Genomic DNA, 72,089 nt, shown 5'->3' with positions numbered 1-72,089 from the left:
CATGCACACGTATGTTTATTGCGGCACTATTCACAATAGCAAAGAGTTGGAACCAACCCAAATGTCCAACAACGATAGACTGGATTAAGAAAATGTGGCACATATACACCATGGAATACTATGCAGCCATAAAAAATGATGAGTTCGTGTCCTTTGTAGGGACATGGATGAAACTGGAAAACATCATTCTCAGTAAACTATCGCAAGGACAAAAAACCAAACACCGCATGTTCTCACTCATAGGTGGGAATTGAACGATGAGAACTCATGGACACAGGAAGGGGAACATCACACTCCGGGGACTGTTGTGGGGTGGGGGGAGGGGGGAGGGACAGCATTAGGAGATACACCTAATGCTAAATGACGAGTTAATGGGTGCAGGAAATCAACATGGCACATGGATACATATGTAACAAAACTGCACATTGTGCACATGTACCCTAAAACCCTAAAGTATAATAAAAAAAAAAAGAAAAAAAAAAAAAAAAAAAAAAAAAAAAAAAAAAAAAAAAAAAAAAAAAAAAAGTATGGTTTAACTCTGTTAGCTGAATGCTCAGATCAGAAAGAAGTTTCACAGAATGCTTCTGTGTAGTTTATATTTGAATATATTCCTTTTTCCACTGCTACGCTTTTAGCGCTCCAAATGTCCAGTTGCATTTTCCACAGAAAGAGTGTTCAGATCTGCTCAATCAAAAGTATGGTTTAACTCTGTTAGCTGAATGCACAGATCAGAAAGAAGTTTCACCGAATGATTCTGTGTAGTTTATATTTGAAGACATTCCTTTTTCCACTATTACCCTCTTAGCGCTCCGAATCTCCACTTGCGTTTTCTACAAAAAGGGTGTTTCATAACTGCTCAATCAAAAATATGTTTTATCTCCGTTAACTGAATTTACAGATCAGAAATAAGTTTCACAGAATGCATCTGTGTAGTTTATATTTGAAGATATTCTTTTTCCCAATGTAGGCCTCTTAGCGCTTAGCATGTCCAATTGCAGTTTCTACAGAAAGAGTGTTTCCGAACGGCTCAATCAAAAGTAAGGTTCAACTCTGTTAGTTGAATGCACAGAACAGAAAGAATTTTCACAGAATGCTACTGTGTAGTTTATATTTGAATATATTCCTTTTTCCACTATTACCCTATTAGCGCTCCGAATGTCCACTTGCATTTTCTACAGAAAGAGTGTTCAGAACTGCGCAATCAAAATATGGTTTAAATCTGTTAGCTTAATGAACATATCAGAAATAAGTTTCACACAATGCTTCTGTGTAGTTTTTATTTGAAGATATTATTTTTCCCAATATAGGCCTCTTAGCGCTCAGAATGTCCAATTGCAGTTTCTACAGAAAGAGTGTTTCAGAAAGGCTCAATCAAAAGTAAGGTTCAACTCTGTTAGTTGAATGCACAAAACAGAAAGAAGTTTCATACAATGCTTCTGTGTAGTTTATAATTGAACATATTCTTTTTTCCACTATTACCCACTTAGCGCTACGAATGTCCAGTTGCATTTTCTACAGACAGAGTGTTTCAAAACTGCTCAATCAAAAGTATGGTTTAACTCTGTTAGCTGAATGCTCAGATCAGAAAGAAGTTTCACAGAATGCTTCTGTGTAGTTTATATTTGAATATATTCCTTTTTCCACTGCTACGCTCTTAGCGCTCCAAATGTCCAGTTGAATTTTCTACAGAAAGAGTGTTCAGATCTGCTCAATCAAAAGTATGGTTTAACTCTGTTAGCTGAATGCACAGATCAGAAAGAAGTTTCACCGAATGATTCTGTGTAGTTTATATTTGAAGACATTCCTTTTTCCACTATTACCCTCTTAGCGCTCCGAATCTCCACTTGCATTTTCTACAAAAAGAGTGTTTCATAACTGCTCAATCAAAAATATGTTTTATCTCTGTTAACTGAATTTACAGATCAGAAATAAGTTTCACAGAATGCATCTGTGTAGTTTTTATTTGAAGATATTCTTTTTCCCAATGTAGGCCTCTTAGCGCTTAGCATGTCCAATTGCAGTTTCTACAGAAAGAGTGTTTCAGAACGGCTCAATCAAAAGTAAGGTTCAACTCTGTTAGTTGAATGCACAGAACAGAAAGAATTTTCACAGAATGCTCCTGTGTAGTTTATATTTGAATATATTCCTTTTTCCACTATTACCCTCTTAGCGCTCAGAATGTTCACTTGCATTTTCTACAGAAAGAGTGTTCAGAACTGAGCAATCAAAAGTATGGTTTAACTCTGTTAGCTTAATGAACATATCAGAAATAAGTTTCACACAATGCTTCTGTGTAGTTTTTATTTGAAGATATTATTTTTCCTAATATACGCCTCTTAGCGCTCAGAATGTCCAATTGCAGTTTCTACAGAAAGAGTGTTTCAGAAAGGCTCAATCAAAAGTAAGGTTCAACTCTGTTATTTGAATGCACAGAACAGAAAGAAGTTTCATACAATGCTTCTGTGTAGTTTATATTTGAACATATTCTTTTTTCCACTATTACCCACTTAGCGCTCCGAATGTCCAGTTGCATTTTCTACAGACAGAGTGTTTCAAAACTGCTCAATCAAAAGTATGGTTTAACTCTGTTAGCTGAATGCTCAGATCAGAAAGAAGTTTCACAGAATGCTTCTGTGTAGTTTATATTTGAATATATTCCTTTTTCCACTACTACTCTCTTAGCGCTCCAAATGTCCAGTTGCATTTTCTACAGAAAGAGTGTTCAGATCTGCTCAATCAAAAGTATGGTTTAACTCTGTTAGCTGAATGCACAGATCAGAAAAAAGTTTCACAGAATGATTCTGTGTAGTTTATATTTGGAGACATTCCTTTTTCCACTATTACCCTCTTAGCGCTCCGAATCTCCACTTGCATTTTCTACAGAAAGAGTGTTTCAGAACGGCTCAATCAAAACTAAGGTTCAACTCTTTTAGTTGAACAAACAGAACAGAAAGAAGTTTCACACAATTCTTCTGTGTAGTTTTTATTTGTAGACATTCTATGTCCCAATATAGGCCTCTTAGCGCTCAGAATGTCCAATTGCAGTTTCTACAGAAAGAGCGTTTCAGAACGGCTCAATCAAAAGTAAGGTTCAACTCTGTTAGTTGAATGCACAGAACAGAAAGAAGTTTCATACAATGCTTCTGTGTAGTTTCTATTTGAACATATTCTTTTTTCCACTATTACCCACTTAGCGCTACGAATGTCCAGTTGCATTTTCTACAGACAGAGTGTTTCAAAACTGCTCAATCAAAAGTATGGTTTAACTCTGTTAGCTGAATGCTCAGATCAGAAAGAAGTTTCACAGAATATTTCTGTGTAGTTTATATTTGATTAAATTCCTTTTTCCACTACTACGCTCTTAGCGCTCCTAATGTCCAGTTGCATTTTCTACAGAAAGAGTGTTCAGATCTGCTCTATCAAAAGTATGGTTTAACTCTGTTAGCTGAATGCACAGATCAGAAAGAAGTTTCACCGAATGATTCTGTGTAGTTTATATTTGAAGACATTCCTTTTACCACTATTACCCTCTTAGCGCTCCGAATCTCCACTTGCATTTTCTACAAAAAGAGTGTTTCATAAGTGCTCAATCAAAAATATGTTTTATCTCTGTTAACTGAATTTACAGATCAGAAATAAGTTTCACAGAATGCATCTGTGTAGTTTTTATTTGAAGATATTATTTTTCCCAATGTAGGCCTCTTAGCGCTTAGCATGTCCAATTGCAGTTTCTACAGAAAGAGTGTTTCAGAACGGCTCAATCAAAAGTAAGGTTCAACTCTGTTAGTTGAATGCACAGAACAGAAAGAATTTTCACAGAATGCTACTGTGTAGTTTATATTTGAATATATTCCTTTTTCCACTATTACCCTCTTAGCGCTCCGAATGTCCACTTGCATTTTCTACAGAAAGAGTGTTCAGAACTGCGCAATCAAAAGTATGGTTTAACTCTGTTAGCTTAATGAACTTATCAGGAATAAGTTTCACACAATGCTTCTGTGTAGTTTTTATTTGAAGATATTTTTTTTCCTAATATACGCCTCTTAGCGCTCAGAATGTCCAATTGCAGTTTCTACAGAAAGAGTGTTTCAGAAAGGCTCAATCAAAAGTAAGGTTCAACTCTGTTAGTTGAATGCACAGAACAGAAAGAAGTTTCATACAATGCTTCTGTGTAGTTTATATTTGAACATATTCTTTTTTCCACTATTAAACACTTAGCGCTACGAATGTCCAGTTGCATTTTCTTCAGACAGAGTGTTTCAAAACTGCTCAATCAAAAGTACGGTTTAACTCTGTTAGCTGAATGCTCAGATCAGAAAGAAGTTTCACAGAATGCTTCTGTGTAGTTTATATTTGAATATATTCCTTTTTCCACTACTACTCTCTTAGCGCTCCAAATGTCCAGTTGCATTTTCTACAGAAAGAGTGTTCAGATCTGCTCAATCAAAAGTATGGTTTAACTCTGTTAGCTGAATGCACAGATCAGAAAAAAGTTTCACAGAATGATTCTGTGTAGTTTATATTTGGAGACATTCCTTTTTCCACTATTACCCTCTTAGCGCTCCGAATCTCCACTTGCATTTTCTACAGAAAGAGTGTTTCAGAACGGCTCAATCAAAACTAAGGTTCAACTCTTTTAGTTGAACAAACAGAACAGAAAGAAGTTTCACACAATTCTTCTGTGTAGTTTTTATTTGTAGACATTCTTTGTCCCAATATAGGCCTCTTAGCGCTCAGAATGTCCAATTGCAGTTTCTACAGAAAGAGCGTTTCAGAACGGCTCAATCAAAAGTAAGGTTCAACTCTGTTAGTTGAATGCACAGAACAGAAAGAAGTTTCATACAATGCTTCTGTGTAGTTTCTATTTGAACATATTCTTTTTTCCACTATTACCCACTTAGCGCTACGAATGTCCAGTTGCATTTTCTACAGACAGACTGTTTCAAAACTGCTCAATCAAAAGTATGGTTTAACTCTGTTAGCTGAATGCTCAGATCAGAAAGAAGTTTCACAGAATATTTCTGTGTAGTTTATATTTGATTATATTCCTTTTTCCACTACTACGCTCTTAGCGCTCCAAATGTCCAGTTGCATTTTCTACAGAAAGAGTGTTCAGATCTGCTCAATCAAAAGTATGGTTTAACTCTGTTAGCTGAATGCACAGATCAGAAAGAAGTTTCACCGAATGATTCTGTGTAGTTTATATTTGAAGACATTCCTTTTACCACTATTACCTTCTTAGCGCTCCGAATCTCCACTTGCATTTTCTACAAAAAGAGTGTTTCATAAGTGCTCAATCAAAAATATGTTTTATCTCTGTTAACTGAATTTACAGATCAGAAATAAGTTTCACAGAATGCATCTGTGTAGTTTTTATTTGAAGATATTATTTTTCCCAATGTAGGCCTCTTAGCGCTTAGCATGTCCAATTGCAGTTTCTACAGAAAGAGTGTTTCAGAACGGCTCATTCAAAAGTAAGGTTCAACTCTGTTAGTTGAATGCACAGAACAGAAAGAATTTTCACAGAATGCTACTGTGTAGTTTATATTTGAATATATTCCTTTTTCCACTATTACCCTCTTAGCGCTCCGAATGTCCACTTGCATTTTCTACAGAAAGAGTGTTCAGAACTGCGCAATCAAAAGTATGGTTTAACTCTGTTAGCTTAATGAACATATCAGGAATAAGTTTCACACAATGCTTCTGTGTAGTTTTTATTTGAAGATATTATTTTTCCTAATATACGCCTCTTAGCGCTCAGAATGTCCAATTGCAGTTTCTACAGAAAGAGTGTTTCAGAAAGGCTCAATCAAAAGTAAGGTTCAACTCTGTTAGTTGAATGCACAGAACAGAAAGAAGTTTCATACAATGCTTCTGTGTAGTTTATATTTGAACATATTCTTTTTTCCACTATTAAACACTTAGCGCTACGAATGTCCAGTTGCATTTTCTTCAGACAGAGTGTTTCAAAACTGCTCAATCAAAAGTACGGTTTAACTCTGTTAGCTGAATGCTCAGATCAGAAAGAAGTTTCACAGAATGCTTCTGTGTAGTTTATATTTGAATATATTCCTTTTTCCACTACTACTCTCTTAGCGCTCCAAATGTCCAGTTGCATTTTCTACAGAAAGAGTGTTCAGATCTGCTCAATCTAAAGTATGGTTTAACACTGTTAGCTGAATGCAGAGATCAGAAAGAAGTTTCACAGAATGATTCTGTGTAGTTTATATTTGGAGACATTCCTTTTTCCACTATTACCCTCTTAGCGCTCCGAATCTCCACTTGCATTTTCTACAGAAAGAGCGTTTCAGAACGGCTCAATCAAAACTAAGGTTCAACTCTTTTAGTTGAACAAACAGAACAGAAAGAAGTTTCACACATTTCTTCTGTGTAGTTTTTATTTGAAGATATTATTTTTCCCAATAGAGGCCTCTTAGCGCTCAGAATGTCCAATTGCAGTTCCTACAGAAAGAGTGTTTCAGAAAGGCTCAATCAAAAGTAAGGTTCAACTCTGTTAGTTGAATGCACAGAACAGAAAGAAGTTTCACACAATTCTTCTTTGTAGTTTTTATTTGTAGACATTCTTTTTCCCAATATAGGCCTCTTAGAGCTCAGAATTTCCAATTGCAGTTTCTACAGAAAGAGTGTTTCAGAACGGCTCAATCAAAAGTAAGGTTCAACTCTGTTAGTTGAATGCACAGAACAGAAAGAAGTTTCATACAATGCTTCTGTGTAGTTTCTGTTTGAACATATTCTTTTTTCCACTATTACCCAATTAGCGCTACGAATGTCCAGTTGCATTTTCTACAGACAGAGTGTTTCAAAACTGCTCAATCAAAAGTATGGTTTAACTCTGTTAGCTGAATGCTCAGATCAGAAAGAAGTTTCACAGAATGCTTCTGTGTAGTTTATATTTGAATATATTCCTTTTTCCACTGCTACGCTCTTAGCGCTCCAAATGTCCAGTTGCATTTTCTACAGAAAGAGTGTTCAGATCTGCTCAATCAAAAGTATGGTTTAACTCAGTTAGCTGAATGCACAGATCAGAAAGAAGTTTCACCGAATGATTCTGTGTAGTTTATATTTGAAGACATTCCTTTTTCCACTATTACCCTCTTAGCGCTCCGAATCTCCACTTGCATTTTCTACAAAAAGAATGTTTCATAACTGCTCAATCAAAAATATGTTTTATCTCTGTTAACTGAATTTACAGATCAGAAATAAGTTTCACAGAATGCATCTGTGTAGTTTTTATTTGAAGATATTCTTTTTCCCAATGTAGGCCTCTTAGCGCTTAGCATGTCCAATTGCAGTTTCTACAGAAAGAGTGTTTCAGAACGGCTCAATCAAAAGTAAGGTTCAACCCTGTTAGTTGAATGCACAGAACAGAAAGAAGTTTCATACAATGCTTCTGTGTAGTTTATATTTGAACATATTCTTTTTTCCACTATTATCCACTTAGCGCTACGAATGTCCAGTTGCATTTTCTACAGACAGACTGTTTCAAACTGCTCAATCAAAAGTATGGTTTAACTCTGTTAGCTGAATGCTCAGATCAGAAAGAAGTTTCACAGAATGCTTCTGTGTAGTTTATATTTGAATATATTCCTTTTTCCACTACTACTCTCTTAGCGCTCCAAATGTCCAGTTGCATTTTCTACAGAAAGAGTGTTCAGATCTGCTCAATCAAAAGTATGTTTTAACTCTGTTAGCTGAATGCACAGATCAGAAAGAAGTTTCACCGAATGATTCTGTGTAGTTTATATTTGGAGACATTCCTTTTTCCACTATTACCCTCTTAGCGCTCCGAATCTCCACTTGCATTTTCTACAGAAAGAGTGTTTCAGAACGGCTCAATCAAAACTAAGGTTCAACTCTTTTAGCTGAACAAACAGAACAGAAAGAAGTTTCACACAATTCTTCTGTGTAGTTTTTTTTTGTAGACATGCTTTTTCCCAATATAGGCCTCTTAGCGCTCAGAATGTCCAATGGCAGTTTCTACAGAAAGAGTGTTTCAGAACGGCTCAATCAAAAGTAAGGTTCAACTCTGTTAGTTGAATGCACAGAACAGAAAGAAGTTTCATACAATGCTTCTGTGTAGTTTATATTTGAACATATTCTTTTTTCCACTATTACCCACTTAGCGCTACGAATGTCCAGTTGCATTTTCTACAGACAGAGTGTTTCAAAACTGCTCAATCAAAAGTATGGTTTAACTCTGTTAGCTGAATGCTCAGATCAGAAAGAAGTTTCACAGAATGCTTCTGTGTAGTTTATATTTGAATATATTCCTTTTTCCACTACTACTCTCTTAGCGCTCCAAATGTCCAGTTGCATTTTCTACAGAAAGAGTGTTCAGATCTGCTCAATCAAAAGTATGGTTTAACTCTGTTAGCTGAATGCACAGATCAGAAAGAAGTTTCACAGAATGATTCTGTGTAGTTTATATTTGGAGACATTCCTTTTTCCACTATTACCCTCTTAGCGCTCCGAATCTCCACTTGCATTTTCTACAGAAAGAGTGTTTCAGAACGGCTCAATCAAAACTAAGGTTCAACTCTTTAAGTTGAACAAACAGAACAGAAAGAAGTTTCACACAATTCTGCTGTGTAGTTTTTATTTGTAGACATGCTTTTTCCCAATATAGGCCTCTTAGCGCTCAGAATGTCCAATTGCAGTTTCTACAGAAAGAGTGTTTCAGAACGGCTCAATCAAAAGTAAGGTTCAACTCTGTTAGTTGAATGCACAGAACAGAAAGAAGTTTCATACAATGCTTCTGTGTAGTTTATATTTGAACATATTCTTTTTTCCACTATTACCCACTTAGCGCTACGAATGTCCAGTTGCATTTTCTACAGACAGAGTGTTTCAAAACTGCTCAATCAAAAGTATGGTTTAACTCTGTTAGCTGAATGCTCAGATCAGAAAGAAGTTTCACAGAATGCTTCTGTGTAGTTTATATTTGAATATATTCCTTTTTCCACTACTACTCTCTTAGCGCTCCAAATGTCCAGTTGCATTTTCTATAGAAAGAGTGTTCAGATCTGCTCAATCAAAAGTATGGTTTAACTCTGTTAGCTGAATGCACAGATCAGAAAGAAGTTTCACAGAATGATTCTGTGTAGTTTATATTTGGAGACATTCCTTTTTCCACTATTACCCTCTTAGCGCTCCGAATCTCCACTTGCATTTTCTACAGAAAGAGAGTTTCAGAACGGCTCAATCAAAACTAAGGTTCAACTCTTTTAGTTGAACAAACAGAACAGAAAGAAGTTTCACACATTTCTTCTGTGTAGTTTTTATTTGTAGACATTCCTTTTGCCAATATAGGCCTCTTAGCGCTCAGAATATCCAATTGCAGTTTCTACAGAAATAGTGTTTCAGAAAGGCTCAATCAAAAGTAAGGTTCAACTCTGTTAGTTGAATGCACAGAACAGAAAGAAGTTTCATACAATGCTTCTGTGTAGTTTATATTTGAACATATTCTTTTTTCCACTATTACCCACTTAGCGCTACGAATGTCCAGTTGCATTTTCTACAGACAGAGTGTTTCAAAACTGCTCAATCAAAAGTATGGTTTAACTCTGTTAGCTGAATGCTCAGATCAGAAAGAAGTTTCACAGAATGTTTCTGTGTAGTTTATATTTGAATATATTCCTTTTTCCACTACTACGCTCTTAGCGCTCCAAGTGTCCAGTTGCATTTTCTACAGAAAGAGTGTTCAGATCTGCTCAATCAAAAGTATGGTTTAACTCTGTTAGCTGAATGCACAGATCAGAAAGAAGTTTCACCGAATGATTCTGTGTATTTTATATTTGAAGACATTCCTTTTTCCACTATTACCCTCTTATCGCTCCGAATCTCCACTTGCATTTTCTACAAAAAGAGTGTTTCATAACTGCTCAATCAAAAATATGTTTTATCTCTGTTAACTGAATTTACAGATCAGAAATAAGTTTCACAGAATGCATCTGTGTAGTTTTTATTTGAAGATATTATTTTTCCCAATGTAGGCCTCTTAGCGCTTAGCATGTCCAATTGCAGTTTCTACAGAAAGAGTGTTTCAGAACGGCTCAATCAAAAGTAAGGTTCAACTCTGTTAGTTGAATGCACAGAACAGAAAGAATTTTCACAGAATGCTACTGTGTAGTTTATATTTGAATATATTCCTTTTTCCACTATTACCGTCTTAGCGCTCCGAATGTCCACTTGCATTTTCTACAGAAAGAGTGTTCAGAACTGCGCAATCAAAAGTATGGTTTAACTCTGTTAGCTTAATGAACATATCAGAAATAAGTTTCACACAATGCTTCTGTGTAGTTTTTATTTGAAGATATTATTTTTCCCAATATAGGCCTCTTAGCGCTCAGAATGTCCAATTGCAGTTTCTACAGAAAGAGTGTTTCAGAAAGGCTCAATCAAAAGTAAGGTTCAACTCTGTTAGTTGAATGCACAGAACAGAAAGAAGTTTCATACAATGCTTCTGTGTAGTTTATATTTGAACATATTCTTTTTTCCAATATTACCCACTTAGCGCTACGAATGTCCAGTTGCATTTTCTACAGACAGAGTGTTTCAAAACTGCTCAATCAAAAGTATGGTTTAACTCTGTTAGTTGAATGCTAAGATCAGAAAGAAGTTTCACAGAATGCTTCTGTGTAGTTTATATTTGAATATATTCCTTTTTCCACTACTACTCTCTTAGCGCTCCAAATGTCCAGTTGCATTTTCTACAGAAAGAGTGTTCAGATCTGCTCAATCAAAAGTATATTTTAACTCTGTTAGCTGAATGCACAGATCAGAAAGAAGTTTCACCGAATGATTCTGTGTAGTTTATATTTGGAGACATTCCTTTTTCCACTATTACCCTCTTAGCGCTCCGAATCTCCACTTGCATTTTCTACAGAAAGAGTGTTTCAGAACGGCTCAATCAAAACTAAGGTTCAAATCTTTTAGCTGAACAAACAGAACAGAAAGAAGTTTCACACAATTCTTCTGTGTAGTTTTTTTTTGTAGACATGCTTTTTCCCAATATAGGCCTCTTAGCGCTCAGAATGTCCAATGGCAGTTTCTACAGAAAGAGTGTTTCAGAACGGCTCAATCAAAAGTAAGGTTCAACTCTGTTAGTTGAATGCACAGAACAGAAAGAAGTTTCATACAATGCTTCTGTGTAGTTTATATTTGAACATATTCTTTTTTCCACTATTACCCACTTAGCGCTACGAATGTCCAGTTGCATTTTCTACAGACAGAGTGTTTCAAAACTGCTCAATCAAAAGTATGGTTTAACTCTGTTAGCTGAATGCTCAGATCAGAAAGAAGTTTCACAGAATGCTTCTGTGTAGTTTATATTTGAATATATTCCTTTTTCCACTACTACTCTCTTAGCGCTCCAAATGTCCAGTTGCATTTTCAACAGAAAGAGTGTTCAGATCTGCTCAATCAAAAGTATGGTTTAACTCTGATAGCTGAATGCACAGATCAGAAAGAAGTTTCACAGAATGATTCTGTGTAGTTTATATTTGGAGACATTCCTTTTTCCACTATTACCCTCTTAGCGCTCCGAATCTCCACTTGCATTTTCTACAGAAAGAGTGTTTCATAACTGCTCAATCAAAAATATGTTTTATCTCTGTTAACTGAATTTACAGATCAGAAATAAGTTTCACAGAATGCATCTGTGTAGTTTTTATTTGTAGATATTCTTTTCCCAATATAGGCCTCTTAGCGCTCAGAATGTCCAATTGCAGTTTCTATAGAAAGAGTGTTTCAGAACGGCTCAATCAAAAGTAAGGTTCAACTCTGTTAGTTGAATGCACAGAACAGAAAGATGTTTCATACAATGCTTCTGTGTAGTTTATATTTGAACATATTCTTTTTTCCACTATTACCCACTTAGCGCTACGAATGTCCAGTTGCATTTTCTACAGACAGAGTGTTTCAAAACTGCTCAATCAAAAGTATGGTTTAACTCTGTTAGCTGAATGCTCAGATCAGAAAGAAGTTTCACAGAATGCTTCTGTGTAGTTTATATTTGAATATATTCCTTTTTCCACTACTACGCTCTTAGCGCTCCAAATGTCCAGTTGCATTTTCTACAGAAAGCGTGTTCAGAACTGCTCAATCAAAAATATGGTTTAACACTGTTAGCTGAATGCACAGATCAGAAAGAAGTTTCACCGAATGATTCTGTGTAGTTTATATTTGAAGACATTCCTTTTTCCACTATTACCCTCTTAGCGCTCCGAATCTCCACTTGCATTTTCTACAAAAAGAGTGTTTCATAACTGCTCAATCAAAAATATGTTTTGTCTCTGTTAACTGAATTTACAGATCAGAAATAAGTTTCACAGAATGCATCTGTGTAGTTTTTATTTGAAGATATTCTTTTTCCCAATGTAGGCCTCTTAGCGCTTAGCATGTCCAATTGCGGTTTCTACAGAAAGAGTGTTTCAGAACGGCTCAATCAAAAGTAAGGTTCAACTCTGTTAGTTGAATGCACAGAACAGAAAGGATTTTCACAGAATGCTACTGTGTCGTTTATATTTGAATATATTCCTTTTTCCACTATTACCCTCTTAGCGCTCCGAATCTCCACTTGCATTTTCTACAAAAAGAGTGTTTCATAACTGCTCAATCAAAAATATGTTTTATCTCTGTTAACTGAATTTACAGATCAGAAATAAGTTTCACAGAATGCATCTGTGTAGTTTTTATTTGAAGATATTCTTTTTCCCAATATAGGCCTCTTAGCGCTTAGCATGTCCAATTGCCGTTTCTACAGAAAGAGTGTTTCAGAACGGCTCAATCAAAAGTAAGGTTCAACTCTGTTAGTTGAATGAACAGAACAGAAAGAATTTTCACAGAATGCTACTGTGTAGTTTATATTTGAATATATTCCTTTTTCCACTATTAACCTCTTAGCGCTCCGAATGTCCACTTGCATTTTCTACAGAAAGAGTGTTCAGAACTGCGCAATCAAAAGTATGGTTTAACTCTGTTAGCTTAATGAACATATCAGAAATAAGTTTCACACAATGCTTCTGTGTAGTTTTTATTTGAAGATATTATTTTTCCCAATAGAGGCCTCTTAGCGCTCAGAATGTCCAATTGCAGTTTCTACAGAAAGAGTGTTTCAGAAAGGCTCAATCAAAAGTAAGGTTCAACTCTGTTAGTTGAATGCACAGAACAGAAAGAAGTTTCATACAATGCTTCTGTGTAGTTTATATTTGAACATATTCTTTTTTCCACTATTACCCACTTAGCGCTACGAATGTCCAGTTGCATTTTCTACAGACAGAGTGTTTCAAAACTGCTCAATCAAAAGTATGGTTTAACTCTGTTAGCTGAATGCTCAGATCAGAAAGAAGTTTCACAGAATGCTTCTGTGTAGTTTATATTTGAATATATTCCTTTTTCCACTACTACTCTCTTGGCGCTCCAAATGTCCAGTTGCATTTTCTACAGAAAGAGTGTTCAGATCTGCTCAATCAAAAGTATGGTTTAACTCTGTTAGCTGAATGCACAGATCAGAAAAAAGTTTCACAGAATGATTCTGTGTAGTTTATATTTGGAGACATTCCTTTTTCCACTATTACCCTCTTAGCGCTCCGAATCTCCACTTGCATTTTCTACAGAAAGAGTGTTTCAGAACGGCTCAATCAAAACTAAGGTTCAACTCTTTCAGTTGAACAAATAGAACAGAAAGAAGTTTCACACAATTCTTCTGTGTAGTTTTTATTTGTAGACATTCTTTTTCCCAATATAGGCCTCTTAGCGCTCAGAATGTCCAATTGCAGTTTCTACAGAAAGAGTGTTTCAGAACGGCTCAATCAAAAGTAAGGTTCAACACTGTTAGTTGAATGCACAGAACAGAAAGATGTTTCATACAATGCTTCTGTGTAGTTTATATTTGAACATATTCTTTTTTCCACTATTACCCACTTAGCGCTACGAATGTCCAGTTGCATTTTCTACAGACAGAGTGTTTCAAAACTGCTCAATCAAAAGTATGGTTTAACTCTGTTAGCTGAATGCTCAGATCAGAAAGAAGTTTCACAGAATGCTTCTGTGTAGTTTATATTTGAATATATTCCTTTTTCCACTACTACTCTCTTAGCGCTCCAAATGTCCAGTTGCATTTTCTACAGAAAGAGTGTTCAGATCTGCTCAATCAAAAGTATGGTTTAACTCTGTTAGCTGAATGCACAGATCAGAAAGAAGTTTCACAGAATGATTCTGTGTAGTTTATATTTGGAGACATTCCTTTTTCCACTATTACCCTCTTAGCGCTCCGAATCTCCACTTGCATTTTCTACAGAAAGAGTGTTTCATAACTGCTCAATCAAAAATATGTTTTATCTCTGTTAACTGAATTTACAGATCAGAAATAAGTTTCACAGAATGCATCTGTGTAGTTTTTATTTGTAGATATTCTTTTCCCAATATAGGCCTCTTAGCGGTCAGAATGTCCAATTGCAGTTTCTATAGAAAGAGTGTTTCAGAACGGCTCAATCAAAAGTAAGGTTCAACTCTGTTAGTTGAATGCACAGAACAGAAAGATGTTTCATACAATGCTTCTGTGTAGTTTATATTTGAACATATTCTTTTTTCCACTATTACCCACTTAGCGCTACGAATGTCCAGTTGCATTTTCTACAGACAGAGTGTTTCAAAACTGCTCAATCAAAAGTATGGTTTAACTCTGTTAGCTGAATGCTCAGATCAGAAAGAAGTTTCACAGAATGCTTCTGTGTAGTTTATATTTGAATATATTCCTTTTTCCACTACTACGCTCTTAGCGCTCCAAATGTCCAGTTGCATTTTCTACAGAAAGCGTGTTCAGAACTGCTCAATCAAAAATATGGTTTAACACTGTTAGCTGAATGCACAGATCAGAAAGAAGTTTCACCGAATGATTCTGTGTAGTTTATATTTGAAGACATTCCTTTTTCCACTATTACCCTCTTAGCGCTCCGAATCTCCACTTGCATTTTCTACAAAAAGAGTGTTTCATAACTGCTCAATCAACAATATGTTTTGTCTCTGTTAACTGAATTTACAGATCAGAAATAAGTTTCACAGAATGCATCTGTGTAGTTTTTATTTGAAGATATTCTTTTTCCCAATGTAGGCCTCTTAGCGCTTAGCATGTCCAATTGCGGTTTCTACAGAAAGAGTGTTTCAGAACGGCTCAATCAAAAGTAAGGTTCAACTCTGTTAGTTGAATGCACAGAACAGAAAGGATTTTCACAGAATGCTACTGTGTCGTTTATATTTGAATATATTCCTTTTTCCACTATTACCCTCTTAGCGCTCCGAATCTCCACTTGCATTTTCTACAAAAAGAGTGTTTCATAACTGCTCAATCAAAAATATGTTTTATCTCTGTTAACTGAATTTACAGATCAGAAATAAGTTTCACAGAATGCATCTGTGTAGTTTTTATTTGAAGATATTCTTTTTCCCAATATAGGCCTCTTAGCGCTTAGCATGTCCAATTGCCGTTTCTACAGAAAGAGTGTTTCAGAACGGCTCAATCAAAAGTAAGGTTCAACTCTGTTAGTTGAATGCACAGAACAGAAAGTATTTTCACAGAATGCTACTGTGTAGTTTACATTTGAATATATTCCTTTTTCCACTATTACCCTCTTAGCGCTCCGAATGTCCACTTGCATTTTCTACAGAAAGAGTGTTCAGAACTGCGCAATCAAAAGTATGGTTTAACTCTGTTAGCTTAATGAACATATCAGAAATAAGTTTCACACAATGCTTCTGTGTAGTTTTTATTTGAAGATATTATTTTTCCCAATAGAAGCCTCTTAGCGCTCAGAATGTCCAATTGCAGTTTCTACAGAAAGAGTGTTTCAGAAAGGCTCAATCAAAAGTAAGGTTCAACTCTGTTAGTTGAATGCACAGAACAGAAAGAAGTTTCATACAATGCTTCTGTGTAGTTTATATTTGAACATATTCTTTTTTCCACTATTACCCACTTAGCGCTACGAATGTCCAGTTGCATTTTCTACAGACAGAGTGTTTCAAAACTGCTCAATCAAAAGTATGGTTTAACTCTGTTAGCTGAATGCTCAGATCAGAAAGAAGTTTCACAGAATGCTTCTGTGTAGTTTATATTTGAATATATTCCTTTTTCCACTACAACTCTCTTGGCGCTCCAAATGTCCAGTTGCATTTTCTACAGAAAGAGTGTTCAGATCTGCTCAATCAAAAGTATGGTTTAACTCTGTTAGCTGAATGCACAGATCAGAAAAAAGTTTCACAGAATGATTCTGTGTAGTTTATATTTGGAGACATTCCTTTTTCCACTATTACCCTCTTAGCGCTCCGAATCTCCACTTGCATTTTCTACAGAAAGAGTGTTTCAGAACGGCTCAATCAAAACTAAGGTTCAACTCTTTCAGTTGAACAAACAGAACAGAAAGAAGTTTCACACAATTCTTCTGTGTAGTTTTTATTTGTAGACATTCTTTTTCCCAATATAGGCCTCTTAGCGCTCAGAATGTCCAATTGCAGTTTCTACAGAAAGAGTGTTTCAGAACGGCTCAATCAAAAGTAAGGTTCAACACTGTTAGTTGAATGCACAGAACAGAAAGATGTTTCATACAATGCTTCTGTGTAGTTTATATTTGAACATATTCTTTTTTCCACTATTACCCACTTAGCGCTACGAATGTCCAGTTGCATTTTCTACAGACAGAGTGTTTCAAAACTGCTCAATCAAAAGTATGGTTTAACTCTGTTAGCTGAATGCTCAGATCAGAAAGAAGTTTCACAGAATGCTTCTGTGTAGTTTATATTTGAATATATTCCTTTTTCCACTACTACGCTCTTAGCGCTCCAAATGTCCAGTTGCATTTTCTACAGAAAGAGTGTTCAGATCTGCTCAATCAAAAGTATGGTTTAACTCTGTTAGCTGAATGCACAGATCAGAAAGAAGTTTCACTGAATGATTCTGTGTAGTTTATATTTGAAGACATTCCTTTTTCCACTATTACTCTCTTAGCGCTCCGAATCTCCACTTGCATTTTCTCCAAAAAGAGTGTTTCATAACTGCTCCATCAAAAATATGTTTTGTCTCTGTTAACTGAATTTACAGATCAGAAATATGTTTCACAGAATGCATCTGTGTAGTTTATATTTGAAGATATTCTTTTTCCCAATATTGGCCTCTTAGCGCTTAGCATGTCCAATTGCGGTTTCTACAGAAAGAGTGTTTCAGAACGGCTCAATCAAAAGTAAGGTTCAACTCTGTTAGTTGAATGCACAGAACAGAAAGAATTTTCACAGAATGCTACTGTGTAGTTTATATTTGAATATATTCCTTTTTCCACTATTACCCTCTTAGCGCTCCGAATGTCCCCTTGCATTTTCTACAGAAAGAGTGTTCAGAACTGCGCAATCAAAAGTATGGTTTTACTCTGTTAGCTTAATGAACATATCAGAAATAAGTTTCACACAATGCTTCTGTGTAGTTTTTATTTGAAGATATTATTTTTCCCAATAGAGGCCTCTTAGCGCTCAGAATGTCCAATTGCAGTTTCTACAGAAAGAGTGTTTCAGAAAGGCTCAATCAAAAGTAAGGTTCAACTCTGTTAGTTGAATGCACAGAACAGAAAGATGTTTCATACAATGCTTCTGTGTAGTTTATATTTGAACATATTCTTTTTTCCACTATTACCCACTTAGCGCTACGAATGTCCAGTTGCATTTTCTACAGACAGAGTGTTTCAAAACTGCTCAATCAAAAGTATGGTTTAACTCTGTTAGCTGAATGCTCAGATCAGAAAGAAGTTTCACAGAATGCTTCTGTGTAGTTTATATTTGAATATATTCTTTTTTCCACTACTACTCTCTTAGCGCTCCAAATGTCCAGTTGCATTTTCTACAGAAAGAGTGTTCAGATCTGCTCAATCAAAAGTATGGTTTAACTCTGTTAGCTGAATGCACAGATCAGAAAGAAGTTTCACAGAATGATTCTGTGTAGTTTATATTTGGAGACATTCCTTTTTCCACTAATACCCTCTTAGCGCTCCGAATCTCCACTTGCATTTTCTACAGAAAGAGTGTTTCAGAAAGGCTCAATCAAAACTAAGGTTTAACTCTTTTAGTTGAAGAAACAGAACAGAAAGAGGTTTCACACAATTCTTCTGTGTAGTTTTTATTTGTAGACATTCTTTTTCCCAATATAGGCCTCTTAGCGCTCAGAATGTCCAATTGCAGTTTCTACAGAAAGAGTGTTTCAGAACGGCTCAATCAAAAGTAAGGTTCAACTCTGTTAGTTGAATGCACAGAACAGAAAGAAGTTTCATACAATGCTTCTGTGTAGTTTATATTTGAACATATTCTTTTTTCCACTATAACCCACTTAGCGCTACGAATGTCCAGTTGCATTTTCTACAGACAGAGTGTTTCAAAACTGCTCAATCAAAAGTATGGTTTAACTCTGTTAGCTGAATGCTCAGATCAGAAAGAAGTTTCACAGAATGCTTCTGTGTAGTTTATATTTGAATATATTCCTTTTTCCACTACTACGCTCTTAGCGCTCCAAATGTCCAGTTGCATTTTCTACAGAAAGAGTGTTCAGATCTGCTCAATCAAAAGTATGGTTTAACTCTGTTAGCTGAATGCACAGATCAGAAAGAAGTTTCACCGAATGATTCTGTGTAGTTTATATTTGAAGACATTCCTTTTTCCACTATTACCTTCTTAGCGCTCCGAATCTCCACTTGCATTTTCTACAAAAAGAGTGTTTCATAACTGCTCAATCAAAAATATGTTTTATCTCTGTTAACTGAATTTACAGATCAGAAATATGTTTCACAGAATGCATCTGTGTAGTTTTTATTTGAAGATATTCTTTTTCCCAATGTAGGCCTCTTAGCGCTTAGCATGTCCAATTGCGGTTTCTACAGAAAGAGTGTTTCAGAACGGCTCAATCAAAAGTAAGGTTCAACTCTTTTAGTTGAACAAACAGAACAGAAAGAAGTTTCACACAATTCTTCTGTGTAGTTTTTATTTGTAGACATTCTTTTTCCCAATATAGGCCTCTTAGCGCTCAGAATGTCCAATTGCAGTTTCTATAGAAAGAGTGTTTCAGAACGGCTCAATCAAAAGTTAGGTTCAACACTGTTAGTTGAATGCACAGAACAGAAAGAATTTTCACAGAATGCTACTGTGTAGTTTCTATTTGAATATATTCCTTTTTCCACTATTACCCTCTTAGCGCTCCGAATGTCCACTTGCATTTTCTACAGAAAGAGTGTTCAGAACTGCGCAATCAAAAGTATGGTTTAACTCTGTTAGCTTAATGAACATATCAGAAATAAGTTTCACACAATGCTTCTGTGTAGTTTTTATTTGAAGATATTATTTTTCCCAATATAGGCCTCTTAGCGCTCAGAATGTCCAATTGCAGTTTCTACAGAAAGAGTGTTTCAGAACGGCTCAATCAAAAGTAAGGTTCAACTCTGTTAGTTGAATGCACAGAACAGAAAGAATTTTCACAGAATGCTACTGTGTAGTTTATATTTGAATATATTACTTTTTCCACTATTACCCTCTTAGCGCTCCGAATGTCCACTTGCATTTTCTACATAAAGAGTGTTCAGAACTGCGCAATCAAAAGTATGGTTTAACTCTGTTAGCTTAATGAACATATCAGAAATAAGTTTCACACAATGCTTCTGTGTAGTTTTTATTTGAAGATATTATTTTTCCCAATATAGGCCTCTTAGCGCTCAGAATGTCCAATTGCAGTTTCTACAGAAAGAGTGTTTCAGAAAGGCTCAATCAAAAGTAAGGTTCAAATCTGTTAGTTGAATGCACAGAACAGAAAGAAGTTTCATACAATGCTTCTGTGTAGTTTATATTTGAACATATTCTTTTTTCCACTATTACCCACTTAGCGCTACGAATGTCCAGTTGCATTTTCTACAGACAGAGTTTTCAAAACTGCTCAATCAAAAGTATGGTTTAACTCTGTTAGCTGAATGCTCAGATCAGAAAGAAGTTTCACAGAATGCTTCTGTGTAGTTTATATTTGAATATATTCCTTTTTCCACTACTACTCTCTTAGCGCTCCAAATGTCCAGTTGCATTTTCTACAGAAAGAGTGTTCAGATCTGCTCAATCAAAAGTATGGTTTAACTCTGTTAGCTGAATGCACAGATCAGAAAGAAGTTTCACAGAATGATTCTGTGTAGTTTATATTTGGAGACATTCCTTTTTCCACTATTACCCTCTTAGCGCTCCGAATCTCCACTTGCATTTTCTACAGAAAGAGTGTTTCAGAACGGCTCAATCAAAACTAAAGTTCAACTCTTTCAGTTGAACAAACAGAACAGAAAGAAGATTCACACAATTCTTCTGTGTAGTTTTTATTTGTAGATATTCTTTTCCCAATGTAGGCCTCTTAGCGCTCAGAATGTCCAATTGCAGTTTCTATAGAAAGAGTGTTTCAGAACGGCTCAATCAAAAGTAAGGTTCAACTCTTTTAGTTGAATGCACAGAACAGAAAGATGTTTCATACAATGCTTCTGTGTAGTTTATATTTGAACATATAGTTTTTTCCACTATTACCCACTTAGCGCTACGAATGTCCAGTTGCATTTTCTACAGACAGAGTGTTTCAAAACTGCTCAATCAAAAGTATGGTTTAACTCTGTTAGCTGAATGCTCAGATCAGAAAGAAGTTTCACAGAATGCTTCTGTGTAGTTTATATTTGAATATATTCCTTTTTCCACTACTACGCTCTTAGCGCTCCAAATGTCCAGTTGCATTTTCTACAGAAAGCGTGTTCAGATCTGCTCAATCAAAAATATGGTTTAACTCTGTTAGCTGAATGCACAGATCAGAAAGAAGTTTCACCGAATGATTCTGTGTAGTTTATATTTGAAGACATTCCTTTTTCCACTATTACCCTCTTAGCGCTCCGAATCTCCACTTGCATTTTCTACAAAAAGAGTGTTTCATAACTGCTCAATCAAAAATATGTTTTGTCTCTGTTAACTGAATTTACAGATCAGAAATAAGTTTCACAGAATGCATCTGTGTAGTTTATATTTGAAGATATTCTTTTTCCCAATGTAGGCCTCTTAGCGCTTAGCATGTCCAATTGCGGTTTCTACAGAAAGAGTGTTTCAGAACGGCTCAATCAAAAGTAAGGTTCAACTCTGTTAGTTGAATGCACAGAACAGAAAGTATTTTCACAGAATGCTACTGTGTCGTTTATATTTGAATATATTCCTTTTTCCACTATTACCCTCTTAGCGCTCCGAATGTCCCCTTGCATTTTCTACAGAAAGAGTGTTCAGAACTGCGCAATCAAAAGTATGGTTTTACTCTGTTAGCTTAATGAACATATCAGAAATAAGTTTCACACGATGCTTCTGTGTAGTTTTTATTTGAAGATATTATTTTTCCCAATAGAGGCCTCTTAGCGCTCAGAATGTCCAATTGCAGTTTCTACAGAAAGAGTGTTTCAGAAAGGCTCAATCAAAAGTCAGGTTCAACTCTGTTAGTTGAATGCACAGAACAGAAAGAAGTTTCATACAATGCTTCTGTGTAGTTTCTATTTGAACATATTCTTTTTTCCACTATTACCCACTTAGCGCTACGAATGTCCAGTTGCATTTTCTACAGACACAGTGTTTCAAAACTGCTCAATCAAAAGTATGGTTTAACTTTGTTAGCTGAATGCTCAGATCAGAAAGAAGTTTCACAGAATGCTTCTGTGTAGTTTATATTTGAATATATTCTTTTTTCCACTACTACTCTCTTAGCGCTCCAAATGTCCAGTTGCATTTTCTACAGAAAGAGTGTTGAGATCTGCTCAATCAAAAGTATGGTTTAACTCTGTTAGCTGAATGCACAGATCAGAAAGAAGTTTCACAGAATGATTCTGTGTAGTTTATATTTGGAGACATTCCTTTTTCCACTATTACCCTCTTAGCGCTCCGAATCTCCACTTGCATTTTCTACAGAAACAGTGTTTCAGAACGGCTCAATCAAAACTAAGGTTCAACTCTTTTAGTTGAACAAACAGAACAGAAAGAAGTTTCACACAATTCTTCTGTGTAGTTTTTATTTGTAGACATTCTTTTTCCCAATATAGGCCTCTTAGTGCTCAGAATGTCCAATTGCAGTTTCTACAGAAAGAGTGTTTCAGAACGGCTCAATCAAAAGTAAGGTTCAACTCTGATAGTTGAATGCACAGAACAGAAAGAAGTTTCATACAATGATTCTGTGTAGTTTATATTTGAACATATTCTTTTTTCCACTATTACCCACTTAGCGCTACGAATGTCCAGTTGCATTTTCTACAGACAGAGTGTTTCAAAACTGCTCAATCAAAAGTATGGTTTAACTCGGTTAGCTGAATGCTCAGATCAGAAAGAAGTTTCACAGAATGCTTCTGTGTAGTTTATATTTGAATATATTCCTTTTTCCACTACTACGCTCTTAGCGCTCCAAATGTCCAGTTGCATTTTCTACAGAAAGCGTGTTCAGATCTGCTCAATCAAAAATATGGTTTAACTCTGTTAGCTGAATGCACAGATCAGAAAGAAGTTTCACCGAATGATTCTGTGTAGTTTATATTTGAAGACATTCCTTTTTCCACTATTACCCTCTTAGCGCTCCGAATCTCCACTTGCATTTTCTACAAAAAGAGTGTTTCATAACTGCTCAATCAAAAATATGTTTTGTCTCTGTTAACTGAATTTACAGATCAGAAATAAGTTTCACAGAATGCATCTGTGTAGTTTTTATTTGAAGATATTCTTTTTCCCAATGTAGGCCTCTTAGCGCTTAGCATGTCCAATTGCGGTTTCTACAGAAAGAGTGTTTCAGAACGGCTCAATCAAAAGTAAGGTTCAACTCTGTTAGTTGAATGCACAGAACAGAAAGTATTTTCACAGAATGCTACTGTGTCGTTTATATTTGAATATATTCCTTTTTCCACTATTACCCTCTTAGCGCTCCGAATGTCCCCTTGCATTTTCTACAGAAAGAGTGTTCAGAACTGCGCAATCAAAAGTATGGTTTTACTCTGTTAGCTTAATGAACATATCAGAAATAAGTTTCACACGATGCTTCTGTGTAGTTTTTATTTGAAGATATTATTTTTCCCAATAGAGGCCTCTTAGCGCTCAGAATGTCCAATTGCAGTTTCTACAGAAAGAGTGTTTCAGAAAGGCTCAATCAAAAGTCAGGTTCAACTCTGTTAGTTGAATGCACAGAACAGAAAGAAGTTTCATACAATGCTTCTGTGTAGTTTCTATTTGAACATATTCTTTTTTCCACTATTACCCACTTAGCGCTACGAATGTCCAGTTGCATTTTCTACAGACACAGTGTTTCAAAACTGCTCAATCAAAAGTATGGTTTAACTTTGTTAGCTGAATGCTCAGATCAGAAAGAAGTTTCACAGAATGCTTCTGTGTAGTTTATATTTGAATATATTCCTTTTTCCACTACTACTCTCTTAGCGCTCCAAATGTCCAGTTGCATTTTCTACAGAAAGAGTGTTGAGATCTGCTCAATCAAAAGTATGGTTTAACTCTGTTAGCTGAATGCACAGATCAGAAAGAAGTTTCACAGAATGATTCTGTGTAGTTTATATTTGGAGACATTCCTTTTTCCACTATTACCCTCTTAGCGCTCCGAATCTCCACTTGCATTTTCTACAGAAACAGTGTTTCAGAACGGCTCAATCAAAACTAAGGTTCAACTCTTTTAGTTGAACAAACAGAACAGAAAGAAGTTTCACACAATTCTTCTGTGTAGTTTTTATTTGTAGACATTCTTTTTCCCAATATAGGCCTCTTAGTGCTCAGAATGTCCAATTGCAGTTTCTACAGAAAGAGTGTTTCAGAACGGCTCAATCAAAAGTAAGGTTCAACTCTGATAGTTGAATGCACAGAACAGAAAGAAGTTTCATACAATGATTCTGTGTAGTTTATATTTGAACATATTCTTTTTTCCACTATTACCCACTTAGCGCTACGAATGTCCAGTTGCATTTTCTACAGACAGAGTGTTTCAAAACTGCTCAATCAAAAGTATGGTTTAACTCTGTTAGCTGAATGCTCAGATCAGAAAGAAGTTTCACAGAATGCTTCTGTGTAGTTTATATTTTAATATATTCCTTTTTCCACTACTATGTTCTTAGCGCTCCAAATGTCCAGTTGCATTTTCAACAGAAAGAGTGTTCAGATCTGCTCAATCAAAAGTATGGTTTAACTCTGTTAGCTGAATGCACAGATCAGAAAGAAGTTTCACCGAATGATTCTTTGTAGTTTATATTTGAAGACATTCCTTTTTCCACTATTACCCTCTTAGCGCTCCGAATCTCCACTTGCATTTTCTACAAAAAGAGTGTTTCATAACTGCTCAATCAAAAATATGTTTTATCTCTGTTAACTGAATTTACAGATCAGAAATAAGTTTCACAGAATGCATCTGTGTAGTTTTTATTTGAAGATATTCTTTTTCCCAATGTAGGCCTCTTAGCGCTTAGCATGTCCAATTGCCGTTTCTACAGAAAGAGTGTTTCAGAACGGCTCAATCAAAAGTAAGGTTCAACTCTGTTAGTTGAATGCACAGAACAGAAAGAATTTTCACAGAATGCTACTGTGTAGTTTATATTTGAATATATTCCTTTTTCCACTATTACCCTCTTAGCGCTCCGAATGTCCACTTGCATTTTCTACAGAAAGAGTGTTCAGAACTGCGCAATCAAAAGTATGGTTTAACTCTGTTAGCTTAATGAACATATCAGAAATAAGTTTCACACAATGCTTCTGTGTAGTTTTTATTTGAAGATATTATTTTTCCCAATAGAGGCCTCTTAGCGCTCAGAATGTCCAATTGCAGTTTCTACAGAAAGAGTGTTTCAGAAAGGCTCAATCAAAAGTAAGGTTCAACTCTGTTAGTTGAATGCACAGAACAGAAAGAAGTTTCATACAATGCTTCTGTGTAGTTTATATTTGAACATATTCTTTTTTCCACTATTACCCACTTAGCGCTACGAATGTCCAGTTGCATTTTCTACAGACAGAGTGTTTCAAAACTGCTCAATCAAAAGTATGGTTTAACTCTGTTAGCTGAATGCTCAGATCAGAAAGAAGTTTCACAGAATGCTTCTGTGTAGTTTATATTTGAATATATTCCTTTTTCCACTACTACTCTCTTAGCGCTCCAAATGTCCAGTTGCATTTTCTACAGAAAGAGTGTTCAGATCTGCTCAATCAAAAGTATGGTTTAACTCTGTTAGCTGAATGCACAGATCAGAAAGAAGTTTCACAGAATGATTCTGTGTAGTTTATATTTGGAGACATTCCTTTTTCCACTATTACCCTCTTAGCGCTCCGAATCTCCACTTGCGTTTTCTACAGAAAGAGTGTTTCAGAACGGCTCAATGAAAACTAAGGTTCAACTCTTTCAGTTGAACAAACAGAACAGAAAGAAGATTCACACAATTCTTCTGTGTTGTTTTAATTTGTAGACATTCTTTTCCCAATATAGGCCTCTTAGCGCTCAGAATGTCCAATTGCAGTTTCTATAGAAAGAGTGTTTCAGAACGGCTCAATCAAAAGTAAGGTTCAACTCTGTTAGTTGAATGCACAGAACAGAAAGATGTTTCATACAATGCTTCTGTGTAGTTTATATTTGAACATATACTTTTTTCCACTATTACCCACTTAGCGCTACGAATGTCCAGTTGCATTTTCTACAGACAGAGTGTTTCAAAACTGCTCAATCAAAAGTATGGTTTAACTCTGTTAGCTGAATGCTCAGATCAGAAAGAAGTTTCACAGAATGCTTCTGTGTAGTTTATATTTGAATATATTCCTTTTTCCACTACTACGCTCTTAGCGCTCCAAATGTCCAGTTGCATTTTCTACAGAAAGCGTGTTCAGATCTGCTCAATCAAAAGTATGGTTTAACTCTGTTAGCTGAATGCACAGATCAGAAAGAAGTTTCACCGAATGATTCTGTGTAGTTTATATTTGAAGACATTCCTTTTTCAACTATTACCCTCTTAGCGCTCCGAATCTCCACATGCATTTTCTACAAAAAGAGTGTTTCATAACTGCTCAATCAAAAATATGTTTTATCTCTGTTAACTGAATTTACAGATCAGAAATAAGTTTCACAGAATGCATCTGTGTAGTTTTCATTTGAAGATATTCTTTTTCCCAATGTAGGCCTCTTAGCGCTTAGCATGTCCAATTGCGGTTTCTACAGAAAGAGTGTTTCAGAACGGCTCAATCAAAAGTAAGGTTCAACTCTGTTAGTTGAATGCACAGAACAGAAAGAATTTTCACAGAATGCTACTGTGTAGTTTATATTTGAATATATTCCTTTTTCCACTATTACCCTCTTAGCGCTCCGAATGTCCCCTTGCATTTTCTACAGAAAGAGTGTTCAGAACTGCGCAATCAAAAGTATGGTTTTACTCTGTTAGCTTAATGAACATATCAGAAATATGTTTCACACAATGCTTCTGTGTAGTTTTTATTTGAAGATATTATTTTTCCCAATATAGGCCTCTAAGCGCTCAGAATGTCCAATTGCAGTTTCTACAGAAAGAGTGTTTCAGAAAGGCTCAATCAAAAGTAAGGTTCAACTCTGTTAGTTGAATGCACAGAACAGAAAGAAGTTTCATACAATGCTTCTGTGTAGTTTATATTTGAACATATTCTTTTTTCCACTATTACCCACTTAGCGCTACGAATGTCCAGTTGCATTTTCTACAGACAGACTGTTTCAAAACTGCTCAATCAAAAGTATGGTTTAACTTTGTTAGCTGAATGCTCAGATCAGAAAGAAGTTTCACAGAATGCTTCTGTGTAGTTTATATTTGAATATATTCTTTTTTCCACTACTACTCTCTTAGCGCTCCAAATGTCCAGTTGCATTTTCTACAGAAAGAGTGTTCAGATCTGCTCAATCAAAAGTATGGTTTAACTCTGTTAGCTGAATGCACAGATCAGAAAGAAGTTTCACAGAATGATTCTGTGTAGTTTATATTTGGAGACATTCCTTTTTCCACTATTACCCTCTTAGCGCTCCGAATCTCCACTTGCATTTTCTACAGAAAGAGTGTTTCAGAACGGCTCAATCAAAACTAAGGTTCAACCCTTTTTGTTGAACAAACAGAACAGAAAGAAGTTTCACACAATTCTTCGGTGCAGTTTTTATTTGTAGACATTCTTTTTCCCAATATAGGCCTCTTAGCGCTCAGAATGTCCAATTGCAGTTTCTACAGAAAGAGTGTTTCAGAACGGCTCAATCAAAAGTAAGGTTCAACTCTGTTAGTTGAATGCACAGAACAGAAAGAAGTTTCATACAATGCTTCTGTGTAGTTTATATTTGAACATATTCTTTTTTCCACTATTACCCACTTAGCGCTACGAATGTCCAGTTGCATTTTCTACAGACAGAGTGTTTCAAAACTGCTCAATCAAAAGTATGGTTTAACTCTGTTAGCTGAATGCTCAGATCAGAAAGAAGTTTCACAGAATGCTTCTGTGTAGTTTATATTTGAATATATTCCTTTTTCCACTACTATGTTCTTAGCGCTCCAAAAGTCCAGTTGCTTTTTCAACAGAAAGAGTGTTCAGATCTGCTCAATCAAAAGTATGGTTTAACTCTGTTAGCTGAATGCACAGATCAGAAAGAAGTTTCACCGAATGATTCTGTGTAGTTTATATTTGAAGACATTCCTTTTTCCACTATTACCCTCTTAGCACTCAGAATCTCCACTTGCATTTTCTACAAAAAGAGTGTTTCATAACTGCTCAATCAAAAATATGTTTTATCTCTGTTAACTGAATTTACAGATCAGAAATAAGTTTCACAGAATGCATCTGTGTAGTTTTTATTTGAAGATATTCTTTTTCCCAATGTAGGCCTCTTAGCGCTTAGCATGTCCAATTGCAGTTTCTACAGAAAGAGTGTTTCAGAACGGCTCAATCAAAAGTAAGGTTCAAATCTGTTAGTTGAATGCACAGAACAGAAAGAATTTTCACAGAATGCTACTGTGTAGTTTATATTTGAATATATTCCTTTTTCCACTATTACCCTCTTAGCGCTCCGAATGTCCACTTGCATTTTCTACAGAAAGAGTGTTCAGAACTGCGCAATCAAAAGTATGGTTTAACTCTGTTAGCTTAATGAACATATCAGAAATAAGTTTCACACAATGCTTCTGTGTAGTTTTTATTTGAAGATATTATTTTTCCCAATATAGGCCTCTTAGTGCTCAGAATGTCCAATTGCAGTTTCTACAGAAAGAGTGTTTCAGAAAGGCTCAATCAAAAGTAAGGTTCAACTCTGTTAGTTGAATGCACAGAACAGAAAGAAGTTTCATACAATGCTTCTGTGTAGTTTATATTTGAACATATTCTTTTTTCCACTATTACCCACTTAGCGCTACGAATGTCCAGTTGCATTTTCTACAGACAGAGTGTTTCAAAACTGCTCAATCAAAAGTATGGTTTAACTCTGTTAGCTGAATGCTCATATCAGAAAGAAGTTTCACAGAATGCTTCTGTTTAGTTTATATTTGAATATATTCCTTTTTCCACTACTACTCTCTTAGCGCTCCAAATGTCCAGTTGCATTTTCTACAGAAAGAGTGTTCAGATCTGCTCAATCAAAAGTATGGTTTAACTCTGTTAGCTGAATGCACAGATCAGAAAGAAGTTTCACAGAATGATTCTGTGTAGTTTATATTTGGAGACATTCCTTTTTCCACTATTACCCTCTTAGCGCTCCGAATCTCCACTTGCATTTTCTACAGAAAGAGTGTTTCAGAACGGCTCAATCAAAACTAAAGTTCAACTCTTTCAGTTGAACAAACAGAACAGAAAGAAGATTCACACAATTCTTCTGTGTAGTTTTTATTTGTAGATATTCTTTTCCCAATATAGGCCTCTTAGCGCTCAGAATGTCCAATTGCAGTTTCTATAGAAAGAGTGTTTCAGAACGGCTCAATCAAAAGTAAGGTTCAACTCTGTTAGTTGAATGCACAGAACAGAAAGGTGTTTCATACAATGCTTCTGTGTAGTTTATATTTGAACATATTCTTTTTTCCACTATTACCCACTTAGCGCTACGAATGTCCAGTTGCATTTTCTACAGACAGAGTGTTTCAAAACTGCTCAATCAAAAGTATGGTTTAACTCTGTTAGCTGAATGCTCAGATCAGAAAGAAGTTTCACAGAATGCTTCTGTGTAGTTTATATTTGAATATATTCCTTTTTCCACTACTACGCTCTTAGCGCTCCAAATGTCCAGTTGCATTTTCTACAGAAAGCGTGTTCAGATCTGCTCAATCAAAAATATGGTTTAACTCTGTTAGCTGAATGCACAGATCAGAAAGAAGTTTCACCGAATGATTCTGTGTGGTTTATATTTGAAGACATTCCTTTTTCCACTATTACCTTCTTAGCGCTCCGAATCTCCACTTGCATTTTCTACAAAAAGAGTGTTTCATAACTGCTCAATCAAAAATATGTTTTGTCTCTGTTAACTGAATTTACAGATCAGAAATAAGTTTCACAGAATGCATCTGTGTAGTTTTTATTTGAAGATATTCTTTTTCCCAATGTAGGCCTCTTAGCGCTTAGCATGTCCAATTGCGGTTTCTACAGAAAGAGTGTTTCAGAACGGCTCAATCAAAAGTAAGGTTCAACTCTGTTAGTTGAATGCACAGAACAGAAAGTATTTTCACAGAATGCTACTGTGTCGTTTATATTTGAATATATTCCTTTTTCCACTATTACCCTCTTAGTGCTCCGAATGTCCCCTTGCATTTTCTACAGAAAGAGTGTTCAGAACTGCGCAATCAAAAGTATGGTTTTACTCTGTTAGCTTAATGAACATATCAGAAATAAGTTTCACACGATGCTTCTGTGTAGTTTTTATTTGAAGATATTATTTTTCCCAATAGAGGCCTCTTAGCGCTCAGAATGTCCAATTGCAGTTTCTACAGAAAGAGTGTTTCAGAAAGGCTCAATCAAAAGTCAGGTTCAACTCTGTTAGTTGAATGCACAGAACAGAAAGAAGTTTCATACAATGCTTCTGTGTAGTTTCTATTTGAACATATTCTTTTTTCCACTATTACCCACTTAGCGCTACGAATGTCCAGTTGCATTTTCTACAGACACAGTGTTTCAAAACTGCTCAATCAAAAGTATGGTTTAACTTTGTTAGCTGAATGCTCAGATCAGAAAGAAGTTTCACAGAATGCTTCTGTGTAGTTTATATTTGAATATATTCTTTTTTCCACTACTACTCTCTTAGCGCTCCAAATGTCCAGTTGCATTTTCTACAGAAAGAGTGTTCAGATCTGCTCAATTAAAAGTATGGTTTAACTCTGTTAGCTGAATGCACAGATCAGAAAGAAGTTTCACAGAATGATTCTGTGTAGTTTATATTTGGAGACATTCCTTTTTCCACTATTACCCTCTTAGCGCTCCGAATCTCCACTTGCATTTTCTACAGAAACAGTGTTTCAGAACGGCTCAATCAAAACTAAGGTTCAACTCTTTTAGTTGAACAAACAGAACAGAAAGAAGTTTCACACAATTCTTCTGTGTAGTTTTTATTTGTAGACATTCTTTTTCCCAATATAGGCCTCTTAGTGCTCAGAATGTCCAATTGCAGTTTCTACAGAAAGAGTGTTTCAGAACGGCTCAATCAAAAGTAAGGTTCAACTCTGATAGTTGAATGCACAGAACAGAAAGAAGTTTCATACAATGCTTCTGTGTAGTTTATATTTGAACATATTCTTTTTTCCACTATTACCCACTTAGCGCTACGAATGTCCAGTTGCATTTTCTACAGACAGAGTGTTTCAAAACTGCTCAATCAAAAGTATGGTTTAACTCTGTTAGCTGAATGCTCAGATCAGAAAGAAGTTTCACAGAATGCTTCTGTGTAGTTTATATTTGAATATATTACTTTTTCCACTACTATGTTCTTAGCGCTCCAAATGTCCAGTTGCTTTTTCAACAGAAAGAGTGTTCAGATCTGCTCAATCAAAAGTATGGTTTAACTCTGTTAGCTGAATGCACAGATCAGAAAGAAGTTTCACCGAATGATTCTGTGTAGTTTATATTTGAAGACATTCCTTTTTCCACTATTACCCTCTTAGCACTCAGAATCTCCACTTGCATTTTCTACAAAAAGAGTGTTTCATAACTGCTCAATCAAAAATATGTTTTATCTCTGTTAACTGAATTTACAGATCAGAAATAAGTTTCACAGAATGCATCTGTGTAGTTTTTATTTGAAGATATTCTTTTTCCCAATGTAGGCCTCTTAGCGCTTAGCATGTCCAATTGCAGTTTCTACAGAAAGAGTGTTTCAGAACGGCTCAATCAAAAGTAAGGTTCAAATCTGTTAGTTGAATGCACAGAACAGAAAGAATTTTCACAGAATGCTACTGTGTAGTTTATATTTGAATATATTCCTTTTTCCACTATTACCCTCTTAGCGCTCCGAATGTCCACTTGCATTTTCTACAGAAAGAGTGTTCAGAACTGCGCAATCAAAAGTATGGTTTAACTCTGTTAGCTTAATGAACATATCAGAAATAAGTTTCACACAATGCTTCTGTGTAGTTTTTATTTGAAGATATTATTTTTCCCAATATAGGCCTCTTAGTGCTCAGAATGTCCAATTGCAGTTTCTACAGAAAGAGTGTTTCAGAAAGGCTCAATCAAAAGTAAGGTTCAACTCTGTTAGTTGAATGCACAGAACAGAAAGAAGTTTCATACAATGCTTCTGTGTAGTTTATATTTGAACATATTCTTTTTTCCACTATTACCCACTTAGCGCTACGAATGTCCAGTTGCATTTTCTACAGACAGAGTGTTTCAAAACTGCTCAATCAAAAGTATGGTTTAACTCTGTTAGCTGAATGCTCATATCAGAAAGAAGTTTCACAGAATGCTTCTGTTTAGTTTATATTTGAATATATTCCTTTTTCCACTACTACTCTCTTAGCGCTCCAAATGTCCAGTTGCATTTTCTACAGAAAGAGTGTTCAGATCTGCTCAATCAAAAGTATGGTTTAACTCTGTTAGCTGAATGCACAGATCAGAAAGAAGTTTCACAGAATGATTCTGTGTAGTTTATATTTGGAGACATTCCTTTTTCCACTATTACCCTCTTAGCGCTCCGAATCTCCACTTGCATTTTCTACAGAAAGAGTGTTTCAGAACGGCTCAATCAAAACTAAAGTTCAACTCTTTCAGTTGAACAAACAGAACAGAAAGAAGATTCACACAATTCTTCTGTGTAGTTTTTATTTGTAGATATTCTTTTCCCAATATAGGCCTCTTAGCGCTCAGAATGTCCAATTGCAGTTTCTATAGAAAGAGTGTTTCAGAACGGCTCAATCAAAAGTAAGGTTCAACTCTGTTAGTTGAATGCACAGAACAGAAAGGTGTTTCATACAATGCTTCTGTGTAGTTTATATTTGAACATATTCTTTTTTCCACTATTACCCACTTAGCGCTACGAATGTCCAGTTGCATTTTCTACAGACAGAGTGTTTCAAAACTGCTCAATCAAAAGTATGGTTTAACTCTGTTAGCTGAATGCTCAGATCAGAAAGAAGTTTCACAGAATGCTTCTGTGTAGTTTATATTTGAATATATTCCTTTTTCCACTACTACGCTCTTAGCGCTCCAAATGTCCAGTTGCATTTTCTACAGAAAGCGTGTTCAGATCTGCTCAATCAAAAATATGGTTTAACTCTGTTAGCTGAATGCACAGATCAGAAAGAAGTTTCACCGAATGATTCTGTGTGGTTTATATTTGAAGACATTCCTTTTTCCACTATTACCCTCTTAGCGCTCCGAATCTCCACTTGCATTTTCTACAAAAAGAGTGTTTCATAACTGCTCAATCAAAAATATGTTTTGTCTCTGTTAACTGAATTTACAGATCAGAAATAAGTTTCACAGAATGCATCTGTGTAGTTTTTATTTGAAGATATTCTTTTTCCCAATGTAGGCCTCTTAGCGCTTAGCATGTCCAATTGCGGTTTCTACAGAAAGAGTGTTTCAGAACGGCTCAATCAAAATTAAGGTTCAACTCTGTTAGTTGAATGCACAGAACAGAAAGTATTTTCACAGATTGCTACTGTGTCGTTTATATTTGAATATATTCCTTTTTCCACTATTAACCTCTTAGCGCTCCGAATGTCCCCTTGCATTTTCTACAGAAAGAGTGTTCAGAACTGCGCAATCAAAAGTATGGTTTTACTCTGTTAGCTTAATGAACATATCAGAAATAAGTTTCACACGATGCTTCTGTGTAGTTTTTATTTGAAGATATTATTTTTCCCAATAGAGGCCTCTTAGCGCTCAGAATGTCCAATTGCAGTTTCTACAGAAAGAGTGTTTCAGAAAGGCTCAATCAAAAGTCAGGTTCAACTCTGTTAGTTGAATGCACAGAACAGAAAGAAGTTTCATACAATGCTTCTGTGTAGTTTCTATTTGAACATATTCTTTTTTCCACTATTACCCACTTAGCGCTACGAATGTCCAGTTGCATTTTCTACAGACACAGTGTTTCAAAACTGCTCAATCAAAAGTATGGTTTAATTTTGTTAGCTGAATGCTCAGATCAGAAAGAAGTTTCACAGAATGCTTCTGTGTAGTTTATATTTGAATATATTCTTTTTTCCACTACTACTCTCTTAGCGCTCCAAATGTCCAGTTGCATTTTCTACAGAAAGAGTGTTCAGATCTGCTCAATCAAAAGTATGGTTTAACTCTGTTAGCTGAATGCACAGATCAGAAAGAAGTTTCACAGAATGATTCTGTGTAGTTTATATTTGGAGACATTCCTTTTTCCACTATTACCCTCTTAGCGCTCCGAATCTCCACTTGCATTTTCTACAGAAAGAGTGTTTCAGAACGGCTCAATCAAAACTAAGGTTCAACTCTTTTAGTTGAACAAACAGAACAGAAAGAAGTTTCACACAATTCTTCTGTGTAGTTTTTATTTGTAGACATTCTTTTTCCCAATATAGGCCTCTTAGTGCTCAGAATGTCCAATTGCAGTTTCTACAGAAAGAGTGTTTCAGAACGGCTCAATCAAAAGTAAGGTTCAACTCTGATAGTTGAATGCACAGAACAGAAAGAAGTTTCATACAATGCTTCTGTGTAGTTTATATTTGAACATATTCTTTTTTCCACTATTACCCACTTAGCGCTACGAATGTCCAGTTGCATTTTCTACAGACAGAGTGTTTCAAAACTGCTCAATCAAAAGTATGGTTTAACTCTGTTAGCTGAATGCTCAGATCAGAAAGAAGTTTCACAGAATGCTTCTGTGTAGTTTATATTTGAATATATTCCTTTTTCCACTACTACGCTCTTAGCGCTCCAAATGTCCAGTTGCATTTTCAACAGAAAGAGTGTTCAGATCTGCTCAATCAAAAGTATGGTTTAACTCTGTTAGCTGAATGCACAGATCAGAAAGAAGTTTCACCGAATGATTCTGTGTAGTTTATATTTGAAGACATTCCTTTTTCCACTATTACCCTCTTAGCGCTCCGAATCTCCACTTGCATTTTCTACAAAAAGAGTGTTTCATAACTGCTCAATCAAAAATATGTTTTATCTCTGTTAACTGAATTTACAGATCAGAAATAAGTTTCACAGAATGCATCTGTGTAGTTTTTATTTGAAGATATTCTTTTTCCCAATGTAGGCCTCTTAGCGCTTAGCATGTCCAATTGCCGTTTCTACAGAAAGAGTGTTTCAGAACGGCTCAATCAAAAGTAAGTTTCAACTCTGTTAGTTGAATGCACAGAACAGAAAGAATTTTCACAGAATGCTACTGTGTAGTTTATATTTGAATATATTCCTTTTTCCACTATTACCCTCTTAGCGCTCCGAATGTCCACTTGCATTTTGTACAGAAAGAGTGTTCAGAACTGCGCAATCAAAAGTATGGTTTAACTCTGTTAGCTTAATGAACATATCAGGAATAAGTTTCACACAATGCTTCTGTGTAGTTTTTATTTGAAGATATTATTTTTCCCAATAGAGGCCTCTTAGCGCTCAGAATGTCCAATTGCAGTTTCTACAGAAAGAGTGTTTCAGAAAGGCTCAATCAAAAGTAAGGTTCAACTCTGTTAGTTGAATGCACAGAACAGAAAGAAGTTTCATACAATGCTTCTGTGTAGTTTATATTTGAACATATTCTTTTTTCCACTATTACCCACTTAGCGCTACGAATGTCCAGTTGCATTTTCTACAGACAGAGTGTTTCAAAACTGCTCAATCAAAAGTATGGTTTAACTCTGTTAGCTGAATGCTCAGATCAGAAAGAAGTTTCACAGAATGCTTCTGTGTAGTTTATATTTGAATATATTCCTTTTTCCACTACTACTCTCTTAGCGCTCCAAATGTCCAGTTGCATTTTCTACAGAAAGAGTGTTCAGATCTGCTCAATCAAAAGTATGGTTTAACTCTGTTAGCTGAATGCACAGATCAGAAAGAAGTTTCACAGAATGATTCTGTGTAGTTTATATTTGGAGACATTCCTTTTTCCACTATTACCCTCTTAGCGCTCCGAATCTCCACTTGCATTTTCTACAGAAAGAGTGTTTCAGAACGGCTCAATGAAAACTAAGGTTCAACTCTTTTAGTTGAACAAACAGAACAGAAAGAAGTTTCACACAATTCTTCTGTGTAGTTTTTATTTGTAGACATTCTTTTTCCCAATATAGGCCTCTTAGTGCTCAGAATGTCCAATTGCAGTTTCTACAGAAAGAGTGTTTCAGAACGGCTCAATCAAAAGTAAGGTTCAACTCTGATAGTTGAATGCACAGAACAGAAAGAAGTTTCATACAATGCTTCTGTGTAGTTTATATTTGAACATATTCTTTTTTCCACTATTACCCACTTAGCGCTACGAATGTCCAGTTGCATTTTCTACAGACAGAGTGTTTCAAAACTGCTCAATCAAAAGTATGGTTTAACTCTGTTAGCTGAATGCTCAGATCAGAAAGAAGTTTCACAGAATGCTTCTGTGTAGTTTATATTTGAATATATTCCTTTTTCCACTACTATGTTCTTAGCGCTCCAAATGTCCAGTTGCATTTTCAACAGAAAGAGTGTTCAGATCTGCTCAATCAAAAGTATGGTTTAACTCTGTTAGCTGAATGCACAGATCAGAAAGAAGTTTCACCGAATGATTCTGTGTAGTTTATATTTGAAGACATTCCTTTTTCCACTATTACCTTCTTAGCGCTCCGAATCTCCACTTGCATTTTCTACAAAAAGAGTGTTTCATAACTGCTCAATCAAAAATATGTTTTATCTCTGTTAACTGAATTTAGAGATCAGAAATAAGTTTCACAGAATGCATCTGTGTAGTTTTTATTTGAAGATATTCTTTTTCCCAATGTAGGCCTCTTAGCGCTTAGCATGTCCAATTGCCGTTTCTACAGAAAGAGTGTTTCAGAACGGCTCAATCAAAAGTAAGTTTCAACTCTGTTAGTTGAATGCACAGAACAGAAAGAATTTTCACAGAATGCTACTGTGTAGTTTATATTTGAATATATTCCTTTTTCCACTATTACCCTCTTAGCGCTCCGAATGTCCACTTGCATTTTCTACAGAAAGAGTGTTCAGAACTGCGCAATCAAAAGTATGGTTTAACTCTGTTAGCTTAATGAACATATCAGAAATAAGTTTCACACAATGCTTCTGTGTAGTTTTTATTTGAAGATATTATTTTTCCCAATAGAGGCCTCTTAGCGCTCAGAATGTCCAATTGCAGTTTCTACAGAAAGAGTGTTTCAGAAAGGCTCAATCAAAAGTAAGGTTCAACTCTGTTAGTTGAATGCACAGAACAGAAAGAAGTTTCATACAATGCTTCTGTGTAGTTTATATTTGAACATATTCTTTTTTCCACTATTACCCACTTAGCGCTACGAATGTCCAGTTGCATTTTCTACAGACAGAGTGTTTCAAAACTGCTCAATCAAAAGTATGGTTTAACTCTGTTAGCTGAATGCTCAGATCAGAAAGAAGTTTCACAGAATGCTTCTGTGTAGTTTATATTTGAATATATTCCTTTTTCCACTACTACTCTCTTAGCGCTCCAAATGTCCAGTTGCATTTTCTACAGAAAGAGTGTTCAGATCTGCTCAATCAAAAGTATGGTTTAACTCTGTTAGCTGAATGCACAGATCAGAAAGAAGTTTCACAGAATGATTCTGTGTAGTTTATATTTGGAGACATTCCTTTTTCCACTATTACCCTCTTAGCGCTCCGAATCTCCACTTGCATTTTCTACAGAAAGAGTGTTTCAGAACGGCTCAATGAAAACTAAGGTTCAACTCTTTCAGTTGAACAAACAGAACAGAAAGAAGATTCACACAATTCTTCTGTGTTGTTTTTATTTGTAGACATTCTTTTCCCAATATAGGCCTCTTAGCGCTCAGAATGTCCAATTGCAGTTTCTATAGAAAGAGTGTTTCAGAACGGCTCAATCAAAAGTAAGGTTCAACTCTGTTAGTTGAATGCACAGAACAGAAAGATGTTTCATACAATGCTTCTGTGTAGTTTATATTTGAACATATACTTTTTTCCACTATTACCCACTTAGCGCTACGAATGTCCAGTTGCATTTTCTACAGACAGAGTGTTTCAAAACTGCTCAATCAAAAGTATGGTTTAACTCTGTTAGCTGAATGCTCAGATCAGAAAGAAGTTTCACAGAATGCTTCTGTGTAGTTTATATTTGAATATATTCCTTTTTCCACTACTACGCTCTTAGCGCTCCAAATGTCCAGTTGCATTTTCTACAGAAAGCGTGTTCAGATCTGCTCAATCAAAAGTATGGTTTAACTCTGTTAGCTGAATGCACAGATCAGAAAGAAGTTTCACCGAATGATTCTGTGTAGTTTATATTTGAAGACATTCCTTTTTCAACTATTACCCTCTTAGCGCTCCGAATGTCCACATGCATTTTCTACAAAAAGAGTGTTTCATAACTGCTCAATCAAAAATATGTTTTATCTCTGTTAACTGAATTTACAGATCAGAAATAAGTTTCACAGAATGCATCTGTGTAGTTTTCATTTGAAGATATTCTTTTTCCCAATGTAGGCCTCTTAGCGCTTAGCATGTCCAATTGCGGTTTCTACAGAAAGAGTGTTTCAGAACGGCTCAATCAAAAGTAAGGTTCAACTCTGTTAGTTGAATGCACAGAACAGAAAGAATTTTCACAGAATGCTACTGTGTAGTTTATATTTGAATATATTCCTTTTTCCACTATTACCCTCTTAGCGCTCCGAATGTCCCCTTGCATTTTCTACAGAAAGAGTGTTCAGAACTGCGCAATCAAAAGTATGGTTTTACTCTGTTAGCTTAATGAACATATCAGAAATATGTTTCACACAATGCTTCTGTGTAGTTTTTATTTGAAGATATTATTTTTCCCAATATAGGCCTCTTAGTGCTCAGAATGTCCAATTGCAGTTTCTACAGAAAGAGTGTTTCAGAAAGGCTCAATCAAAAGTAAGGTTCAACTCTGTTAGTTGAATGCACAGAACAGAAAGAAGTTTCATACAATGCTTCTGTGTAGTTTATATTTGAACATATTCTTTTTTCCACTATTACCCACTTAGCGCTACGAATGTCCAGTTGCATTTTCTACAGACAGAGTGTTTCAAAACTGCTCAATCAAAAGTATGGTTTAACTCTGATAGCTGAATGCTCATATCAGAAATAAGTTTCACAGAATGCTTCTGTTTAGTTTATATTTGAATATATTCCTTTTTCCACTACTACTCTCTTAGCGCTCCAAATGTCCAGTTGCATTTTCTACAGAAAGAGTGTTCAGATCTGCTCAATCAAAAGTATGGTTTAACTCTGTTAGCTGAATGCACAGATCAGAAAGAAGTTTCACAGAATGATTCTGTGTAGTTTATATTTGGAGACATTCCTTTTTCCACTATTACCCTCTTAGCGCTCCGAATCTCCACTTGCATTTTCTACAGAAAGAGTGTTTCAGAACGGCTCAATCAAAAATAATGTTCAACTCTTTTAGTTGAACAAACAGAACAGAAAGTATTTTCCCACAATTCTTCTGTGTAGTTTTTATTTGTAGACATTCTTTTTCCCAATATATGCCTCTTAGTGCTCAGAATGTCCAATTGCAGTTTCTACAGAAAGAGTGTTTCAGAACGGCTCAATCAAAAGTAAGGTTCAACTCTGTTAGTTGAATGCACAGAACAGAAAGAAGTTTCATACAATGCTTCTGTGTAGTTTATATTTGAACATATTCTTTTTTCCACTATTACCCACTTAGCGCTACGAATGTCCAGTTGCATTTTCTACAGACAGAGTGTTTCAAAACTGCTCAATCAAAAGTATGGTTTAACTCTGTTAGCTGAATGCTCAGATCAGAAAGAAGTTTCACAGAATGCTTCTGTGTAGTTTATATTTGAATATATTACTTTTTCCACTACTATGTTCTTAGCGCTCCAAATGTCCAGTTGCATTTTCTACAGAAAGCGTGTTCAGATCTGCTCAATCAAAAGTATGGTTTAACTCTGTTAGCTGAATGCACAGATCAGAAAGAAGTTTCACCGAATGATTCTGTGTAGTTTATATTTGAAGACATTCCTTTTTCAACTATTACCCTCTTAGCACTCCGAATCTCCACTTGCATTTTCTACAAAAAGAGTGTTTCATAACTGCTCAATCAAAAATATGTTTTATCTCTGTTAACTGAATTTACAGATCAGAAATAAGTTTCACAGAATGCATCTGTGTAGTTTTCATTTGAAGATATTCTTTTTCCCAATGTAGGCCTCTTAGCGCTTAGCTTGTCCAATTGCGGTTTCTACAGAAAGAGTGTTTCAGAACGGCTCAATCAAAAGTAAGGTTCAACTCTGTTAGTTGAATGCACAGAACAGAAAGAATTTTCACAGAATGCTACTGTGTAGTTTATATTTGAATATATTCCTTTTTCCACTATTACCCTCTTAGCGCTCCGAATGTCCCCTTGCATTTTCTACAGAAAGAGTGTTCAGAACTGCGCAATCAAAAGTATGGTTTTACTCTGTTAGCTTAATGAACATATCAGAAATATGTTTCACACAATGCTTCTGTGTAGTTTTTATTTGAAGATATTATTTTTCCCAATATAGGCCTCTTAGCGCTCAGAATGTCCAATTGCAGTTTCTACAGAAAGAGTGTTTCAGAAAGGCTCAATCAAAAGTAAGGTTCAACTCTGTTAGTTGAATGCACAGAACAGAAAGAAGTTTCATACAATGCTTCTGTGTAGTTTATATTTGAACATATTCTTTTTTCCACTATTACCCACTTAGCGCTACGAATGTCCAGTTGCATTTTCTACAGACAGACTGTTTCAAAACTGCTCAATCAAAAGTATGGTTTAACTTTGTTAGCTGAATGCTCAGATCAGAAAGAAGTTTCACAGAATGCTTCTGTGTAGTTTATATTTGAATATATTCTTTTTTCCACTACTACTCTCTTAGCGCTCCAAATGTCCAGTTGCATTTTCTACAGAAAGAGTGTTCAGATCTGCTCAATCAAAAGTATGGTTTAACTCTGTTAGCTGAATGCACAGATCAGAAAGAAGTTTCACAGAATGATTCTGTTTAGTTTATATTTGGAGACATTCCTTTTTCCACTATTACCCTCTTAGCGCTCCGAATCTCCACTTGCATTTTCTACAGAAAGAGTGTTTCAGAACGGCTCAATCAAAACTAAGGTTCAACTCTTTTGTTGAACAAACAGAACAGAAAGAAGTTTCACACAATTCTTCTGTGCAGTTTTTATTTGTAGACATTCTTTTTCCCAATATAGGCCTCTTAGCGCTCAGAATGTCCAATTGCAGTTTCTACAGAAAGAGTGTTTCAGAAAGGCTCAATCAAAAGTAAGGTTCAACTCTGTTAGTTGAATGCACAGAACAGAAAGAAGTTTCATACAATGCTTCTGTGTAGTTTATATTTGAACATATTCTTTTTTCCACTATTACCCACTTAGCGCTACGAATGTCCAGTTGCATTATCTACAGACAGAGTGTTTCAAAACTGCTCAATCAAAAGTATGGTTTAACTCTGTTAGCTGAATGCTCAGATCAGAAAGAAGTTTCACAGAATGCTTCTGTGTAGTTTATATTTGAATATATTCCTTTTTCCACTACTACTCTCTTAGCGCTCCAAATGTCCAGTTGCATTTTCTACAGAAAGAGTGTTCAGATCTGCTCAATCAAAAGTATGGTTTAACTCTGTTAGCTGAATGCACAGATCAGAAAGAAGTTTCACAGAATGATTCTGTGTAGTTTATATTTGGAGACATTCCTTTTTCCACTATTACCCTCTTAGCGCTCCGAATCTCCACTTGCATTTTCTACAGAAAGAGTGTTTCAGAACGGCTCAATCAAAACTAAGGTTCAACTCTTTCAGTTGAACAAACAGAACAGAAAGAAGATTCACACAATTCTTCTGTGTAGTTTTTATTTTTAGACATTCTTTTCCCAATAGAGGCCTCTTAGCGCTCAGAATGTCCAATTGCAGTTTCTATAGAAAGAGTGTTTCAGAACGGCTCAATCAAAAGTAAGGTTCAACTCTGTTAGTTGAATGCACAGAACAGAAAGATGTTTCATACAATGCTTCTGTGTAGTTTATATTTGAACATATTCTTTTTTCCACTATTACCCACTTAGCGCTACGAATGTCCAGTTGCATTTTCTACAGACAGAGTGTTTCAAAACTGCTCAATCAAAAGTATGGTTTAACTCTGTTAGCTGAATGCTCAGATCAGAAAGAAGTTTCACAGAATGCTTCTGTGTAGTTTATATTTGAATATATTCCTTTTTCCACTAGTATGTTCTTAGCGCTCCAAATGTCCAGTTGCATTTTCTACAGAAAGCGTGTTCAGATCTGCTCAATCAAAAGTATGGTTTAACTCTGTTAGCTGAATGCACAGATCAGAAAGAAGTTTCACCGAATGATTCTGTGTAGTTTATATTTGAAGAGATTCCTTTTTCAACTATTACCCTCTTAGCGCTCCGAATCTGCACTTGCATTTTCTACAAAAAGAGTGTTTCATAACTGCTCAATCAAAAATATGTTTTATCTCTGTTAACTGAATTTACAGATCAGAAATAAGTTTCACAGAATGCATCTGTGTAGTTTTCATTTGAAGATATTCTTTTTCCCAATGTAGGCCTCTTAGCGCTTAGCATGTCCAATTGCGGTTTCTACAGAAAGAGTGTTTCAGAACGGCTCAATCAAAAGTAAGGTTGAACTCTGTTAGTTGAATGCACAGAACAGAAAGAATTTTCACAGAATGCTACTGTGTAGTTTATATTTGAATATATTCCTTTTTCCACTATTACCCTCTTAGCGCTCCGAATGTCCCCTTGCATTTTCTACAGAAAGAGTGTTCAGAACTGCGCAATCAAAAGTATGGTTTTACTCTGTTAGCTTAATGAACATATCAGAAATATGTTTCACACAATGCTTCTGTGTAGTTTTTATTTGAAGATATTATTTTTCCCAATATAGGCCTCTTAGCGCTCAGAATGTCCAATTGCAGTTTCTACAGAAAGAGTGTTTCAGAAAGGCTCAATCAAAAGTAAGGTTCAACTCTGTTAGTTGAATGCACAGAACAGAAAGAAGTATCATACAATGCTTCTGTGTAGTTTATATTTGAACATATTCTTTTTTCCACTATTACCCACTTAGCGCTACGAATGTCCAGTTGCATTTTCTACAGACAGACTGTTTCAAAACTGCTCAATCAAAAGTATGGTTTAACTTTGTTAGCTGAATGCTCAGATCAGAAAGAAGTTTCACAGAATGCTTCTGTGTAGTTTATATTTGAATATATTTTTTTTTCCACTACTACTCTCTTAGCGCTCCAAATGTCCAGTTGCATTTTCTACAGAAAGAGTGTTCAGATCTGCTCAATCAAAAGTATGGTTTAACTCTGTTAGCTGAATGCACAGATCAGAAAGAAATTTCACAGAATGATTCTGTGTAGTTTATATTTGGAGACATTCCTTTTTCCACTATTACCCTCTTAGCGCTCCGAATCTCCACTTGCATTTTCTACAGAAAGAGTGTTTCAGAACGGCTCAATCAAAACTAAGGTTCAACTCTTTTAGTTGAACAAACAGAACAGAAAGAAGTTTCACACGATTCTTCTGTGCAGTTTTTATTTGTAGACATTCTTTTTCCCAATATAGGCCTCTTAGCGCTCAGAATGTCCAATTGCAGTTTCTACAGAAAGAGTGTTTCAGAACGGCTCAATCAAAAGTAAGGTTCAACTCTGTTAGTTGAATGCACAGAACAGAAAGAAGTTTCATACAATGCTTCTGTGTAGTTTATATTTGAACATATTCTTTTTTCCACTATTACCCACCTAGCGCTACGAATGTCCAGTTGCATTTTCTACAGACAGAGTGTTTCAAAACTGCTCAATCAAAAGTATGGTTTAACTCTGTTAGCTGAATGCTCAGATCAGAAAGAAGTTTCACAGAATGCTTCTGTGTAGTTTATATTTGAATATATTCCTTTTTCCACTACTATGTTCTTAGCGCTCCAAATGTCCAGTTGCATTTTCAACAGAAAGAGTGTTCAGATCTGCTCAATCAAAAGTATGGTTTAAGTCTGTTAGCTGAATGCACAGATCAGAAAGAAGTTTCACCGAATTATTCTGTGTAGTTTATATTTGAAGACATTCCTTTTTCCACTATTACCTCTTAGCACTCAGAATCTCCACTTGCATTTTCTACAAAAAGAGTGTTTCATAACTGCTCAATCAAAAATATGTTTTATCTCTGTTAACTGAATTTACAGATCAGAAATAAGTTTCACAGAATGCATCTGTGTAGTTTTTATTTGAAGATATTCTTTTTCCCAATGTAGGCCTCTTAGCGCTTAGCATGTCCAATTGCAGTTTCTACAGTAAGAGTGTTTCAGAACGGCTCAATCAAAAGTAAGGTTCAACTCTGTTAGTTGAATGCACAGAACAGAAAGAAGTTTCACAGAATGCTACTGTGTAGTTTATATTTGAATATATTCCTTTTTCCACTATTACCCTCTTAGCGCTCCGAATGTCCACTTGCATTTTCTACAGAAAGAGTGTTCAGAACTGCGCAATCAAAAGTATGGTTTAACTCTGTTAGCTTAATGAACATATCAGAAATAAGTTTCACACAATGCTTCTGTGTAGTTTTTATTTGAAGATATTATTTTTCCCAATATAGGCCTCTTAGTGCTCAGAATGTCCAATTGCAGTTTCTACAGAAAGAGTGTTTCAGAAAGGCTCAATCAAAAGTAAGGTTCAACTCTGTTAGTTGAATGCACAGAACAGAAAGAAGTTTCATACAATGCTTCTGTGTAGTTTATATTTGAACATATTCTTTTTTCCACTATTACCCACTTAGCGCTACGAATGTCCAGTTGCATTTTCTACAGACAGAGTGTTTCAAAACTGCTCAATCAAAAGTATGGTTTAACTCTGTTAGCTGAATGCTCATATCAGAAAGAAGTTTCACAGAATGCTTCTGTTTAGTTTATATTTGAATATATTCCTTTTTCCACTACTACTCTCTTAGCGCTCCAAATGTCCAGTTGCATTTTCTACAGAAAGAGTGTTCAGATCTGCTCAATCAAAAGTATGTTTTAACTCTGTTAGCTGAATGCACAGATCAGAAAGAAGTTTCACAGAATGATTCTGTGTAGTTTATATTTGGAGACATTCCTTTTTCCACTATTACCCTCTTAGCGCTCTGAATCTCCACTTGCATTTTCTACAGAAAGAGTGTTTCATAACTGCTCAATCAAAAATATGTTTTATCTCTGTTAACTGAATTTACAGATCAGAAATAAGTTTCACAGAATGCATCTGTGTAGTTTTTATTTGAAGATATTCTTTTTCCCAATGTAGGCCTCTTAGCGCTTAGCATGTCCAATTGCAGTTTCTACAGAAAGAGTGTTTCACAACGGCTCAATCAAAAGTAAGGTTCAACTCTGTTAGTTGAATGCACAGAACAGAAAGAATTTTCACAGAATGCTACTGTGTAGTTTATATTTGAATATATTCCTTTTTCCACAATTACCCTCTTAAGGCTCCGAATGTCCACTTGCATTTTCTACAGAAAGAGTGTTCAGAACTGCGCAATCAAAAGTATGGTTTAACTCTGTTAGCTTAATGAACATATCAGAAATAAGTTTCACACAATGCTTCTGTGTAGTTTTTATTCGAAGATATTATTTTTCCCAATATAGGCCTCTTAGCGCTCAGAATGTCCAATTGCAGTTTCTACAGAAAGAGTGTTTCAGAAAGGCTCAATCAAAAGTAAGGTTCAACTCTGTTAGTTGAATGCACAGAACAGAAAGAAGTTTCATACAATGCTTCTGTGTAGTTTATATTTGAACATATTCTTTTTTCCACTATTACCCACTTAGCGCTACGAATGTCCAGTTGCATTTTCTACAGACAGAGTGTTTCAAAACTGCTCAATCAAAAGTATGGTTTAACTCTGTTAGCTGAATGCTCAGATCAGAAAGAAGTTTCACAGAATGCTTCTGTGTAGTTTATATTTGAATATATTCCTTTTTCCACTACTACGCTCTTAGCGCTCCAAATGTCCAGTTGCATTTTCTACAGAAAGCGTGTTCAGATCTGCTCAATCAAAAGTATGGTTTAACTCTGTTAGCTGAATGCACAGATCAGAAAGAAGTTTCACCGAATGATTCTGTGTAGTTTATATTTGAAGACATTCCTTTTTCAACTATTACCCTCTTAGCGCTCCGAATGTCCACATGCATTTTCTACAAAAAGAGTGTTTCATAACTGCTCAATCAAAAATATGTTTTATCTCTGTTAACTGAATTTACAGATCAGAAATAAGTTTCACAGAATGCATCTGTGTAGTTTTCATTTGAAGATATTCTTTTTCCCAATGTAGGCCTCTTAGCGCTTAGCATGTCCAATTGCGGTTTCTACAGAAAGAGTGTTTCAGAACGGCTCAATCAAAAGTAAGGTTCAACTCTGTTAGTTGAATGCACAGAACAGAAAGAATTTTCACAGAATGCTACTGTGTAGTTTATATTTGAATATATTCCTTTTTCCACTATTACCCTCTTAGCGCTCCGAATGTCCCCTTGCATTTTCTACAGAAAGAGTGTTCAGAACTGCGCAATCAAAAGTATGGTTTTACTCTGTTAGCTTAATGAACATATCAGAAATATGTTTCACACAATGCTTCTGTGTAGTTTTTATTTGAAGATATTATTTTTCCCAATATAGGCCTCTTAGTGCTCAGAATGTCCAATTGCAGTTTCTACAGAAAGAGTGTTTCAGAAAGGCTCAATCAAAAGTAAGGTTCAACTCTGTTAGTTGAATGCACAGAACAGAAAGAAGTTTCATACAATGCTTCTGTGTAGTTTATATTTGAACATATTCTTTTTTCCACTATTACCCACTTAGCGCTACGAATGTCCAGTTGCATTTTCTACAGACAGAGTGTTTCAAAACTGCTCAATCAAAAGTATGGTTTAACTCTGTTAGCTGAATGCTCATATCAGAAATAAGTTTCACAGAATGCTTCTGTTTAGTTTATATTTGAATATATTCCTTTTTCCACTACTACTCTCTTAGCGCTCCAAATGTCCAGTTGCATTTTCTACAGAAAGAGTGTTCAGATCTGCTCAATCAAAAGTATGGTTTAACTCTGTTAGCTGAATGCACAGATCAGAAAGAAGTTTCACAGAATGATTCTGTGTAGTTTATATTTGGAGACATTCCTTTTTCCACTATTACCCTCTTAGCGCTCCGAATCTCCACTTGCATTTTCTACAGAAAGAGTGTTTCAGAACGGCTCAATCAAAAATAATGTTCAACTCTTTTAGTTGAACAAACAGAACAGAAAGTATTTTCCCACAATTCTTCTGTGTAGTTTTTATTTGTAGACATTCTTTTTCCCAATATAGGCCTCTTAGTGCTCAGAATGTCCAATTGCAGTTTCTACAGAAAGAGTGTTTCAGAACGGCTCAATCAAAAGTAAGGTTCAACTCTGTTAGTTGAATGCACAGAACAGAAAGAAGTTTCATACAATGCTTCTGTGTAGTTTATATTTGAACATATTCTTTTTTCCACTATTACCCACTTAGCGCTACGAATGTCCAGTTGCATTTTCTACAGACAGAGTGTTTCAAAACTGCTCAATCAAAAGTATGGTTTAACTCTGTTAGCTGAATGCTCAGATCAGAAAGAAGTTTCACAGAATGCTTCTGTGTAGTTTATATTTGAATATATTCCTTTTTCCACTACTATGTTCTTAGCGCTCCAAATGTCCAGTTGCATTTTCTACAGAAAGCGTGTTCAGATCTGCTCAATCAAAAGTATGGTTTAACTCTGTTAGCTGAATGCACAGATCAGAAAGAAGTTTCACCGAATGATTCTGTGTAGTTTATATTTGAAGACATTCCTTTTTCAACTATTACCCTCTTAGCACTCCGAATCTCCACTTGCATTTTCTACAAAAAGAGTGTTTCATAACTGCTCAATCAAAAATATGTTTTATCTCTGTTAACTGAATTTACAGATCAGAAATAAGTTTCACAGAATGCATCTGTGTAGTTTTCATTTGAAGATATTCTTTTTCCCAATGTAGGCCTCTTAGCGCTTAGCTTGTCCAATTGCGGTTTCTACAGAAAGAGTGTTTCAGAACGGCTCAATCAAAAGTAAGGTTCAACTCTGTTAGTTGAATGCACAGAACAGAAAGAATTTTCACAGAATGCTACTGTGTAGTTTATATTTGAATATATTCCTTTTTCCACTATTACCCTCTTAGCGCTCCGAATGTCCCCTTGCATTTTCTACAGAAAGAGTGTTCAGAACTGCGCAATCAAAAGTATGGTTTTACTCTGTTAGCTTAATGAACATATCAGAAATATGTTTCACACAATGCTTCTGTGTAGTTTTTATTTGAAGATATTATTTTTCCCAATATAGGCCTCTTAGCGCTCAGAATGTCCAATTGCAGTTTCTACAGAAAGAGTGTTTCAGAAAGGCTCAATCAAAAGTAAGGTTCAACTCTGTTAGTTGAATGCACAGAACAGAAAGAAGTTTCATACAATGTTTCTGTGTAGTTTATATTTGAACATATTCTTTTTTCCACTATTACCCACTTAGCGCTACGAATGTCCAGTTGCATTTTCTACAAACAGACTGTTTCAAAACTGCTCAATCAAAAGTATGGTTTAACTTTGTTAGCTGAATGCTCAGATCAGAAAGAAGTTTCACAGAATGCTTCTGTGTAGTTTATATTTGAATATATTCTTTTTTCCACTACTACTCTCTTAGCGCTCCAAATGTCCAGTTGCATTTTCTACAGAAAGAGTGTTCAGATCTGCTCAATCAAAAGTATGGTTTAACTCTGTTAGCTGAATGCACAGATCAGAAAGAAGTTTCACAGAATGATTCTGTTTAGTTTATATTTGGAGACATTCCTTTTTCCACTATTACCCTCTTAGCGCTCCGAATCTCCACTTGCATTTTCTACAGAAAGAGTGTTTCAGAACGGCTCAATCAAAACTAAGGTTCAACTCGTTTTGTTGAACAAACAGAACAGAAAGAAGTTTCACACAATTCTTCTGTGCAGTTTTTATTTGTAGACATTCTTTTTCCCAATATAGGCCTCTTAGCGCTCAGAATGTCCAATTGCAGTTTCTACAGAAAGAGTGTTTCAGAACGGCTCAATCAAAAGTAAGGTTCAACTCTGTTAGTTGAATGCACAGAACAGAAAGAAGTTTCATACAATGCTTCTGTGTAGTTTATATTTGAACATATTCTTTTTTCCACTATTACCCACTTAGCGCTACGAATGTCCAGTTGCATTTTCTACAGACAGAGTGTTTCAAAACTGCTCAATCAAAAGTATGGTTTAACTCTGTTAGCTGAATGCTCAGATCAGAAAGAAGTTTCACAGAATGCTTCTGTGTAGTTTATATTTGAATATATTCCTTTTTCCACTACTATGTTCTTAGCGCTCCAAATGTCCAGTTGCATTTTCAACAGAAAGAGTGTTCAGATCTGCTCAATCAAAAGTATGGTTTAACTCTGTTAGCTGAATGCACAGATCAGAAACAAGTTTCACCGAATGTTTCTGTGTAGTTTATATTTGAAGACATTCCTTTTTCCACTATTACCTCTTAGCACTCAGAATCTCCACTTGCATTTTATACAAAAAGAGTGTTTCATAACTGCTCAATCAAAAATATGTTTTATCTCTGTTAACTGAATTTACAGATCAGAAATAAGTTTCACAGAATGCATCTGTGTAGTTTTTATTTGAAGATATTCTTTTTCCCAATGTAGGCCTCTTAGCGCTTAGCATGTCCAATTGCAGTTTCTACAGTAAGAGTGTTTCAGAACGGCTCAATCAAAAGTAAGGTTCAACTCTGTTAGTTGAATGCACAGAACAGAAAGAAGTTTCACAGAATGCTACTGTGTAGTTTATATTTGAATATATTCCTTTTTCCACTATTACCCTCTTAGCGCTCAGAATGTCCACTTGCATTTTCTACAGAAAGAGTGTTCAGAACTGCGCAATCAAAAGTATGGTTTAACTCTGTTAGCTTAATGAACATATCAGAAATAAGTTTCACACAATGCTTCTGTGTAGTTTTTATTTGAAGATATTATTTTTCCCAATATAGGATTCTTAGTGCTCAGAATGTCCAATTGCAGTTACTACAGAAAGAGTGTTTCAGAAAGGCTCAATCAAAAGTAAGGTTCAACTCTGTTAGTTGAATGCACAGAACAGAAAGAAGTTTCATACAATGCTTCTGTGTAGTTTATATTTGAACATATTCTTTTTTCCACTATTACCCACTTAGCGCTACGAATGTCCAGTTGCATTTTCTCCAGACAGAGTGTTTCAAAACTGCTCAATCAAAAGTATGGTTTAACTCTGTTAGCTGAATGCTCATATCAGAAAGATGTTTCACAGAATGCTTCTGTTTAGTTTATATTTGAATATATTCCTTTTTCCACTACTACTCTCTTAGCGCTCCAAATGTCCAGTTGCATTTTCTACAGAAAGAGTGTTCAGATCTGCTCAATCAAAAGTATGGTTTAACTCTGTTAGCTGAATGCACAGATCAGAAAGAAGTTTCACAGAATGATTCTGTGTAGTTTATATATGGAGACATTCCTTTTTCCACTATTACCCTCTTAGCGCTCTGAATCTCCACTTGCATTTTCTACAGAAAGAGTGTTTCATAACTGCTCAATCAAAAATATGTTTTATCTCTGTTAACTGAATTTACAGATCAGAAATAAGTTTCACAGAATGCATCTGTGTAGTTTTTATTTGAAGATATTTTTTTCCCAATATAGGCCTCTTAGCGCTTAGCATGTCCAATTGCAGTTTCTACAGAAAGAGTGTTTCAGAACGGCTCAATCAAAAGTAAGGTTCAACTCTGTTAGTTGCATGCACAGAACAGAAAGAATTTTCACAGAATGCTACTGTGTAGTTTATATTTGAATATATTCCTTTTTCCACAATTACCCTCTTAAGGCTCCGAATGTCCACTTGCATTTTCTACAGAAAGAGTGTTCAGAACTGCGCAATCAAAAGTATGGTTTAACTCTGTTAGCTTAATGAACATATCAGAAATAAGTTTCACACAATGCTTCTGTGTAGTTTTTATTCGAAGATATTATTTTTCCCAATATAGGCCTCTTAGCGCTCAGAATGTCCAATTGCAGTTTCTACAGAAAGAGTGTTTCAGAAAGGCTCAATCAAAAGTAAGGTTCAACTCTGTTAGTTCAATGCACAGAACAGAAAGAAGTTTCATACAATGCTTCTGTGTAGTTTATATTTGAACATATTCTTTTTTCCACTATTACCCACTTAGCGCTACGAATGTCCAGTTGCATTATCTACAGACAGAGTGTTTCAAAACTGCTCAATCAAAAGTATGGTTTAACTCTGTTAGCTGAATGCTCAGATCAGAAAGAAGTTTCACAGAATGCTTCTGTGTAGTTTATATTTGAATATATTCCTTTTTCCACTACTACTCTCTTAGCGCTCCAAATGTCCAGTTGCATTTTCTACAGAAAGAGTGTTCAGATCTGCTCAATCAAAAGTATGGTTTAACTCTGTTAGCTGAATGCACAGATCAGAAAGAAGTTTCACAGAATGATTCTGTGTAGTTTATATTTGGAGACATTCCTTTTTCCACTATTACGCTCTTAGCGCTCCGAATCTCCACTTGCATTTTCTACAGAAAGAGTGTTTCAGAACGGCTCAATCAAAACTAAGGTTCAACTCTTTCAGTTGAACAAACAGAACAGAAAGAAGATTCACACAATTCTTCTGTGTAGTTTTTATTTTTAGACATTCTTTTCCCAATATAGGCCTCTTAGCGCTCAGAATGTCCAATTGCAGTTTCTATAGAAAGAGTGTTTCAGAACGGCTCAATCAAAAGTAAGGTTCAACTCTGTTAGTTGAATGCACAGAACAGAAAGATGTTTCATACAATGCTTCTGTGTAGTTTATATTTGAACATATTCTTTTTTCCACTATTACCCACTTAGCGCTACGAATGTCCAGTTGCATTTTCTACAGACAGAGTGTTTCAAAACTGCTCAATCAAAAGTATGGTTTAACTCTGTTAGCTGAATGCTCAGATCAGAAAGAAGTTTCACAGAATGCTTCTGTGTAGTTTATATTTGAATATATTCCTTTTTCCACTAGTATGTTCTTAGCGCTCCAAATGTCCAGTTGCATTTTCTACAGAAAGCGTGTTCAGATCTGCTCAATCAAAAGTATGGTTTAACTCTGTTAGCTGAATGCACAGATCAGAAAGAAGTTTCACCGAATGATTCTGTGTAGTTTATATTTGAAGACATTCCTTTTTCAACTATTACCCTCTTAGCGCTCCGAATCTGCACTTGCATTTTCTACAAAAAGAGTGTTTCATAACTGCTCAATCAAAAATATGTTTTATCTCTGTTAACTGAATTTACAGATCAGAAATAAGTTTCACAGAATGCATCTGTGTAGTTTTCATTTGAAGATATTCTTTTTCCCAATGTAGGCCTCTTAGCGCTTAGCATGTCCAATTGCGGTTTCTACAGAAAGAGTGTTTCAGAACGGCTCAATCAAAAGTAAGGTTCAACTCTGTTAGTTGAATGCACAGAACAGAAAGAATTTTCACAGAATGCTACTGTGTAGTTTATATTTGAATATATTCCTTTTTCCACTATTACCCTCTTAGCGCTCCGAATGTCCCCTTGCATTTTCTACAGAAAGAGTGTTCAGAACTGCGCAATCAAAAGTATGGTTTTACTCTGTTAGCTTAATGAACATATCAGAAATATGTTTCACACAATGCTTCTGTGTAGTTTTTATTTGAAGATATTATTTTTCCCAATATAGGCCTCTTAGCGCTCAGAATGTCCAATTGCAGTTTCTACAGAAAGAGTGTTTCAGAAAGGCTCAATCAAAAGTAAGGTTCAACTCTGTTAGTTGAATGCACAGAACAGAAAGAAGTTTCATACAATGCTTCTGTGTAGTTTATATTTGAACATATTCTTTTTTCCACTATTACCCACTTAGCGCTACGAATGTCCAGTTGCATTTTCTACAGACAGACTGTTTCAAAACTGCTCAATCAAAAGTATGGTTTAACTTTGTTAGCTGAATGCTCAGATCAGAAAGAAGTTTCACAGAATGCTTCTGTGTAGTTTATATTTGAATATATTTTTTTTTCCACTACTACTCTCTTAGCGCTCCAAATGTCCAGTTGCATTTTCTACAGAAAGAGTGTTCAGATCTGCTCAATCAAAAGTATGGTTTAACTCTGTTAGCTGAATGCACAGATCAGAAAGAAATTTCACAGAATGATTCTGTGTAGTTTATATTTGGAGACATTCCTTTTTCCACTATTACCCTCTTAGCGCTCCGAATCTCCACTTGCATTTTCTACAGAAAGAGTGTTTCAGAACGGCTCAATCAAAACTAAGGTTCAACTCTTTTAGTTGAACAAACAGAACAGAAAGAAGTTTCACACAATTCTTCTGTGCAGTTTTTATTTGTAGACATTCTTTTTCCCAATATAGGCCTCTTAGCGCTCAGAATGTCCAATTGCAGTTTCTACAGAAAGAGTGTTTCAGAACGGCTCAATCAAAAGTAAGGTTCAACTCTGTTAGTTGAATGCACAGAACAGAAAGAAGTTTCATACAATGCTTCTGTGTAGTTTATATTTGAACATATTCTTTTTTCCACTATTACCCACCTAGCGCTACGAATGTCCAGTTGCATTTTCTACAGACAGAGTGTTTCAAAACTGCTCAATCAAAAGTATGGTTTAACTCTGTTAGCTGAATGCTCAGATCAGAAAGAAGTTTCACAGAATGCTTCTGTGTAGTTTATATTTGAATATATTCCTTTTTCCACTACTATGTTCTTAGCGCTCCAAATGTCCAGTTGCATTTTCAACAGAAAGAGTGTTCAGATCTGCTCAATCAAAAGTATGGTTTAACTCTGTTAGCTGAATGCACAGATCAGAAAGAAGTTTCACCGAATGATTCTGTGTAGTTTATATTTGAAGACATTCCTTTTTCCACTATTACCTCTTAGCACTCAGAATCTCCACTTGCATTTTCTACAAAAAGAGTGTTTCATAACTGCTCAATCAAAAATATGTTTTATCTCTGTTAACTGAATTTACAGATCAGAAATAAGTTTCACAGAATGCATCTGTGTAGTTTTTATTTGAAGATATTCTTTTTCCCAATGTAGGCCTCTTAGCGCTTAGCATGTCCAATTGCAGTTTCTACAGTAAGAGTGTTTCAGAACGGCTCAATCAAAAGTAAGGTTCAACTCTGTTAGTTGAATGCACAGAACAGAAAGAAGTTTCACAGAATGCTACTGTGTAGTTTATATTTGAATATATTCCTTTTTCCACTATTACCCTCTTAGCGCTCCGAATGTCCACTTGCATTTTCTACAGAAAGAGTGTTCAGAACTGCGCAATCAAAAGTATGGTTTAACTCTGTTAGCTTAATGAACATATCAGAAATAAGTTTCACACAATGCTTCTGTGTAGTTTTTATTTGAAGATATTATTTTTCCCAATATAGGCCTCTTAGTGCTCAGAATGTCCAATTGCAGTTTCTACAGAAAGAGTGTTTCAGAAAGGCTCAATCAAAAGTAAGGTTCAACTCTGTTAGTTGAATGCACAGAACAGAAAGAAGTTTCATACAATGCTTCTGTGTAGTTTATATTTGAACATATTCTTTTTTCCACTATTACCCACTTAGCGCTACGAATGTCCAGTTGCATTTTCTACAGACAGAGTGTTTCAAAACTGCTCAATCAAAAGTATGGTTTAACTCTGTTAGCTGAATGCTCATATCAGAAAGAAGTTTCACAGAATGCTTCTGTTTAGTTTATATTTGAATATATTCCTTTTTCCACTACTACTCTCTTAGCGCTCCAAATGTCCAGTTGCATTTTCTACAGAAAGAGTGTTCAGATCTGCTCAATCAAAAGTATGTTTTAACTCTGTTAGCTGAATGCACAGATCAGAAAGAAGTTTCACAGAATGATTCTGTGTAGTTTATATTTGGAGACATTCCTTTTTCCACTATTACCCTCTTAGCGCTCTGAATCTCCACTTGCATTTTCTACAGAAAGAGTGTTTCATAACTGCTCAATCAAAAATATGTTTTATCTCTGTTAACTGAATTTACAGATCAGAAATAAGTTTCACAGAATGCATCTGTGTAGTTTTTATTTGAAGATATTCTTTTTCCCAATGTAGGCCTCTTAGCGCTTAGCATGTCCAATTGCAGTTTCTACAGAAAGAGTGTTTCACAACGGCTCAATCAAAAGTAAGGTTCAACTCTGTTAGTTGAATGCACAGAACAGAAAGAATTTTCACAGAATGCTACTGTGTAGTTTATATTTGAATATATTCCTTTTTCCACAATTACCCTCTTAAGGCTCCGAATGTCCACTTGCATTTTCTACAGAAAGAGTGTTCAGAACTGCGCAATCAAAAGTATGGTTTAACTCTGTTAGCTTAATGAACATATCAGAAATAAGTTTCACACAATGCTTCTGTGTAGTTTTTATTCGAAGATATTATTTTTCCCAATATAGGCCTCTTAGCGCTCAGAATGTCCAATTGCAGTTTCTACAGAAAGAGTGTTTCAGAAAGGCTCAATCAAAAGTAAGGTTCAACTCTGTTAGTTGAATGCACAGAACAGAAAGAAGTTTCATACAATGCTTCTGTGTAGTTTATATTTGAACATATTCTTTTTTCCACTATTACCCACTTAGCGCTACGAATGTCCAGTTGCATTTTCTACAGACAGAGTGTTTCAAAACTGCTCAATCAAAAGTATGGTTTAACTCTGTTAGCTGAATGCTCAGATCAGAAAGAAGTTTCACAGAATGCTTCTGTGTAGTTTATATTTGAATATATTCCTTTTTCCACTACTACTCTCTTAGCGCTCCAAATGTCCAGTTGCATTTTCTACAGAAAGAGTGTTCAGATCTGCTCAATCAAAAGTATGGTTTAACTCTGTTAGCTGAATGCACAGATCAGAAAGAAGTTTCACAGAATGATTCTGTGTAGTTTATATTTGGAGACATTCCTTTTTCCACTATTACCCTCTTAGCGCTCCGAATCTCCACTTGCATTTTCTACAGAAAGAGTGTTTCAGAACGGCTCAATCAAAACTAAGGTTCAACCCTTTTTGTTGAACAAACAGAACAGAAAGAAGTTTCACACAATTCTTCTGTGCAGTTTTTATTTGTAGACATTCTTTTTCCCAATATAGGCCTCTTAGCGCTCAGAATTTCCAATTGCAGTTTCTACAGAAAGAGTGTTTCAGAACGGCTCAATCAAAAGTAAGGTTCAACTCTGTTAGTTGAATGCACAGAACAGAAAGAAGTTTCATACAATGCTTCTGTGTAGTTTATATTTGAACATATTCTTTTTTCCACTATTACCCACTTAGCGCTACGAATGTCCAGTTGCATTTTCTACAGACAGAGTGTTTCAAAACTGCTCAATCAAAAGTATGGTTTAACTCTGTTAGCTGAATGCTCAGATCAGAAAGAAGTTTCACAGAATGCTTCTGTGTAGTTTATATTTGAATATATTCCTTTTTCCACTACTACGCTCTTAGCGCTCCAAATGTCCAGTTGCATTTTCTACAGAAAGAGTGTTCAGATCTGCTCAATCAAAAGTATGGTTTAACTCTGTTAGCTGAATGCACAGATCAGAAAGAAGTTTCACCGAATGATTCTGTGTAGTTTATATTTGAAGACATTCCTTTTTCCACTATTACCCTCTTAGCACTCAGAATCTGCACTTGCATTTTCTACAAAAAGAGTGTTTCATAACTGCTCAATCAAAAATATGTTTTATCTCTGTTAACTGAATTTACAGATCAGAAATAAGTTTCACAGAATGCATCTGTGTAGTTTTTATTTGAAGATATTCTTTTTCCCAATGTAGGCCTCTTAGCGCTTAGCATGTCCAATTGCAGTTTCTACAGTAAGAGTGTTTCAGAACGGCTCAATCAAAAGTAAGGTTCAACTCTGTTAGTTGAATGCACAGAACAGAAAGAATTTTCACAGAATGCTACTGTGTAGTTTATATTTGAATATATTCCTTTTTCCACAATTACCCTCTTAAGGCTCCGAATGTCCACTTGCATTTTCTACAGAAAGAGTGTTCAGAACTGCGCAATCAAAAGTATGGTTTAACTCTGTTAGCTTAATGAACATATCAGAAATAAGTTTCACACAATGCTTCTGTGTAGTTTTTATTCGAAGATATTATTTTTCCCAATATAGGCCTCTTAGCGCTCAGAATGTCCAATTGCAGTTTCTACAGAAAGAGTGTTCAGATCTGCTCAATCAAAAGTATGGTTTAACTCTGTTAGCTGAATGCACAGATCAGAAAGAAGTTTCACAGAATGATTCTGTGTAGTTTATATTTGGAGACATTCCTTTTTCCACTATTACCCTCTTAGCGCTCCGAATCTCCACTTGCATTTTCTACAGAAAGACTGTTTCAGAACGGCTCAATCAAAACTAAGGTTCAACTCTTTTAGTTGAACAAACAGAACAGAAAGAGGTTTCACAAAATTCTTCTGTGTAGTTTTTATTTGTAGACATTCTTTTTCCCAATATAGGCCTCTTAGCGCTCAGAATGTCCAATTGCAGTTTCTACAGAAAGAGTGTTTCAGAACGGCTCAATCAAATGTAAGGTTCAACTCTGTTAGTTGAATGCACAGAACAGAAAGAAGTTTCATACAATGCTTCTGTGTAGTTTATATTTGAACATATTCTTTTTTCCACCATTACCCACTTAGCGCTACGAATGTCCAGTTGCATTTTCTACAGACAGAGTGTTTCAAAAATGCTCAATCAAAAGTATGGTTTAACTCTGTTAGCTGAATGCTCAGATCAGAAAGAAGTTTCACAGAATACTTCTGTGTAATTTATATTTGAATATATTCCTTTTTCCACTACTACGCTCTTAGCGCTCCAAATGTCCAGTTGCATTTTCTACAGAAAGAGTGTTCAGATCTGCTCAATCAAAAGTATGGTTTAACTCTGTTAGCTGAATGCACAGATCAGAAAGAAGTTTCACCGAATGATTCTGTGTAGTTTATATTTGAAGACATTCCTTTTTCCACTATTACCCTCTTAGCGCTCCGAATCTCCACTTGCATTTTCTACAAAAAGAGTGTTTCATAACTGCTCAATCAAAAATATGTTTTATCTCTGTTAACTGAATTTACAGATCAGAAATAAGTTTCACAGAATGCATCTGTGTAGTTTTTATTTGAAGATATTCTTTTTCCCAATGTAGGCCTCTTAGCGCTTAGCATGTCCAATTGCCGTTTCTACAGAAAGAGTGTTTCAGAACGGCTCAATCAAAAGTAAGGTTCAACTCTGTTAGTTGAATGCACAGAACAGAAAGAATTTTCACAGAATGCTACTGTGTAGTTTATATTTGAATATATTCCTTTTTCCACTATTACCCTCTTAGCGCTCCGAATGTCCACTTGCATTTTCTACAGAATAAGTGTTCAGAACTGCGCAATCAGAAGTATGGTTTAACTCTGTTAGCTTAATGAACATATCAGAAATAAGTTTCACACAATTCTTCTGTGTAGTTTTTATTTGAAGATATTATTTGTCCCAATATAGGCCTCTTAGCGCTCAGAATGTCCAATTGCAGTTTCTACAGAAAGAGTGTTTCAGAAAGGCTCAATCAAAAGTAAGGTTCAACTCTGTTAGTTGAATGCACAGAACAGAAAGAAGTTTCATACAATGCTTCTGTGTAGTTTATATTTGAACATATTCTTTTTTCCACTATTACCCACTTAGCGCTACGAATGTCCAGTTGCATTTTCTACCGACAGAGTGTTTCAAAACTGCTCAATCAAAAGTATCGTTTAACTCTGTTAGCTGAATGCTCAGATCAGAAAGAAGTTTCACAGAATGCTTCTGTGTAGTTTATATTTGAATATATTCCTTTTTCCACTACTACTCTCTTAGCGCTCCAAATGTCCAGTTGCATTTTCTACAGAAAGAGTGTTCAGATGTGCTCAATCAAAAGTATGGTTTAACTCTGTTAGCTGAATGCACAGATCAGAAAGAAGTTTCACAGAATGATTCTGTGTAGTTTATATTTGGAGACATTCCTTTTTCCACTATTACCCTCTTAGCGCTCCAAACTCCACTTGCATTTTCTACAGAAAGAGTGTTTCAGAACGGCTCAATCAAAACTAAGGTTCAACGCTTTCAGTTGAACAAACAGAACAGAAATAAGTCTCACACAATTCTTCTGTGTAGTTTTTATTGGTAGACATTCTTTTTCCCAATATAGGCCTCTTAGCGCTAAGAATGTCCAATTGCAGTTTCTATAGAAAGAGTGTTTCAGAACGGCTCAATCAAAAGTAAGGTTCAACTCTGTTAGTTGAATGCACAGAACAGAAAGATGTTTCATACAATGCTTCTGTGTAGTTTTTATTTGAACATATTCTTTTTTCCACTATTACCCACTTAGCGCTACGAATGTCCAGTTGCATTTTCTACAGACAGAGTGTTTCAAAACTGCTCAATCAAAAGTATGGTTTAACTCTGTTAGCTGAATGCTCAGATCAGAAAGAAGTTTCACAGAATGCTTCTGTGTAGTTTATATTTGAATATATTCCTTTTTCCACTACTACGCTCTTAGCGCTCCAATGTCCAGTTGCATTTTCTACAGAAAGAGTGTTCAGATCTGCTCAATCAAAAGTATGGTTTAACTCTGTTAGCTGAATGCACAGATCAGAAAGAAGTTTCACCGAATCATTCTGTGTAGTATATATTTGAAGATATTCCTTTTTCCACAATTACCCTCTTAGCGCTCCGAATCTCCACATGCATTTTCTACAAAAAGAGTGTTTCATAACTGCTCAATCAAAAATATGTTTTGTCTCTGTTAACTGAATTTACAGATCAGAAATAAGTTTCACAGAATGCATCTGTGTAGTTTTTATTTGAAGATATTCTTTTTCCCAATGTAGGCCTCTTAGCCCTTAGCTTGTCCAATTGCGGTTTCTACAGAAAGAGTGTTTCAGAACGGCTCAATCAAAAGTAAGGTTCAACTCTGTTAGTTGAATGCACAGAACAGAAAGGATTTTCACAGAATGCTACTGTGTAGTTTATATTTGAATATATTCCTTTTTCCACTATTAACCTCTTAGCGCACCGAATGTCCCCTTGCATTTTCTACAGAAAGAGTGTTCAGAACTGCGCAATCAAAAGTATGGTTTTACTCTGTTAGCTTAATGAACATATCAGAAATAAGTTTCACACTATGCTTCTGTGTAGTTTTTATTTGAAGATATTATTTTTCCCAATAGAGGCCTCTTAGCGCTCAGAATGTCCAATTGCAGTTTCTACAGAAAGAGTGTTTCAGAAAGGCTCAATCAAAAGTAAGGTTCAACTCTGTTAGTTGAATGCACAGAACAGAAAGAAGTTTCATACAATGCTTCTGTGTAGTTTATATTTGAACATATTCTTTTTTCCAGTATTACCCACTTAGCGCTACGAATGTCCAGTTGCATTTTCTACAGACAGAGTGTTTCAAAACTGCTCAATTAAAAGTATGGTTTAACTCTGTTAGCTGAATGCTCAGATCAGAAAGAAGTTTCACAGAATGCTTCTGTGTAGTTTATATTTGAATATATTCCTTTTTCCACTACTACTCTCTTAGCGCTCCAAATGTCCAGTTGCATTTTCTACAGAAAGAGTGTTCAGATCTGCTCAATCAAAAGTATGGTTTAACTCTGTTAGCTGAATGCACAGATCAGGAAGAAGTTTCACAGAATGATTCTGTGTAGTTTATATTTGGAGACATTCCTTTTTCCACTATTACCCTCTTAGCGCTCCGAAACTCCACTTGCATTTTCTACAGAAAGAGTGTTTCAGAACGGCTCAATCAAAACTAAGGTTCAACTCTTTCAGTTGAACAAACAGAACAGAAATAAGTTTCACACAATTCTTCTGTGTAGTTTTTATTTGTAGACATTCTTTTTCCCAATATAGGCCTCTTAGTGCTCAGAATGTCCAACTGCAGTTTCTACAGAAAGAGTGTTTCAGAACGGCTCAATCAAAAGTAAGGTTCAACTCTGTTAGTTGAATGCACAGAACAGAAAGAAGTTTCATACAATGCTTCTGTGTAGTTTATATTTGAACATATTCTTTTTTCCACTATTACCCACTTAGCGCTACGAATATCCAGTTGCATTTTCTACAGACAGAGTGTTTCAAAACTGCTCAATCAAAAGTATGGTTTAACTCTGTTAGCTGAATGCTCAGATCAGAAAGAAGTTTCACAGAATGCTTCTGTGTAGTTTATATTTGAATATATTCCTTTTTCCACTACTATGTTCTTAGCGCTCCAAATGTCCAGTTGCATTTTCAACACAAAGAGTGTTCAGATCTGCTCAATCAAAAGTATGCTTTAACTCTGTTAGCTGAATGCACAGAGCAGAAAGAAGTTTCACCGAATGATTCTGTGTAGTTTATATTTGAAGACATTCCTTTTTCCACTATTACCCTCTTAGCACTCAGAATCTCCACTTGCATTTTCTACAAAAAGAGTGTTTCATAACTGCTCAATCAAAAATATGTTTTATCTCTGTTAACTGAATTTACAGATCAGAAATAAGTTTCACAGAATGCATCTGTGTAGTTTTTATTTGAAGATATTCTTTTTCCCAATGTAGGCCTCTTAGCGCTTAGCATGTCCAATTGCAGTTTCTACAGTAAGAGTGTTTCAGAACGGCTCAATCAAAAGTAAGGTTCAACTCTGTTAGTTGAATGCACAGAACAGAAAGAAGTTTCACAGAATGCTACTGTGTAGTTTATATTTGAATATATTCCTTTTTCCACTATTACCCTCTTAGCGCTCCGAATGTCCACTTGCATTTTCTACAGAAAGAGTGTTCAGAACTGCGCAATCAAAAGTATGGTTTAACTCTGTTAGCTTAATGAACATATCAGAAATAAGTTTCACACAATGCTTCTGTGTAGTTTTTATTTGAAGATATTATTTTTCCCAATATAGGCCTCTTAGTGCTCAGAATGTCCAATTGCAGTTTCTACAGAAAGAGTGTTTCAGAAAGGCTCAATCAAAAGTAAGGTTCAACTCTGTTAGTTGAATGCACAGAACAGAAAGAAGTTTCATACAATGCTTCTGTGTAGTTTATATTTGAACATATTCTTTTTTCCACTATTACCCACTTAGCGCTACGAATGTCCAGTTGCATTTTCTACAGACAGAGTGTTTCAAAACTGCTCAATCAAAAGTATGGTTTAACTCTGTTAGCTGAATGCTCATATCAGAAAGAAGTTTCACAGAATGCTTCTGTTTAGTTTATATTTGAATATATTCCTTTTTCCACTACTACTCTCTTAGCGCTCCAAATGTCCAGTTGCATTTTCTACAGAAAGAGTGTTCAGATCTGCTCAATCAAAAGTATGGTTTAACTCTGTTAGCTGAATGCACAGATCAGAAAGAAGTTTCACAGAATGATTCTGTGTAGTTTATATTTGGAGACATTCCTTTTTCCACTATTACCCTCTTAGCGCTCCGAATCTCCACTTGCATTTTCTACAGAAAGAGTGTTTCAGAACGGCTCAATCAAAAATAATGTTCAACTCTTTTAGTTGAACAAACAGAACAGAAAGAAGTTTCCCACAATTCTTCTGTGTAGTTTTTATTTGTAGACATTCTTTTTCCCAATATAGGCCTCTTAGTGCTCAGAATGTCCAATTGCAGTTTCTACAGAAAGAGTGTTTCAGAACGGCTCAATCAAAAGTAAGGTTCAACTCTGTTAGTTGAATGCACAGAACAGAAAGAAGTTTCATACAATGCTTCTGTGTAGTTTATATTTGAACATATTATTTTTTCCACTATTACCCACTTAGCGCTACGAATATCCAGTTGCATTTTCTACAGACAGAGTGTTTCAAAACTGCTCAATCAAAAGTATGGTTTAACTCTGTCAGCTGAATGCTCAGATCAGAAAGAAGTTTCACAGAATGCTTCTGTGTAGTTTATATTTGAATATATTCCTTTTTCCACTACTATGTTCTTAGCGCTCCAAATGTCCAGTTGCATTTTCAACAGAAAGAGTGTTCAGATCTGCTCAATCAAAAGTATGGTTTAACTCTGTTAGCTGAATGCACAGATCAGAAAGAAGTTTCACCGAATGATTCTGTGTAGTTTATATTTGAAGACATTCCTTTTTCCACTATTACCCTCTTAGCACTCAGAATCTCCACTTGCATTTTCTACAAAAAGAGTGTTTCATAACTGCTCAATCAAAAATATGTTTTATCTCTGTTAACTGAATTTACAGATCAGAAATAAGTTTCACAGAATGCATCTGTGTAGTTTTTATTTGAAGATATTCTTTTTCCCAATGTAGGCCTCTTAGCGCTTAGCATGTCCAATTGCAGTTTCTACAGTAAGAGTGTTTCAGAACGGCTCAATCAAAAGTAAGGTTCAACTCTGTTAGTTGAATGCACAGAACAGAAAGAATTTTCACAGAATGCTACTGTGTAGTTTATATTTGAATATATTCCTTTTTCCACTATTACCCTCTTAGCGCTCCGAATGTCCACTTGCATTTTCTACAGAAAGAGTGTTCAGAACTGCGCAATCAAAAGTATGGTTTAACTCTGTTAGCTTAATGAACATATCAGAAATAAGTTTCACACAATGCTTCTGTGTAGTTTTTATTTGAAGATATTATTTTTCCCAATATAGGCCTCTTAGTGCTCAGAATGTCCAATTGCAGTTTCTACAGAAAGAGTGTTTCAGAAAGGCTCAATCAAAAGCAAGGTTCAACTCTGTTAGTTGAATGCACAGAACAGAAAGAAGTTTCATACAATGCTTCTGTGTAGTTTATATTTGAACATATTCTTTTTTCCACTATTACCCACTTAGCGCTACGAATGTCCAGTTGCATTTTCTACAGACAGAGTGTTTCAAAACTGCTCAATCAAAAGTATGGTTTAACTCTGTTAGCTGAATGCTCATATCAGAAAGATGTTTCACAGAATGCTTCTGTTTAGTTTATATTTGAATATATTCCTTTTTCCACTACTACTCTCTTAGCGCTCCAAATGTCCAGTTGCATTTTCTACAGAAAGAGTGTTCAGATCTGCTCAATCAAAAGTATGGTTTAACTCTGTTAGCTGAATGCACAGATCAGAAAGAAGTTTCACAGAATGATTCTGTGTAGTTTATATTTTGAGACATTCCTTTTTCCACTATTACCCCCTTAGCGCTCTGAATCTCCACTTGCATTTTCTACAGAAAGAGTGTTTCATAACTGCTCAATCAAAAATATGTTTTATCTCTGTTAACTGAATTTACAGATCAGAAATAAGTTTCACAGAATGCATCTGTGTAGTTTTTATTTGAAGATATTCTTTTTCCCAATATAGGCCTCTTAGCGCTTAGCATGTCCAATTGCAGTTTCTACAGAAAGAGTGTTTCAGAACGGCTCAATCAAAAGTAAGGTTCAACTCTGTTAGTTGAATGCACAGTACAGAAAGAATTTTCACAGAATGCTACTGTGTAGTTTATATTTGAATATATTCCTTTTTCCACAATTACCCTCTTAAGGCTCCGAATGTCCACTTGCATTTTCTACAGAAAGAGTGTTCAGAACTGTGCAATCAAAAGTATGGTTTAACTCTGTTAGCTTAATGAACATATCAGAAATAAGTTTCACACAATGCTTCTGTGTAGTTTTTATTCGAAGATATTATTTTTCCCAATATAGGCCTCTTAGCGCTCAGAATGTCCAATTGCAGTTTCTACAGAAAGAGTGTTTCAGAAAGGCTCAATGAAAAGTAAGGTTCAACTCTGTTAGTTGAATGCACAGAACAGAAAGAAGTTTCATACAATGCTTCTGTGTAGTTTATATTTGAACATATTCTTTTTTCCACTATTACCCACTTAGCGCTACGAATGTCCAGTTGCATTTTCTACAGACAGAGTGTTTCAAAACTGCTCAATCAAAAGTATGGTTTAACTCTGTTAGCTGAATGCTCAGATCAGAAAGAAGTTTCACAGAATGCTTCTGTGTAGTTTATATTTGAATATATTCCTTTTTCTACTACTACTCTCTTAGCGCTCCAAATGTCCAGTTGCATTTTCTACAGAAAGAGTGTTCAGATCTGCTCAATCAAAAGTATGGTTTAACTCTGTTAGCTGAATGCACAGATCAGAAAGAAGTTTCACAGAATGATTCTGTGTAGTTTATATTTGGAGACATTCCTTTTTCCACTATTACCCTCTTAGCGCTCCGAATCTAAACTTGCATTTTCTACAGAAAGAGTGTTTCAGAACGGCTCAATCAAAACTAAGGTTCAACGCTTTCAGTTGAACAAACAGAACAGAAATAAGTTTCACACAATTCTTCTGTGTAGTTTTTATTGGTAGACATTCTTTTTCCCAATATAGGCCTCTTAGCGCTAAGAATGTCCAATTGCAGTTTCTATAGAAAGAGTGTTTCAGAATGGCTCAATCAAAAGTAAGGTTTAACTCTGTTAGTTGAATGCACAGAACAGAAAGATGTTTCATACAATGCTTCTGTGTAGTTTATATTTGAACATATTCTTTTTTCCACTATTACCCACTTAGCGCTACGAATGTCCAGTTGCATTTTCTACAGACAGAGTGTTTCAAAACTGCTCAATCAAAAGTATGGTTTAACTCTGTTAGCTGAATGCTCAGATCAGAAAGAAGTTTCACAGAATGCTTCTGTGTAGTTTATATTTGAATATATTCCTTTTTCCACTACTACACTCTTAGCGCTCCAAATGTCCAGTTGCATTTTCTACAGAAAGAGTGTTCAGATCTGCTCAATCAAAAGTATGGTTTCACTCTGTTAGCTGAATGCACAGATCAGAAAGAAGTTTCACCGAATGATTCTGTGTCGTATATATTTGAAGACATTCCTTTTTCCACAATTACCCTCTTAGCGCTCCGAATCTCCACATGCATTTTCTACAAAAAGAGTGTTTCATAACTGCTCAATCAAAAATATGTTTTGTCTCTGTTAACTGAATTTACAGATCAGAAATAAGTTTCACAGAATGCATCTGTGTATTTTTTATTTGAAGATATTCTTTTTCCCAATGTAGGCCTCTTAGCCCTTAGCATGTCCAATTGCGGTTTCTACAGAAAGAGTGTTTCAGAACGGCTCAATCAAAAGTAAGGTTCAACTCTGTTAGTTGAATGCAGAGAACAGAAAGGATTTTCACAGAATGCTACTGTGTAGTTTATATTTGAATATATTCCTTTTTCCACTATTACCCTCTTAGCGCTCCGAATGACCCCTTGCATTTTCTACAGAAAGAGTGTTCAGAACTGCGCAATCAAAAGTATGGTTTTACTCTGTTAGCTTAATGAACATATCAGAAATAAGTTTCACACAATGCTTCTGTGTAGTTTTTATTTGAAGATATTATTTTTCCCAATAGAGGCCTCTTAGCGCTCAGAATGTCCAATTGCAGTTTCTACAGAAAGAGTGTTTCAGAAAGGCTCAATCAAAAGTAAGGTTCAACTCTGTTAGTTGAATGCACAGAACAGAAAGAAGTTTCATACAATGCTTCTGTGTAGTTTATATTTGAACATATTCTTTTTTCCAGTATTACCCTCTTAGCGCTACGAATGTCCAGTTGCATTTTCTACAGACAGAGTGTTTCAAAACTGCTCAATTAAAAGTATGGTTTAACTCTGTTAGCTGAATGCTCAGATCAGAAAGAAGTTTCACAGAATGCTTCTGTGTAGTTTATATTTGAATATATTCCTTTTTCCACTACTACTCTCTTAGCGCTCCAAATGTCCAGTTGCATTTTCTACAGAAAGAGTGTTCAGAGCTGCTCAATCAAAAGTATGGTTTAACTCTGTTAGCTGAATGCACAGATCAGAAAGAAGTTTCACAGAATGATTCTGTGTAGTTTATATTTTGTGACATTCCTTTTTCCACTATTACCCTCTTAGCGCTCCGAATCTCCACTTGCATTTTCTACAGAAAGAGTGTTTCAGAACGGCTCAATCAAAACTAAGGTTCAACTCTTTCAGTTGAACAAACAGAACAGAAATAAGTTTCACACAATTCTTCTGTGTAGTTTTTATTTGCAGACATTCTTTTTCCCAATATAGGCCTCTTAGCGCTAAGAATGTCCAATTGCAGTTTCTATAGAAAGAGTGTTTCAGAACGGCTCAATCAAAAGTAAGGTTCAACTCTGTTAGTTGAATGCACAGAACAGAAAGATGTTTCATACAATGATTCTGTGTAGTTTATATTTGAACATATTCTTTTTTCCACTATTACCCACTTAGCGCTACGAATGTCCAGTTGCATTTTCTACAGACAGAGTGTTTCAAAACTGCTCAATCAAAAGTATGGTTTAACTCTGTTAGCTGAATGCTCAGATCAGAAAGAAGTTTCACAGAATGCTTCTGTGTAGTTTATATTTGAATATATTCCTTTTTCCACTACTACGCTCTTAGCGCTCCAAATGTCCAGTTGCATTTTCTACAGAAAGAGTGTTCAGATCTGCTCAATCAAAAGTATGGTTTAACTCTGTTAGCTGAATGCACAGATCAGAAAGAAGTTTCACCGAATGATTCTGTGTAGTATATATTTGAAGACATTCCTTTTTCCACTATTACCCTCTTAGCGCTCCGAATCTCCACATGCATTTTCTACAAAAAGAGTGTTTCATAACTGCTCAATCAAAAATATGTTTTGTCTCTGTTAACTGAATTTACAGATCAGAAATAAGTTTCACAGAATGCATCTGTGTAGTTTTTATTTGAAGATATTCTTTTCCCAATGTATGCCTCTTAACGCTTAGCATGTCCAATTGCGGTTTCTACAGAAAGAGTGTTTCAGAACGGCTCAATCAAAAGTAAGGTTCAACTCTGTTAGTTGAATGCACAGAACAGAAAGGATTTTCACAGAATGCTACTGTGTAGTTTATATTTGAATATATTCCTTTTTCCACTATTACCCTCTTAGCGCTCCGAATGTCCCCTTGCATTTTCTACAGAAAGAGTGTTCAGAACTGCGCAATCAAAAGTATGGTTTTACTCTGTTAGCTTAATGAACATATCAGAAATAAGTTTCACACAATGCTTCTGTGTAGTTTTTATTTGAAGATATTATTTTTCCCAATAGAGGCCTCTTAGCGCTCAGAATGTCCAATTGCAGTTTCTACAGAAAGAGTGTTTCAGAAAGGCTCAATCAAAAGTAAGGTTCAACTCTGTTAGTTGAATGCACAGAACAGAAAGAAGTTTCATACAATGCTTCTGTGTAGTTTATATTTGAACATATTCTTTTTTCCAGTATTACCCACTTAGCGCTACGAATGTCCAGTTGCATTTTCTACAGACAGAGTGTTTCAAAACTGCTCAATCAAAAGTATGGTTTAACTCTGTTAGCTGAATGCTCAGATCAGAAAGAAGTTTCACAGAATGCTTCTGTGTAGTTTATATTTGAATATATTCCTTTTTCCACTACTACTCTCTTAGCGCTCCAAATGTCCAGTTGCATTTTCTACAGAAAGAGTGTTCAGATCTGCTCAATCAAAAGTATGGTTTAACTCTGTTAGCTGAATGCACAGATCAGAAACAAGTTTCACAGAATGATTCTCTGTAGTTTATATTTGGAGACATTCCTTTTTCCACTATTACCCTCTTAGCGCTCCGAATCTCCACTTGCATTTTCTACAGAAAGAGTGTTTCATAACTGCTCAATCAAAAATATGTTTTATCTGTGTTAACTGAATTTACAGATCAGAAATAAGTTTCACAGAATGCATCTGTGTAGTTTTTATTTGAAGATATTCTTTTTCCCAATGTAGTCCTCTTAGCGCTTAGCATGTCCAATTGCGGTTTCTACAGAAAGAGTGTTTCAGAACGGCTCAATCAAAAGTATGGTTTTACTCTGTTAGCTTAATGAACATATCAGAAATATGTTTCACACAATGCTTCTGTGTAATTTTTATTTGAAGATATTATTTTTCGTAATATAGGCCTCTTAGCGCTCAGAATGTCCAATTGCAGTTTCTACAGAAAGAGTGTTTCAGAAAGGCTCAATCAAAAGTAAGGTTCAACTCTGTTAGTTGAATGCACAGAACAGAAAGAAGTTTCATACAATGCTTCTGTGTAGTTTATATTTGAACATATTCTTTTTTCCAGTATTACCCACTTAGCGCTACGAATGTCCAGTTGCATTTTCTACAGACAGAGTGTTTCAAAACTGCTCAATCAAAAGTATGGTTTAACTCTGTTAGCTGAATGCTCAGATCAGAAAGAAGTTTCACAGAATGCTTCTGTGTAGTTTATATTTGAATATATTCCTTTTTCCACTACTACTCTCTTAGCGCTCCAAATGTCCAGTTGCATTTTCTACAGAAAGAGTGTTCAGATCTGCTCAATCAAAAGTATGGTTTAACTCTGTTAGCTGAATGCACAGATCAGAAAGAAGTTTCACAGAATGATTCTGTGTAGTTTATATTTGGAGACATTCCTTTTTCCACTATTACCCTCTTAGCGCTCCGAATCTCCACTTGCATTTTCTACAGAAAGAGTGTTTCAGAACGGCTCAATTAAAACTACGGTTCAACTCTTTTAGTTGAACAAACAGAACAGAAAGTAGTTTCACACAATTCTTCTGTGTAGTTTTTATTTGTAGACATTCCTTTTCCCAATATAGGCCTCTTAGCGCTCAGAATGTCCAATTGCAGTTTCTACAGAAAGAGTGTTTCAGAACGGCTCAATCAAAACTAAGGTTCAACTCTGTTCGTTGAATGCACAGAAGAGAAAGAAGTTTCATACAATGATTCTGTGTAGTTTATATTTGAACATATTCTTTTTTCCAGTATTACCCACTTAGCGCTATGAATGTCCAGTTGCATTTTCTACAGACAAATTGTTTCAAAACTGCTCAATCAAAAGTATGGTTTAACTCTGTTAGCTGAATGCTCAGATCAGAAAGAAGTTTCACAGAATGCTTCTGTGTAGTTTATATTTGAATATATTCCTTTTTCCACCACTACGCTCTTAGCGCTCCAAATGTCCAGTTGCATTTTCTACAGAAAGAGTGTTCAGATCTGCTCAATCAAAAGTATGGTTTAACTCTGTTAGCTGAATGCACAGAATAGAAAGAAGTTTCACCGAATGATTCTGTGTAGTTTATATTTGAAGACATTCCTTTTTCCACTATTACCCTCTTAGCGCTCCAAATCTCCACTTGCATTTTCTACAAAAATAGTGTTTCATAACTGCTCAATCAAAAATATGTTTTATCTCTGTTCACTGAATTTACAGATCAGAAATAAGTTTCACAGAATGCATCTGTGTAGTTTTTATTTGAAGATATTCTTTTTCCCAATGTAGGCCTCTTAGCGCTTAGCATGTCCAATTGCAGTTTCTACAGAAAGAGTGTTTCAGAACGGCTCAAACAAAAGTAAGGTTCAACTCTGTTAGTTGAATGCACAGAACAGAAAGAATTTTCACAGAATGCTACTGTGTAGTTTATATTTGAATATATTCCTTTTTCCACTATTACCCTCTTAGCGCTCCGAATGTCCACTTGCATTTTCTACAGAAATAGTGTTCAGAACTGCGCAATCAAAAGTATGGTTTAACTCTGTTAGCTTAATGAACATATCCGAAATAAGTTTCACACAATGCTTCTGTGTAGTTTTTATTTGAAGATATTTTTTTTCCCAATATAGGCCTCTTAGCGCTCAGAATGTCCAATTGCAGTTTCTACAGAAAGAGTGTTTCAGAAAGGCTCAATCAAAAGTAAGGTTCAACTCTGTTAGTTGAATGCACAGAACAGAAAGAAGTTTCATACAATGCTTCTGTGTAGTTTATATATGAACATATTCTTTTTTCCAGTATTACCCACTTAGCGCTACGAATGTCCAGTTGCATTTTCTACAGACAGAGTGTTTCAAAACTGCTCAATCAAAAGTATGGTTTAACTCTGTTAGCTGAATGCTCAGATCAGAAAGAAGTTTCACAGAATGCTTCTGTGTAGTTCATATTTGAATATATTCCTTTTTCCACTACTACTCTCTTAGCGCTCCAAATGTCCAGTTGCATTTTCTACAGAAAGAGTGTTCAGATCTGCTCAATCAAAAGTATGTTTTAACTCTGTTAGCTGAATGCACAGATCAGAAAGAAGTTTCACAGAATGATTCTGTGTAGTTTATATTTGGAGACATTCCTTTTTCCACTATTACCCTCTTAGCGCTCCGAATCTCCACTTGCATTTTCTGCAGAAAGAGTGTTTCAGAACGGCTCAATCAAAACTAAGGTTCAAATCTTTTAGTTGAACAAACAGAACAGAAAGAAGTTTCACACAATTCTTCTGTGTAGTTTTTATTTGTAGACATTCCTTTTCCCAATATAGGCCTCTTAGCGCTCAGAATTTCCAATTGAAGTTTCTACAGAAAGAGTGTTTCAGAACGGCTCAATCAAAAGTAAGGTTCAACTCTGTTAGTTGAATGCACAGAAGAGAAAGAAGTTTCATACAATGCTTCTGTGTAGTTTATATTTGAACATATTCTTTTTTCCACTCTTACCCACTTAGCGCTACGAATGTCCAGTTGCATTTTCTACAGACAGAGTGTTTCAAAACTGCTCAATCAAAAGTATGGTTTAACTCTGTTAGCTGAATGCTCAGATCAGAAAGAAGTTTCACAGAATGCTTCTGTGTAGTTTATATTTGAATATATTCCTTTTTCCACCACTACGCTCTTAGCGCTCCAAATGTCCAGTTGCATTTTCTACAGAAGGAGTGTTCAGATCTGCTCAATCAAAAGTATGGTTTAACTCTGTTAGCTGAATGCACAGATCAGAAAGAAGTTTCACCGAATGATTCTGTGTAGTTTATATTTGAAGACATTCCTTTTTCCAGTATTACCCTCTTAGCGCTCCAAATCTCCACTTGCATTTTCTACAAAAAGAGTGTTTCATAACTGCTCAATCAAAAATATGTTTTATCTCTGTTAACTGAATTTACAGATCATAAATAAGTTTCACAGAATGCATCTGTGTAGTTTTTATTTGAAGATATTCTTTTTCCCAATGTAGGCCTCTTAGCGCTTAGCATGTCCAATTGCAGTTTCTACAGAAAGAGTGTTTCAGAACGGCTCAATCAAAAGTAAGGTTCAACTCTGTTTGTTGAATGCACAGAACAGAAAGAATTTTCACAGAATGCTACTCTGTAGTTTATATTTGAATATATTCCTTTTTCCACTATTACCCTCTTAGCGCTCCGAATGTACACTTGCATTTTCTACAGAAAGAGTGTTCAGAACTGCGCAATCAAAAGTATGGTTTAACTCTGTTAGCTTAATGAACATATCAGAAATAAGTTTCACACAATGCTTC

The sequence above is a fragment of the Symphalangus syndactylus genome, chromosome 6 (assembly GCF_028878055.3).
Source record: "Symphalangus syndactylus isolate Jambi chromosome 6, NHGRI_mSymSyn1-v2.1_pri, whole genome shotgun sequence".
Classification (NCBI taxonomy): domain Eukaryota; kingdom Metazoa; phylum Chordata; class Mammalia; order Primates; family Hylobatidae; genus Symphalangus; species Symphalangus syndactylus.
The sequence above is the reverse complement of the archived record's forward strand: the minus strand, read 5'-3'. Positions refer to the sequence as shown.